This window comes from Xylocopa sonorina, chromosome 18, assembly GCF_050948175.1.
Source record: "Xylocopa sonorina isolate GNS202 chromosome 18, iyXylSono1_principal, whole genome shotgun sequence".
Taxonomy (NCBI): Eukaryota; Metazoa; Arthropoda; class Insecta; order Hymenoptera; family Apidae; genus Xylocopa; species Xylocopa sonorina.
The window spans coordinates 949420-1017444 of NC_135210.1; the positions used below are offsets into that span (position 1 = coordinate 949420).

A 68025-nucleotide genomic window follows, 5' to 3' on the forward strand; every position below is an offset into this window, starting at 1 on the left:
ACCTAAACTGTTGCCTCGCGGATTCGGGGCATGGGGTTGGAGTTGTCCCCTCAGAAGACGGAAATAATCTGTTTCCGTCGTCGTAAGAGGAGCACTCCGGCTCCATGTCTGGTGAGGATCGGGTCGTCCGACGTCCAGACGGCCCAGGATATTAAATATCTTGGTGTCTACCTGGACGGCTCCTGGAATTTCGTCCCGCAGTTCGCTCGTCTGGCCGTCAGGTTGGGCAAACTCATGACTCATTTGAGTCGCATCATGCCCAACCTTGGCGGTCCGGACGAGCGGGTGCGCCGCCTCTATTGTGGTGTTTCGAAGAGCGTGGCACTGTACGGTGGCCCTGTATGGGCCGACGCATTGTTGGCGAGACGGAGGAGTCGCACTCTCCTCCAACGGGAGTGGAGACGCGCGGCCATACGCGTCGCAAGGGGGTACCGTACGGTGTCCTATGAGGCGGCCACCAACCTGGCGGGTTTACCACCCTTGGAGTACCTGGCGCTCGAAGACGCCTTACACCGAGTGGAGGGAGTCTTACCATACTTTTGTATGGTACGGCGCGGGACGGATTCTGTGCATGGAGAACCCGGAGCGACACCTATGCGTGGTTTTCCCCGTGCACACACTTCGGTGTGCGGCCAAGTTCGCCTCCCGAAAGGGTCTCCTTTCCCTAATTGTTCCAAGTTCGCGGGCAGATCCTTTGACAGCGACACTAGAAAGTACACTCGCGTATTATGCATTTGTTGTTATTCTATTTATTTGTTATATACCTTACGAGGAGGTTAAACTTCGAAAGTCTACTGGCCTTCCTTCGGAGGGTCAGTACAGAATTTATCCAAATGCCTCGTCTATCTAATTAGTGACGCGCACGAATAGATCAATGAGAATCCCATTCTGTCTTTATCTACTTTCTAATAAAACCGTTGCCTAGGGAAAAGGGGCTTGGAAAAATTAACGGGGAAAGAAGACCCTGTTGAGCTTGACTCTAGTCTGGCATAGTAAGGAGACATGAGAGATGCAACATAAGTGGAAGATGGTGACATCGCCAGTGAAATACCATTACTTTCATCGTTTTTTTTACATACTCGGTTGGGCGGAGCGCGTGCACCGGCGTTTTGACCCGGTTGTCACGGAATTTCTGAATCAAATGTATACAAGTGGCGTGAGGTTGACGACCGATTGCCGATGATACTCTCGCGTGATCTGATTTGAGAACACTGCCAGGCGGGGAGTTTGACTGGGGCGGTACATCTGTTAAAGAATATCGCAGGTGTCCTAAGGACAGCTCAGCGAGGACAGAGATCACGCGTAGGGCAAAAGAGCAAAGCTGACTTAATCTCGATGTTCAATACGCATAGAGACTGCAAAATCACGGCATATCGATCCTTTTGGATTGAAGAGTTTTCAACAAGAGGTATCAGAAAAGTTACCACAGGGATAACTGGCTTGTAGCGGCCAAACGTTCATAGCAACGTTGCTTTTTGATCCTTCGATGTCGGCTCTTCCTATCATGGCGAAGCAGAATTTGCCAAGCGTTGGATTGTTCACCCGCCAATAAGAAACGTGAATAGGGTTTAGACCGCCGTGAGACAAGTTAGTTTTACCCCACTGATGATTAATCGTTGCGATAGTGATCCAGCTCAAGAACCGAAAGCTACGAAAAGAACCGCAGGTTCGAACATTTGGATCACACAATCGGTCGAGTGGCCGATGGTGCGAAGTCACCATCCATGGGATTATGCCTGAACGCCTCTAAGGCGTATCCTTTCTAGTCAAAAGAGGCAACGTTCTCTGTAGGAGTCTCGAGTAGGTCGAAAGGCATAAAAAAATGTGAATCTACTAGGTGGTCGATTGCGTCCACGCGGTCGATCATCATACGGGGCCCAATTTGCCGTATGGACGTTTTTGTATCCGTCGTCCGGATATCGCCGAACGATGGCCGCGGCGCTCTAACAGTCGATCATGGGTGATCACACTAACTTGAACGTTGAGACTGGGAATCATCTGTAGGCGACTTAGGTACCTGGCGGGCTATTATAATCAGTAGATACATTCCTTGTAATGTAGACGCAGATAAGCGTTATTACTTTTCATACAAATTTACAACTTACTTTCTTTGTAACGCAAAACTGTGGAGAGCCATCGCATTGCAAAGAATATTAGAATTCAATTACTTAGCCACGTATACAATTGGATGCTCCATTCTGTTCATGGATTTGTAGAAATTGCATACTTTGTATTGTAGAAACTGATAAACATTGTTGTGTTGATCAGAAGTTTGGAATTCATTTTGAGACGTTGAACTAAGAAGAGCCATCGCGTTTCATATAACACTAAAACGTTATTACTTTAACACGTAGACACTTAGAAGAGCCATTTTGGTGCATGGATCTGTAGAACGTACATACTTTCTAGTGTAGAAATTGATAAGCACTATTGCATTTAATAAAACTTAACAACTTACTTCCTTTGAAACGTAGAACTGAGAAGTGCAATCGCTTTGCATAACTCATTAGAACTCAATTACCCCAGACACACCGGCACTGTATTGCCACTTCCGAGGAGTATCAGCAGATCCGTAGCCATCTATGACCGGATTCGCTAGCTAAAATGCCAGCACGTTTTACCAGCACGCTCTAGACACCAGCTTAACATATCGTATTTATCACTATTGTGTCTTCGTTCTATTCACAAATCTTCTCAGCAGTGGAGTAGAGTCACATTTGCAGTAAGTGTTCAACATATGAGTATTGATAGACATTTTGATAGTTATTTTCTAATATTTATATTTATTGAGAGGGCCATAGGTATATTTTTCAACTCGTCATAAAATAAAAATATTATTTATAAAATAAAATATTACTTATAAAATAGAAATTCATGGTGTTGCGTCCATAACTTCGCTTTGTGTAATTGCTTATATAACATGCTGCCATCGTGTTTCATATAACCTTCTATTGCATGAATTTGTAACGATGAGTTGAAAAAATATACATAAAATAAATGTATATATTTCTACGATAAAGGAATTAACGACTTTACGGTAAAGAATGCCATATCGAGCTAGTTTATAGAAAATAATAAAAACAAGTTCTTATATCTTTGTTTCGTGTTAATGTATCTATTTTAGAATCAAAATAAATAATTTGCTTAGTTTTCTCACTCTTAATATTCGTTTATAGTTTTTTATGGAAACAGCTTCCCCATTAGTAAATGTCAGTCTACGCCATTGCCATGTGTGCCGCTATTGTGAGCTGATAGTGCCTTTGCCACAGCAATGTTGCCCCTGTGCCATATCGCGGTGCTTTAATAGTGCCATGACACGAGTGTCGCCCCAATGCTAAGATTATGCTGTTACGAGAGCTGAGTAAGAGTACTGTTTTAGCACAGTTGTGCCACGGAATTCGTTCCATCCGTTGCCGCTGGCGTGTCAATCGCTGATTCTCGAAGACATTGGCACGTAGACACTGGGAGCATTAAGCTATTGCATAAATCTGTAGAAATAGCATATTTTGAAGTGTAGAAGCTAATAAGCACTATTGCGTTGTTTAGAACATTTCAACTCACTTACTTTAAAACTTATAACTGTGAAGCCGGCAACGCCGCGCACGCGATGCGCGCAACGCGTTTGCCACACCACCCCTCTTTGGAGAATTTTAGCCAGTCCAAAAATAGATGTAGGCTTCTGTTGAGAAACCGGAAAGTCAGTCAGTCGATCGGTTGACATGCCGGGTCGCGAAAAAGATACTGGTGTAATACGTTGAATATGAATAGTATACCCTGAATACTGGCCTCAATGGCGTACAGTGACAGTTTTGTCAGCTCGGCGTACGACTGGGCAAGATCCAGAATAAGGTGGTTGCAGTGCATCTCGCACGCTGTCATCCCGTATTATAACCTGGGGTGCAGTATGGGTGTCTTTAATCTGGATCGTAGTCAGGGTGCCATGGCGAGATTCAGGTTGTGGACGTAAATCAGCCATGATTCTGCGGAGCCGAATGATGAATTCAGATGTGTCCACAGAAGTTTTTGAGACTGGAGTGAGGAAATCTCCCTAGAGTAGAGATAGTAGACATGTTTCTGCTTGGCGAAACCCTACAAGTCTTCCAAGCTCGCGAAAAAGGTAAGCCTCAAACTGGTGACTGTAATCCATGGTGATTTGCTGCGAAACGCCAAATCGAGGTATCCATCCGACGAGCAAGGCATTGGCGACGGTCTCAACGGTGATGTCTGTCATCGGAACGATCTCCAACCAACGTGTATATCTGTCCGTGGCAGTAGAACAGTACCTGAAAGAGAAATCGCCAGCGATGCGCGTGCACGTCGAGTAATTTTCGAACGCTGGCACGGCAGGCAAGCGCGGGTCCATGCACGACAGTCTCTGCGCTTCTGTGGCCACACAAAACGCTGAGAGATAAGCTTGACCGTGGCGTTGGCTCCTGGGTGACTCAATCCGTGCAAAAAATTGCAAATTTGACGACGAAAGAGTTGAATGACGAATGGACGTGGGCGCTCCTGAGAGACGTAACAATAAAAAGAGATATCAATGCCAGGAGGTTGTATGTCCTAGAGTCGCATTGCCGAACCGTTGCAGCGCAGTGTCTGTAGCTCATTATCATCACGTTGAGAAACAGCGACAACCAAAACATCCACAGGAGTGTAGAATGTACCACCGATATTGTGCGAATAGATCCAACCACTTCAGTTGGCGCTGCAGGGCGTTCTCAGCACGTTCTTGATTATTAATGGCTCGTGATCAGTGTAAATGATGAAATAATGACCTTCAAACATAAGAGCAAAGTAACGTACTGACTTGTAGATCGCGATAAGTTCACGCTCGTATTGCGCCCACAGACATTCCTTTTCGAAGAGCTTCTTTGAGAAGAAAACTAAAGATTGTCAGTCAATAAACTGCTGAACCACACCGTTAATCTGGTGATTCGATGCATCTGTGGGCATCCACTGGCTGAGAGCCTGTGAGTTTGGACGAGGACAGTGCAGTTTCTAGATGAATCTGTAGTGTAGTCGCGTCGGCGAAGAATTGACAGTAGAAGATATACATTCCCAAGAATCAACGAAATTGTCTGGCCGTCACGGGCAGGAGATAGTTGACGGCTTCCACTTTGTCAGCTAGCGGGCGAATACCGACGGCAGATGCCGTATGTCCCAGAGACATAACCTCTGCCTGTCCCAGCACACTCTCCGTAGGGTTCACGACAATGTCATGATTATCCAGGCGTTGGAAAAGCAGACGAAGGTGTTCCAAATGCTGTTCTGGATGTGACAAGTAAACTAAAATGTCGTCAATGTGACGTACCACAAAATCAAGTCCACGCAGAATATTGTCCATAAACCTCTGAAACGTTTGGCTAGAATTTCGTAAACCAAATGGCATACATAAGATTTCAAAAAGTCCAAATGGCGTGGTGATTACCGTCTTTTGGATGTCTTTTGCAGCTATGGGAATCTGGATAAATCTGTCTTGTATCAAGTCTATGACAAAGCAGATATTACTACCGGCAAGATTTGCTGTAAAGTCCAGAATGTTTCTTACCGAATAACAATCCGGCACAGTCCGAGCGTTCAAGGCTTTATAGTCACCACACGTACGTTAACTATCATTCTTCTTACGTACCATATGCAATGACGAACTCCACAAGCTCTCAGATGGATGCGTGATCCCAGTACGTACAAGGATTCCAAATACCGCTCGAGCTGCGTGCTGACAATACGGAGCCATTCGACGCGGACGAACTGCTACGGGTGGGGCAGGCGTGGTGCGTATGTGGTGAACTGCTGAATGCTTCACGGAACGTGACAAACCTCTTGGATGGCAGATGTTCGGAAACTCCGACCATAACGCATGGTAGAGCGAAGGAAGAGCAATAGTTGGAACAGAGACAGCCTTGACCTGCGAACACCCAGGTTGCTTCACGGCGGCAAATGTGGAGAAAAAAGACTATAATGAACGAGAAAGTCCGATCCAATAATGGGATGTAGCACGTCAACAACGATGAATTTGCCAAGTAAAGTTTCGACGTAGACATAAATTCAAGCACAAAAGGATAAAACCATAGGTGCCAATGGTGATTTGATTTACGGCGAACAAGTCGTACGAGGTTCTCCGGTGCCGCTCTCGCAAGTAAGATCGCGCGCGCCTGCTCAAAGCATATACGTGAATCTGGTCACATGTTGGGCAACGTTTTGTGGCTCTATTGCCCCATCTTTGCTGATACCAGATCGCGGAACGGACATTAGAATCTTACAGAGTGTTCTCACATTGGAAAGAACCGATAACAACGCCGCGCATGCGCTGTGAACATCGTGTTCGCCACAAACATTTCAACTAAGTAAATTGTAAAGTTCTATGCATCGCAATAATACTTATCTGCTTCTACAATTCAAAGAATAGCGCATCCATGTGTCTACGTGTAATTGAGTAAAAGTATTGACAAAGTAATTGAGTTATAAAGATCTATGCTAGGCGATGGCGCTTCTCAGTTCTACATTTTGAGGTAAGTAAGTTGTACAGATCCATAAAAAATAATAGTGCTTATCAGCTTCTATATTTCAAAGTATGTTATTTCAACAGAATCACGCAACAGAATGGCGCTTTCAGTGTTTACATGCCAAAATATAATAATTGAGTACCAATGTTCTATGCATCTCAATGGTGCTTCTCAGATTTAGGCTTCAGAGTAAGTACGTTGTACAATTCTATAGAACGCAATTGTGCTTATCAACTTCTATATTTCAAAGCATGTTATTCCTATAGACCCATGCAATAGGATGGTGCTTACAGTGTCTACGTAACAAAGTACGTAGTGGTACATGTTGTTTTATTTGTCGTGCGTGTTTTACGGAACGTTTCACATCTATATCTACATGTGGTGTCGTGAATCCGCTGTTAACGGACGACCGTTCACGCGAATTGTTTCGTGTTCTGTTTCCCAATTTTGTTCCATCTTTTATCATGCTTACCTTTCCCCGAGAACCATAGCGCAATGCATACAGCATATTTATTGATGTAACCAACCACTTCCGAATAGTAATGGCACATACTTCAGCAACATCAAATGTGTTGGCCTTCGCCAACATATAAAACGAGCTCACCCGGGGAATTCACGCAACATATAAGTTTAACCCAAAAGGAAATTAATGTATTATGATTGAACCACAAAGGGTGGTAACATTTAACAAGTGAATTGAAGTAATTAAAGTAATTGAAGTAATTAAAGCAATACTACTGCATCCTGGTCGTTCCGCTAAAACTATCAGTAGACAGCGCTTACAATCCTCGTACAAGACTATTTTCCTTGAAATCGCGTTGGCCACAAATGTAACTGATGTCCCTTCAGTACTTCAGTCATCACACAGCGATCTATGCCCGCTCACTCTGCTGAAAATGTTTCCGCACTCTTGAAGTACCAGGACATTTGCATTTACCTTAAAAAATTAGGTCCATTCTATTGCTCTAACGTACAAAAACGTTGCTTGACAAAAACTCGATACAGTTGGCTCATGCGATTTTGGATGACAAAGGCATTAATACCACCGCTAAGTTCTGCACTCTCTTTGTGGGGCGACCTGATTATACTTTCTCCACTTGAAATAACCTGAGAAAGTCTTAGAGCTGCAAACTCCAGCCGTACCGTGACATAATCGCACTGTTATGGTCCCCATAAAGGGTGACCTTACTAAACCATCCAATTGGCATCCAATTACGATCTCCTCAATGTTTACTATAGTATGAATAGTATAAAAAAAACAATTGGCTTGTGTATCTATGAAGCCTCTAGAGTAAACACACGAGATAATAGATATTGAAGGAATATGTGTACTATGTATGCGTGTTCAGGAGGTTACGAACAAAGTGTAGAAGTCAAGAATCTTTTGAAGAGCTTTTTTATTGCTTGTTTTCTCGAGGAATTCTCTGCGGAGACTGCTGTCTTGCAGTTTTCCTATTTTCCTCGTAGGCGCGTTACATACCTCGCGCCTGTTGATTGGATATTCAGTTTTGGCTGCTTTTGCCAATCACTGAATATCCAATCTTAAGCCACCGCCTTCTTACAGAAGAGTGGTGGTGTTTCTGGTGGGGGCTTACTTTGTATGTTATCATGTTTGGTTATGTAGCGAGATTTCCGCTGGGCCTAATACCTGCGCCGGGTGACCAAGGGTAGCCTGGCCACGGGCAGTGGACCCTTCGGAAATCCCCGGTTTATGGCTTCCGCATGTGCCATCGAGGCCGTTAGAGAAAGTTAATTACTGCATGTCTGGAAAATGTTAAAAGTTTAAAACGGTTCCTCAAAAATGGCTTTATTGCTGCGCATACCCTAAACCGTGCTAGCCGTTTGTAGCGAAGGGTCTTCTATTGTACCTTACTGCTAGCCTCTACAATATATTCCTGACCTGATCGTAATAGACAATAATAGCTATACAGGTAATATTATTGAAATCACCATATTAGGAAAACATGAAAATAATTTTCTTGGTGCAACTCGCATTAAGAAAAATAAATATAATTTACTGGAAATCTTAGACAAGATTCTATATAAATATAACTTAATTAAGCAAGTTTGTCCGTTCCTTATTTGAGTACGGAGATGTTGATCTCCTATCAACAACTGCATCAGGCAGTACTACAAACTTCCAGAATACCTCCAATGTACAATAGTATGTAAAGTGTTGCGCTATGGATCCACTATACATAAATATTATACAGCGCATACTTGGCGCAAGAGAAAGAAAAAGTAAAATGAAATCAAATTTCAATTTTATTTAATTTTGATTCTTTAGTCGTTTCTAATACTCAATATTATTATCACATATTTACCTGCTGTAACGGCCCCATTACATCGTGAACGATTATAAACAATAAAAAAAAACAAATAAAATGTATAAACAGTTAAAAACAATTAAATATATGTGTAATAATTTAAATAAATACGAGTATTTCGGCGAGCGCACATACGTAGTAGAACAGCGCCAGCGATCCGCATACGCAATCGACTACCCGAAAGACTGCTATTAAAGCTGCGGGAGTGCCTCCAAAAACAAAGACCGCTCCGGGTCCGAGCTTTAATTATGTACTCACATGACGGGTAATTAAACGATTTTGAAATTAAATAAAAATTTTTTGGTTCTCATTAATTCATTTTACATTTTACAGACTTTTGCCTTCCTAAACTTCACAATTTACATTGATCTCCTTTCTAATACAATATATTTTAGTATTTTCACTATTTTTCATGTTAGATTATTTCTCAAATTATATTCGTGGAGTAATTTTCTTTACGAAATTTTATTTTTACATGTGACGCCATCTCTGTACATTGTGTTCAAACTGGTCGAACATTTGTTTCAATATTCTTCAAAGAAATGGCGTAACTATTATAGTTTCAATTTATATTGATGAAATAAAGTATTTTCTTTATCAAAATGTGACACGTGTTATAATACACGTATATAATACACATAAACATACAACATAATAATACACGTATGTAAGAAGGAAACCTGTTGATGGTAATATATTTCCTAATGAGAAGATTTTGACTTTCCTAAATATGCACTACACGAACGGGTTTTTACTACATACAATTCTATAGGATTTGGGTAACACATCTACAACATCATCTGAAAGAAACGATTATAAATACAATTTATACTTTTCAACTATTAATAAAAGTTTCGTAAATTGTGTTGTAACCAAATTTTATATAACATATTACATCAAACATTGTTTTAAAAACTTGACATACTGCACATATAACATCTATTATTATGCTGTTCATTTGTTGTGGTTCAGAACACAATTGTGAAACTTCTACGACCATTGCATCTACAAAATGATTTTCTTCAATTAGTTAACTAATGGGCAGAATGCACATGTCTTCTACTGATAATACAACAGTATACTTTACAATACATTTTCGTAGACAATGGTAGCTTGTAACTAAAGTTAGCGCACAACAGCTAAATACTATACCGCTAGAACTGTGAAGGGCACAGTTCAAATATTTTTGTATCTTCATATATAAATTCCTATTGTTTAATGTAAAAAAACAATTTACATTTACTTTATCTTGCTTTACTAAAAATAAGGTTTTTCTTAGGTACTTTGTGGTTGTGAGGTAAATAGCGGTGCGGTTGGAGGTACACTTGTCTCCATTCTGATATTTAAAAATTAAGGTTTGATTAAAATTTACATATTATATTAAGTCCATTACTATCGTCCCTATATTTTACAGAAAACGTTTAGGGGATCACTTAACTGATTTTAAACAACTTTTTCTTTTGCAAATACATTCAAATTGTTAAAATTGGCGCAAGTAATCAACTTGGTGGCCCTTTTAATCAACTCCCGATAGATGAAACAATAGAGAATATGACTACGTTGAGAGAATATACAGCGAGGCAGATAGACAGAATTTTTAAGAGTGTTAATAGTGTTAATAATAAACTTTAATAGTTGTTTCTTTGTTTACAGGTAACTTTGTAATTATTGTAATTATTGTATATAGCATATGTAACTAATATTTAATTAAAAACTTTGTTTACAGAGAAACCAAACTGGTTATTATTAGTATTATAAGAATTAACACACCTTATATATATACAAGTAAACAAAGTTTTTAATTAAATATTATATAATTTTTTAATTATATAAATACAAATATTGTGTAAAAATATATATAATAAAATATAAATTTATATATTTATTTATCTATTTACCTATTTATCTATTTATCTATTTATCTATTTATCTATTTATCTATTTATCTATTTATTTATTTATTTATTTATTTGTTTATTTATTCAATTTTTGATGCAGAAGGCGTGATTAAATTTGAAAGTTGTTGCAAATAAAGTGTAATAATTACATTAACGTATGATAATTTAATCTCAGAAAACTGATGTTGTATTGAATATATATCATATGTTATTATTAATAGTATTTTCCCAGACAACACAAGATAAGATGGTGGCGACACCATACCGGCACTGTAGCGACACTTCCGAGGAGTGTCAGCAGATCCGTAGTCATCTACGTCCGCATTCGTTAGCTAAAATGCCGGCACGCAGTGGCAGCACGTTCTAGTCACCAGCGTAGCACGCGTGCGAATGACACTGCGCCAGCACCAGCGTGACACGCGTGTCATCGTTCCATTCAAAAATTTTTTCTGCATTGGCGTAGGCGTCACATTTGTTAATGGAGAACCACCTGTTATTCCGTACAAATTAAATACGTCAGAGTTTAGATATCCGCATACGAGTACTGACAGACGTTTTGATAGTTCTTTGCCAACATTTATAGTTACTGAGAGAGCCATATATATTTTTTCAATTCGTCAAATTCGAAAATTCATGCCAATAGAGAGTATTAAATACGATGGCAGCATATTGTTTAAGGAAATGTAATAAATGATACATTTACTTATAAAATGTTGAACTAATTAAGTTACGTTCACTTTACTAGCGTATCACAATTTTCAGGTGAAAATATTGAACGTAATTATTTGTTTTCCTTTGGTACCCAGACAACCAGCGATTGTAGCGCCAATAGCACCGGATGGAACTCTAAGCACTGTGCTAGCACGGTGCTGCCTCTCAGTTCTCGTAACAGCACAGGGCTAGCACTGGAGCGACACTGCGTGTCATGGCACTATCAAGGCACGGCGATATAGCACAGGGGCGACACAGCGTGCCAATGACACTATCAGCTCACCATAGTGACACGCGTGCCAGTGGCGTAGGCTAATATATACCAATGAAGAAGCTGTTTGCATAAAAATTATAAACGAATATTAAAAATGACTAAACTAAGCAATTTATTTATTTCTATTCGAAAATAGATACACTGACACGAAAGAAAGATAGAAAAACTTCTTTGTATTATTTTCTGTAAACTATAATTTAATACAGCGATTGTTTCAGAAAAGTCGTTAATTACTTTATCGTAAAAATACATTATTTTTTAAATATTTTTTTCAACTAATCGTTGAAAATTTATGCAATAGAGGGTATATTAAATACGGTGACAGCATGTTATTTAAGCAAATTTAATGATTTATACTTATGAAATAATGAACTGAGATATGGAAACAATCTATGTATAGTAAATAATTTAATGTATAGAATAAACTAAATATATTTATTTTACTAGTGTATTACAACTTTCAGATGAGAATACTGAACATAATATACAATACTTTTACTACTCTAATGTACAATACGTTTATAACTTTCTTTTGATACATATATTCTCGCGATAAATGGCTTGACGGTCTGTAGAAATTATAAAATATATATATAAAATATATTGAAATGAAGAAAATTCACTTCAATTCCTTCTTTCATTTCCATCCTGGTTTGCAATTATTCTTTCCAAGTCCCTGGTCTTTGACTTTGCCTTATGTGTTGTATGGTTCTCTCTTTGGTTCTTCCATTGCAGAAAGTGCTGGAAAAAAGGAGAAAATATTTTAATTCCAATGTCAGTAAAGAACAACTGGTGATATACATATTTTGCGACAAAATATGTGAAAAATGTGAAAGTATAATACTTCCTGTAAAGTGTAAGTAAGTCCTTCTTGTACATCTGGTTGCTCCTATGGTAAAGTCTTGTCTACGCATATATAGACCACGTTCTGAATGCCAGGAAGGCCTGTAAAAAATGAAAACAGCAACAAAAGCTGCTAAAAGGAAATTAATATTGAGGATATACGACAAACAATTATTATACTAGACATCACTCAATGGAAACCAGCTACAAATTATAGCGACTATTATGAAGAAAAAATATTGCTCAACTAATTTCACTGTGTAAAATAACAGCAACTATAAATCCTGATTCAGGGCAATGCTCTTCATCATCATCCGTCGATGATTCCTGAGGATTTTCGATGACTTGTAGAGGCATTCTATAACATTTTGCACGTACTTCTTGCGGCTGAATGAAGAATGTTTCAGTGCTAAGTGTACTGCATTTATAGATATCAAGCGCTGAAGACAATATACCAACGTTATAAAAGTCAGTGGTTTCCATAAATCTTTTTGCAACTAATGTGGCAGTATTATTATGATGGTAAATATCTTTTATGATACAGATACGACCATCATATAAAATGCAACAATTGTCGCGTGTACCTATACCTAACGATATATTAGCAAATTGTATTTTTTGGTACCGAAGACCGTGAGTACCATTACCAAATGGATGAGATACGTGAATGAATGAAGAATTAACATCCTGCTTGTGCCTTGTACCATGCTGCTCTTCTTCCATCTTTCTATTGAAAATTTGCTGCAGTGGCAAATGTGGCTTCCTGCAATACTTTTTAAAGAGGGACATATTGCTTTCATAGGGGAAAGCAGAAAAAGAATCTAAATTACCTAAGTGCCTTACATCATTGGATAAATGAAGTAGACCATGAATATTGTAACTATTGAAGAGACAGCCATAGTAAAGTTCACTTCTAATAACAAATCTTTGCAGAGCTAGTTCTGCATATTCTAATAAATTTTCTGATAATATGGGTGAAATTAAAATCCTCATAGAGGCATGAAGAAAAAGGAAATGTTTGTACAGATTATTGCTTAACAGGCCATGTGTAACAAATGGTCCTGTATATAGAAGAAATTGGCGGAATTCGGTAGCCTTAAATTTAGAAAATATTTCGATTTCCCTGGGACGTCTTGTAAAATCAGAGGGGCAGTATTTTTTTAATTTTATTAACCTACTGGATATTATCTGGATATCTTGACCGCATAATTTAGAAGAATGGGAATATTTTCCGTCTATCCAGGCAGATAATAATTTTTTCATTACTCCTAAGCATACGAGATGCATGTATTCAAATGGTACTTGTGATACCATTCCAAACGCTATCAAAGATAGTGGACTTCTACCTTCTTTATGATGGTCCTCATCAAGACATCTAACGTACATCTCATCATTTCTGAGAGAATGGTGTACACCAGTGAAAACATATCTACCTTTCTGACGTATACCACTTATTTTGCATTTGGAGCAAGGTCGGTAAGACGTATGTCCCCGATGATTTAAGATAAAAGCTCGAGCTGGTGCATCAGCTATAAAACACCTTACTGATAATGGAAATATTTTGCCCTGATAACTAACCCCTCCATTAAGTATGATTTCTTTAATATCGCACATAATTTTATCAAAAAAAGTAATAGGACTATAAGGTTTTTGGCTACCTCTTGTAAGAAATATCGGGTAACAGGGTGCACGGACGGTCAACGAGGGCCGTGTGCATTTCCCTGTGGCATCGCCCCACTCCGGGGCCTTGTCTAAACATATGAATGGGCCATGACGTTGAGGGTGTCCTCGAGGCTAGTACGAATGGCCTAAGAAGGCATTCTTGTATGAACCTTCGGGTGAATCAGAAATAAATACGCCCAGTAAACGTTGAGCAATCAAGTTTTGTACTTTATTCTCATCTACATGCTACACTCTATAAATGCCAACAATTATTGGCTTGCTATTGGGAATATTGGAAACCCTACACTGGATGGGCCAAAGATGGATACTGTTAGATTTATCTAACGTACATCCATCTGTATGAATATCTAATTTTAATTCTATAACATCATCTATGGATTTACACTGAAGCAGTTTTTGAATTTCTGCTTGTAAGCTGAAATGTATATATTCCCCTGGTGGAACCACTGACACAACACCACTATCACGTGGTGTATTGAGAAGTGTCCTAACATCTTTCGGTAAGTTGGAGAAACACGAATGAGAACGCAACAAGGATAATATATTATTTCCTTGCTTATGCGTTAAATTACTATCTATAAAACAGGACGCTAAACGGTCACGAAAGGACTGCTCCAAGGAATCAGTAGAATCAACAGAAGGAGATGAAAAAGTAGAAGGAGAAGAAGAAGAAGAAGAAGAAGAAGAAGAAGAAGAAGCATTCCCCACATTCAAATATGAAAAACTACTACCTGCTGATGTGCTTGGCAAGTTTTGCATATCCGTATCAATGTTCGGGTTTTGTGCTACCATATTGTTTTTAATTTCATTCCGAATCCTACGTTTCTGTCTTGCTGATAATTTCTTCACAGGTTTCCGTGAGATTGATGTCTTTAAAATACGTCGTCGATCCATCCTCCTATAATTATAGTTAAATTATAAACTAGTAAAATAATATATATAAAATAAAATTATAAAATAATATACATATGTAACTAAAAGTAATAATAATTATAAATAGAATTATATTTCTTTTATAACTCCGGAACTTCTTCACCAACCAACTCTTACGACTGCTACACTCGTAATGGCATTGCATGAAATGCAACATGCAGGTAGAAGTCTGCGATGTTGCCATTTCTCTTACTACATGTTCAGACTGCGTCATGAAAAGGACTGTATATGTTATTTATAAAAGAGAAACATAATGTAAAATAATCTATACAATAATAAAGTATATCTAAAGTATATCAAGATACAATCTTTATGTGTATATTAATAAAATTATATAGAAATTAAAATTATATAGAAATTTTGATAGAACTTTTGCGACGTTGCCACTTTTCTATACAATTGCAATATGCGCATGCGTCAGTAAACCTAGCGGCAACTACCATTACAAACTGCAGCAATTCAAAGTTCGATATGCTTCTTACATATATCTCAAAAACTGCGAAATCTAAGAAAACAAAGATATATGGTTAAACAGGTCAAATGACCGCTCATGATAGGTACGACAGACTACACATTTCTTCCAGGAAAGAAAGAATAAAGAAGAAGCGAATCCTGGAAAATGTATTGTACGTATATAGCATATATAGAGGAAAAATTGTTCAGTTTAAAGGTGATCCAAGTACAATTTATGTAGGAAATTGTAATCGAAATGTAGAAAATAATCATTTGACCGGTCGTAGTAGGTTTAATGTCAAAAGTACAATATTTTCGTTTGATTTTGTGATAATCCCGCGTACGGAATTGGAATTGCATTTAAATTATAAATACTCTGTAAATTTAATTTCTATGAATTTAAATCGTAAGGAAAAGGGATAATTTAATGTGTGAGACAGAAGAATAGAGAGAGAGAGAGAGAGAGAGAGAGAGAGAGAGAGATTCTTATACATTTTTATCTCCGTTATTGTTAGAGATAGCTGGAGTTGAAGCGTCCCAGAGTGCCGCCTGGTTTTCGTCGCCTTCGAGCCAAGCTGAAGAAAAGGGAAAACGATAAATTAGACCCTTCTCTGCTGCGCTCCATTATGGAATGACAGCTATTCTTTCGAGGAATCACTGAGACAACCTACAAGCCTATTGTAAATTTAATACTTGTATCTTTTAGTAATAAACTAACGCATTTGCTTACATTTTCAAAAACGACTTACTCGCCTTTCAATGACTGCTCTTGAGGATCTCCTTGGATTTCTCTTTTAAGGCCTCCTTATTTATATATGTCTCCTTCGCATAAACATACCTCGCTTGAAGCGTAGGACCCTTCAAAAAACACAATCTGTGGCGCAGATTGATATAGTGACAATTGAGATATTCCTTAGCAATCTTTTCCGGGGCATCAGGGATAGGTTGCCCTAAAATGTAGAGGGAGGTGAATAAACAAAAACCTTACGCGAAATGCCTTACGCGATCGAGAGGAACGCGATCACTAATAAGTTCAAATTTGGAAATCAGTAAAGCAGCATGGATCGAAGAAAACGTATAGTTGCAAAACCGACGCGCTATCTTACAACGGATTCAGAGGACGAGGTACCAAGGAAAAAAAGAACAAGAAACATAGAAGTTGATATTGAAAGTGATATTAATATATTACAACAAATACAATTTTCAAGAAATACAAATACACAATTACCGCACACACATCGTACCACACAAATGTACACACCGACATACGCAACGGTTTCAAATACACAAATTCATACACCAACAAACGCACCAGTTTATAAAAAATGCCAATCCACACAAACATATACAGACACATCCATACAAATAGACACATCCATACAAATAGACACATCCACACAAACAGACACATCCGCACAAACAGACACATTCGCACAAACAGACACATCCGCACCCGCTATGATGACAATATTACAAGAAATTCTTAACAATCAACGGAACATGAGCATGCAAATGCAGTAAGTATACAATATATATATTATAAATTTATAAATTTCCAAATTTGTTGTACCATTTTATAGCATTTTTCTATAAATGTTTGTAGGAGTTTAACGGAATCTAATAATTACTTGCTACATACAAGGGATGTAGAAGTGTTAGGAATAGAAAAACCTTCATGGATTCCGCTCCAAAACGTCGAAGAGTTATTGCACTTCGACAATGCTGATGAACAGATGTTTGCAGATTTTGTAAGTAAAAACATAGGAAGAATAGTTATTTATTGTTATGAAATACTATTACATACATTTAATATGCATATTTATGTTTGCATAGGTCACGTATCTCCAACAGTTAGGCGGCTTCAGCGCAAAAGAGTTTATAGCCGTAGCGTTTAAAGAAACGCTAAACGACATAGTTTCGCCGTATCTCTCCTGGTACGGCAAGGAAAGAGGTAAAACAGCATTAGCTGATAGGCGTTTCACTTTCGCAATATACAGTACGTATTACTTTTCCTTCGTATTCATATACCTATTGTTTCCATGTTTTATTGCAAGTAATGCATGTTCACTACTTTTTACTTTCAGAAGCTGCATGTTTAAGCAGGGGTTTTGAAAAGCCTACCAGGAGAGAATTTCAGGAGTATGCGCGGCAATCTCTGCGAGCATCTAAAAAAAGACATAGGAAGGCGGCAGAAAGGGATAGGGCAACCACTGTCCACTTTTGGAATAGAGAGGAAGGAGACGACGAAGAATTTTAAAAGATACATTTTATTTCTAAACGAAAATATACTATCAATAGCGTACAATTTTTTTAAATAACATCATATTTCACTGTTTTGTAGGAATGGAAGAATAATCCAAAGCGTTCATCCTAACGGATCTTTCCGGGATGCTACCCCTATATAACTGCCGGGTAGCGAATACCTCCTTACCGAAGAATAAGCAGCAAAACAATCGGCTCGTGGTTGCTTCAATTTTTAATATATAAGATTGTACAAATGTAAAATAGTCAGTATTAAATTAAGTATTAAACTAAACATTAACCCATTTTTATTTCATAAGTAATTATTATTTTATAATTTTATCTTATAACTAATATTTTATCTTATAAGTATATATAATAGTTTATCTTATAAATAATATTTTATCTTATTAATAATATTTTATTTTATAAGTAATTTTATTCTACAAGTAATATTTTTATTTTATGAGTAGTTGAAATAAATGTATATACATGGCTTTCTCAATAATCATAAATATTGGAAAACAACTATAAAAATGTCTATTAATATGCATATGTTGAACACCTACTGACATCTAACGGTTTCAATTTGTATGAAAACACAGGTTCCCCGTTAGCAAATGTGACCCTACGCCACTGTTGAGTAGATTCATGAATGAAACGATGACACGCGTGTCACGCTGGTGCTGGCGCAGTGTCATTCGCACGCGTGCTACGCTGGTGACTAGAACGTGCTGCCACTGCGTGCCGGCATTTGAACTAACAAGTGCGGACGTAGATGACTACGGATCTGCTGACACTCCTCGGAAGTGTCGCTACAGTGCCGGTATGGTGTCGCCACCATCTTATCTTGTGTTGTCTGGGTACATATATTCTTGTGCTAAATGGTTTTATCGTTTGTAAGGATTATTAAATATAAAATATGCCTTTGTTACATGAGTTTTTAACGATGAGTTGAAAAAAATATTTATAAAATAAGTGTATATATTTTTACGATAAAGTAATTAACGACTTTTCTGAAAAAATCGCTGTATTAAGTTATAGTTTATAGAAAATAATAAAAAGAAGTTTTTCTATCTTTCTTTCGTGTCAGTGTATCTATTTTCGAATCGAAATAAATAAATTGCTTAGTTTAGTCATTTTTAATATTCGTTTATAATTTTTATGCAAACAGTTTCTTCATTGGTATATATTAGCCCACGCCACTGGCACGCGTGTCACTATGGTGAGCTGATAGTGTCATTGGCACGCTGTGTCGCCCTTGTGCTATATCGCCGTGCTTTGATAGTGCCGTGACACGCAGTGTCGCTCCAGTGCTAGCCCTGTGCTGTTACGAGAACTGAGAGGCAGCACCGTGCTAGCACAGTGCTTAGAGTTCCACCCGGTGCCATTGGCGCTACAATCGCTGGTTGTTTGGGTTGTAACTGAGGTATACATCAATGTCTCAAACAACACAGGGAGTCACATAACATTTCGAAAAAATACCTGTGTAACACGGTAACGCGCCCATGTTTCGCATATCTTAATGGCGCGTGTAACTGCGTTACAGGGCACGCGGTGCCGTTCTACTATGTACCGATTACATTCATTTTGAATTTTCTCAGCAGTGGCGTAAGGTGACATTTATCCATTCAAATTATAAGCAAATATTAAAAATGACTAAACTAAGCAGTTTATTTATTTAGATTCTAAAATAGATACACTGACACGAAACAAAGATATAAGAACTTGTTTTTATTATTTTTTAGAAACTAACTCAATACGACGATGTTTCTGTAAAGTCGTAAATTACTTTATCGTAAAAATATATACATTTATTTTATATATATTGTCAACTCATCGTTAAAAATTCATGCAATAGAGCATGAATTTGCATAAATTTTGCATGAATTTTGTATCTCTATTGTATGATTTTTTATGAGAGACGAGTTGAAAAAATATACATGGCTCTCTTAGTAACTATAAATGTTGGCAAACTACTACCAAAACATCTATTGACATCTGATCTCTGACGGCTTTAATTTGTATGGAAACACACAGGTTCCCCATTAGCAAATGTGATCCTACGCCAATGCAGAGAAAATTTCTGAATGGGACGCAGACACTGTGATGCAGAGACGTGCTGGTAACACGTGCCGGCATTTTAGCTAACGAATCCGATCACAGATGGCTACGGATCTGCTGACACTCCTCAGAAGTGGCAATACAGTACCGGTATAGTGTCGACACCATCTTGCTGTGTGTTGTCTGTGCAGTTCGTTCACAGTATAGAGTGTAAGAATAAATAGAGTTTCAAATTCCATCGGTGATCGACATCAGTTGGAATTGTACCATTCCTATACTTGTTTCTAGACACACAGAAAACAATTTAGAACAGGAATTTCAGGAAAGATAAAAGGAAAAATAAAAGAGTAAGTCAAACGTAATAAGCAAATCCTACGAAAAAAAAGCGATCCCTTTATTTCAAATTATTGGGGCGAGTAATTAACATATAAATGATAAGATAGATGATACAAAAAGAAAGGCAGTGAAAGAGAGTGAGAGAGATAAAGAGCTTGTACGCGTTTATTTATGCATGTATTTACGTATATGCGTGCCTTGTGTCATATTTGTTTTTACTTACGAGTAGATGTAAAGTAAAACACGACAAAACCGAGCTAACCATTGCAGAGGTAGTACATCTGATTCATTTATAAGTTATTAATAACTAATGTCAATTGGCAATTAATAAAAAATCTTTGGTATCGAAAGTAAGGAGACTCGACATCGAATGCTATCGCGATCGACAATATGAATTTCTACGCAGTGACATCTCTGAAAAGGCGATCGGCATCCACTGATTCGTATCAGAACGGTACCAAGTCAGGCCTAAAGAATATTTGCCGTTTAAATTGGCGTGTTGGCATCGACTGAACCACCAGCCGCCGTGATAATTTCGAGCGCAATGACTTGTACTAACGTCCATATCCCGATCTTTTGTACTGAACGCCATTCCATTCTGATAAGAGAAGGCATCCGTTGCATTCCCAGTGTAACCGTAGACACGTAGTCTGTAACCTGTTTCTTCCGATTCGACCGTGAACGACTCGTATTCGGCACGCCAGCGTTCCCCATAAATGTCCAGCATATCGATTCGGAGACTAGTGCAATTACCACGAGTAAGCACGTGAAGGATTTCGTTGCCGATCCAATATTCAGTAACCGGTGAGCCGAAACCGAGCGTGTACTCGATCCAATTGCGATCGAAGTCGAGGGTTCCATCGATACGGCGCGCGACCACGAGCCAACCTTCCCGACAGAACACCAACATCGGCCTGCTCTCTTTGCCTACGTGAAAAAGTCTAAGCCCATCGGTAGATTCGTTACCAGCCTTTCGTTCGCAATCTCCGGACAAATTATTCCCGATTAAATGATATCGATCCTCGAGCTGCTCGAGGTTCGCGAATGCGTCGTTGAACGTGTTCGTCGTGCTGGTCAAGTAGCTATTATCATTTCCCCTTAATCGATCGATCGCTTCCTGTTGTTTGTCGCTCCTCTCTTGAAGTTTAGACGCACTGACGCTCAATGCTTGCACAGTACGACGTAAATTGTTCAGCTCTTCTCTCGTCAACGAGAGCTCGGCTGCTTTTCGAGCAGCATTCACACCGAGTCGTACCAGTTCTCGTTTCGTCGGTGAGTTATTAGCCTCGATGGTACCTTCAAGAGCTCGTACGGAATCGATTAACCGCCAGCTAACGGATTCACCGATGTTCTTTGTTAAAATTGTGTGCTCGGTAACATTTGCAATTTGTTGCGATAATTCAGCTTGAGCTTTCTCCAAGCTTTTTATTCGTTTGTTCAAATTTAACCATTTCTGGTTCTCATACGTGGCAACGCGCTTTTCTAACGTTACTCGTCTCTGCGTCGTCAGAGAAATTTTATGCTCAAGGTTCTTTAAACGTTCTTCGAGGCGCGTTCGATACCCTTCGTTTCGTCTCGCATAGCCATGTCTTCTCGCAAGCTTACGACGGCCGACGCTGTATTCCGTCACAGCTGTGCTTTTATAATCGTTGTTCTTTCCATTTATTTCACTGAAAGATGATACTGCCACAGGCGCAGCAGCTGCCACGATTTTTAACTCTTCATCTACCTTTTTTACCACTCCTTGCTTTTCCATCACCGAATTTCCAGCATCCGACGAAGGTGAGTCGCATTTGAGAGATTTTACCTCAATTTGAATCGAACTTAACTGAAATTTAAACACGTATCGCAACGATTAATCTAAAAATTCTGCGAATAATAGATAAAGAAGGAATCAGAAAAGGAAAAGAAAAAGAATACTATAAGCAGCAGAAAGAACGAGGCGATCCAACCACCGATATACCGAATAAAATTAATACTGTATAGCAGCTGGACGAAAACACGCAGAGATTGTCGAGCAGCTGTAGAACGATATACTGGCATCGGTTGGCCAGCTAAAGGTACAACCCACGACACATTCGAATTTACTATTGGCATTCTACGTGGACGTAAAATTGATCAATTATTAAGATTTCTGCAGCTGTCTTGATCTCTGCAAAAAAAGGAAACACGGTGAGAGGTTTTAAAGGAGGAGGGGGGAGAGAAAATGGGAGGGGAGAGTTGAGATGTAGCGGGAAATCAAGTGGAAGCAGGTGTCCGATTGGTCAGTCAGAAGCAGGTGGATTGGCGAAGATGAGCAGCTGATGGTGAAAAGAAAAAAAAATGGACAAACTAGGGAGAAAGTTCGAGGATAACAGAAGGACATTACCTGGCTGGCAATATCGGCGCAGCTGCGAGACAGCAGACTGAAGCGTTCTTTCACCGCAGCAATATCAACGCGAATCGTTCCAAGGACAGCTTCGATCTTGGCGATTCTACCGCCAAGATTTCGAATTCCTCTTCCGACTGCGGCTACGTCCCCCTTTAAGAGAGCAAATTCACCTTTCATACGGGACCTTTCAGCGAACTCTTCGCTCGCGTTTCTCGCACGAAGGACTTGAGCAACTTCCCCTTGTAGCTCGGTAACCGCGCTTCCTAGCCATCTTACTCGCAATCTTTCGTTTTTCGCTTCGTTCCCGTTACCGCCGTGCAGAAAGATCACTTCCTTTCTGAGAACCAACATCAACGGCAGCGAAGATTTTCTTCGTTAATTTGAAATCGATCGCGACCGTGAAATAATGTGAAAAAAATGATTTTACCTTAATTGCTTGATTTCGTTTTTAAGAACGAACAATTCTGTATTCTTTTCAATCGCTCGCTTCAAGCTTGCCTCGAGCGCGTTATAATCCTGTTGACGATGATCAAGGAGAGCCTTCACTTGTTCCCGTAGAGATCTTATCGCATCGAAGACGTTTTCATCGCCACGAATCTCATTTCGGGTAACAACCACAACAAACGTTACACATAACAGCCAGCTTTTGTCAACCATTTTTGGATACGATTCACTAAACTAGCCAAGATGCAACCGATTTGCTTCTATCAACATCAAGCGTAGCACATGGAAATTTAAATAATTTAGTTTTAACATTCAATATCGAAGTGACTTATTAAATTCGTGATTGTTAGCTTCCGTATTGATTCAACCACCGAAAACTCACTGACTAACCCAGCAGCAAGAGCCCTACCAGTTTTATATCGTCCTTGTCAAGAAAGGTTGGGAGTAGACGGCATAAGGAGCAGGTGTTCGCTCGCTACAGCTAACGCATCGTGCTGGTGCATTGTCTCGTGCCTGCAAGCTGTGGCCCCAATACCACTACCATCTACGCGTATATACCGTTTACGGTCCTTTACCACTACTAGTCTCATCTCACCCACGTGCATCCACCAATCGCACTACCATATTACAACGTTTTCCAATTTCCTAATTCCTTCTTGGGACAAATATAATCAATTTTCTATTTCCATTTCGACTACAATAGAAAAAATATCATCTATATATGTCTTCATAATTAAAAATTTGTTAAATTATATTGCCACGTGACAATCTTTCGTTATTAAATGCATTTACCCAAGTTAATCGAACTTACCAGAATTAATGTACGTAAAATCTTGGAAAATAGCAAATAAAAGATAGGAGGAGTGAATGAAGTCTGAAAATCATCTGAATACTTATGCGCGCGCGCACGCGCGTATAAGGTTAATAATTTATTTAATATACACCTCGTAACCTAATAAAAGCTTTCGAGAAAGAAACAAAACCTAAAGCTTTTCGTTTCTATCAATGGAAATTTGCGTTGCCGCTTGAAACGCATTAATTAAATTGTTCTTAACCTGAAGATGCTTCAACGATTATTACCTGTTTAGCAACCGTTATTCTACCACAAGAAAGGATATTTATCAATGATCAAGAAACGTAATTTTGCTGATCGAGATACATTTCTATTTGATACGATACCTTGTTGTGATCTATCCTTAATATAAACGACAACGATATGATCATTGGCACATAACGTGAATTTCAATAGAACTTCTATCTCATTATTCTAACTAGACTAACATTCTATGTACACAAATAAATTCTTAAAAATTTCATGGTTTTTAAAATACGTAACACGTGATAGACTAAATAAAATGGCACTCTCGTTTTCATAATGAATCGGTATGAATGAGCGCTTTCAATTAAGTTGAAGAGCACAAAAGCTGATCGAGGTGATTCATCTCTTTCTCTCTCTCTCTCTCTCTCTCTCTCTCTCTCTCTCTCTCTTTTCTCTCTCTCTCTCTCTCTCTCTCTCTCCCTCTCTCTCCCTCGCTTTCTCTGTCCTCTTACTTCATTCAAACGTATCCATACCACGTTAATATCACGTATATTCTGGAAGTATCGCGGGTTTGTTGTATGAACAAGAATTACAAAATTCTTAAGTTTGCGCCGATCCATAGGTTCCTGTTGGCGGGCGATACGATTTTGGAAACGTCAATATTTGCAAGCTATTAAACGCATATTTCCGAATTCCAATATTTTTCCAAGTATTTTCTCGTCGACATCCCTCGCTACAAAAAGAAATAATATTCATCGTCGACACAAAAATACCAAATAGATATTGCCTAGAATGCAATTATAATTTTTAATAGAAATTAACCTTCGCATACAGTCGAGCGCTCTCGTGTATTCGTGTTCTGCCAGATGATACTCGGAACTCAGGATGTTCACTTGTTCCAATGTAATCGACATGCCGGTTCGATCTTTTGCGCTTTTACAGCTGGTAAATCTCAAACCACGCATCTTCCGGCAGATTTGAGAGGATAGTTGCAATATTTCAACGTTTTTGTTTACTTTGGATTGAACGCTTGCCTTTAGATTGGTCATAAGCTCCACTAATGTTTGACCGAGTGGCGATCTTGCACCGACTTCCGAGTCAACACGTAAGAAAGGAAAACAGTATAAATATGCGAGAAGCGTGTACGAATGAGCGTGATGAATACGAGCGAATATATACCCAGTCAGGCAAATCTATTTAAGTAGATCTTCCAAATGCCTACTACTAATTTTTGTCTACAAAATAGCCTTAAATTTAACAAAGAACATATTATACTCGGCAAACTATTTGCAAAAGTATAGCTATGTTGCCAAAATCGGCATGATTTCAGACCCCAATTTTCCAACAAATCATATCGATAGGTTCTACGTCTCTACGTTAACTTGTAAATTGCAGTCTTTACACTCACTGGGTACATATGCATATTAGTATTAGTGTGTGTATTAAATAAGTAAATACGTATATGTACAATTTAAAGAATTGAAGAAATAGAAACTTACGTCGAGTCGAGGATGTTTCTGTCGGCAGATTGAGCTTCTTGAAGCGTAAATAATATTCATTCAGTCTCTCAAAATTATCTATATTGCTCTTTTCCTGAGGTTTCGTGGTCCCGAGGCTCTCCGCCAGGGAGGCCATTTCGTTGATACCGACATTAAAGAAAACAGGAGTAACATTGAAAGAAATCGTTTGTCTGGAAGATGGGACCAATGGCAATAGAGAGTATAAGGCATCAGGCACTGGGAGTATTACTGTCAATGCAGCGCGAGACCCAAGCACTCTTGGTAATGGTTGCTGAAACGGAACGTTGCAATTCCCTTCAAATCTGAAACATCGTCATTACACTATATTTTCGATTGTCTGCTGTATGGTCGCAACTTGGGATTAAACCAAGTTTTATCTCCTAACATTTACCTTGGTTGAATGCCGCATCTAGTCAGTGTGAAGGTTACCGTATGCATATCTTCTACCGCTACAGTCATATCTCCCCACATATCTATCTCGTCTCCATAATAACTAAGAAGTCCTTCGAATGAGACCAGGGGGCCAAGAGTGGTTAAAATTAAGAGAAACATAGGGTCGGGTCTTTGACACCAAAGTTTTGCCATCAATCCTGATACTAAACTGGTCAACTAAAACCACGATTCGATATTTGTGATTAAGATTCATTTTACACGCTGTTAGCTAGGTGATGAATACAATTACTGAATGAAACGAAACAAACCTACCGCTTGGCTAAAGCACACGTCCCGTCTGTATCGAACATTGCAAGCTCGTTGTGCCATTTTTGAATCTTCTTGCACTCTAAATACTGAATGCGTCAATCGGGCAGTTTTCAGCAATCCATCCATAGCTTGCCGTAACTTCTTCATACTCGGTCTAAGTTCGCTTGTCCAATCGACGATCGAAGCAAAATCCAGGCCTTCGGTAAATTTATTTCTTTGTCCTGAATTGCTTTTGATCACCCTCGTCATCGAATCGACCGCTTGGCACACTTTATAACGAATATGTGACACGATTATTTTTCACTTCTTTATGTTTTTCTTCATTTAAAGAGAGAATTGTATGCGTGAAAAATGATTTCGCCACGATTTAATGGGCACGCAATGCGCGACTCTTTCCCGCGAAATCTTTTCCCACGAACAAGCCTAACTTTGAATAAGCTAAAATCTTATTTTTACCTTCTTTGGCTTTGGAGAATGCTGGCATTGTTTTCTCCGTATCTGGACTTGATTGTTGGCGAAGATTGGAATGACATTCTACTGTTTCGAGTAGTTTGCTCGACTCGTCTGGCTTGGTGTCATGTTTCGGTTGAATAGTCACAACTTGCGCAACTTTAGAACGGTTGTTTGATGAAACGCATCCTTTTAAACTATACGACCGTCCTACAATATTTTTATTCCGTAATCGTACAGCTGGACTGCTACATCTACCGCAGAGAAACTTTACTTTCGACACTAAACAAATTACACTCGCTTCAATGTTCAATTGTGTCAAATCCCAGGGTTCAGGTTCGTCGGTAGGTTTGTAATAATTGGCAGACGGCGAACTACACATTTTTTGAGTATCCAAAAATCGTTTACACAGATCGATATCACTCTTCGATTCGTCTTCTCTTTCCTCTCCTTCAATTGTATCATTAATAGGCTTGTTTCCATTGTCATCGCAATGATTCATTTTCTTGCACTCTTCGATTCTGGTATCTTTGGTATCGTTTTCAATATCTGGGAAAATAACAAAATTATCCTGATTCTTTGTATTGATATTATCGGAGTTACTCGAAGTTAGGTGATTCGGATGAACGCGTTCACTTTTTAATGGAAATGTGGCCGCATAACCGTTTCTTTCGCTTTCTTTTGTCCATAGATCCTTTACACATTCCGGAGTGTCGGGCGTAACAAACTCATCAAAGTCAGGACTTTTCAAGTCAAAATTTAGTTGTTGCGTAATCCTTTTGAAAGGGGATAACGACTGATTTGTTGTAATGTCCAAACGAAGAGTAGTTTCATTTTCGGTTTCATGAACCTTGGCTACTTTATATTCTTCTAAAAACGTCAATGCTTCCTCGACCAATCCGGGATCCCAGAGACTGAGCAAAATTCTAGTCTTTGTAATCATATCCTCGCAAATTGGAAGCATTCCGCTGGTTTGCTTATCCTTTGCGAGTTTCATCAAGGCACGCATAGCTTCCACAACATCTCGACGTAATTGCTTAATCGCTTGAATAGCATCGTGCGCCATCGTTATTTTCGATGTTCCTTGATATAACTGATTGCTACGCGTTGGCGACTCTTTTAAAGCTTGGAGTAGCCTAAAACATTACCGAATGTGATATGTATATCACATTCTCCCAATTTACACTTTTTTAATGATTATTATGCTAATAATCTCCGAACTTAATATACACAATTACCTTATGAGTCCACCGTTTTTACTCTTATGTGAATGTGCGGTGAACGCCCCAACAGTAATAAAATCGTAGAATCCGCATTTGTTCAACGTATCATTGTGTACCCACATTCTTTGAAGGTGCAAGTTGATGGGCGCAAATTCAAGTGTTCTATCATTTCTGCGCGACGACCGCTTAAAGTAACTTCCTATAGATAAGAGTTATGTGTAAAGTAGAATTTCGTTTCCATAACAAACATTTTATTTCCACGCGCACCTTTGAAGGCAGACAAATTCTCTTTTGCTTGGGAGTAAAGATGTAGAAGATGAAGGTGGCGATCAAGCAATTCAACTTGTTTGGTATGCCAGGGTTCTCGCAGTTCACCCATACCAGCCACTTCTTGCAACAATTCTTTCTCTTCTTGTATCCAAATTGCACTATACAAGTCGAGCATCAATACGATCTGATAATTAGGAATGGCAAACTTTATGGTTAAAAGAGATTACTCACAGTAAGTGCTGAGGAAATTGAAAACAAAGTTTACTCTCTGCCATGATCTCGTGTACACAAATGTCTCCGCCTAACCCAGAGTGAAATCTAAAGCAACAGTAATTAGAATAGATTCATTTCATGTCAGAAACTGGTACCGTTCGACGTTATTTGTTGTGAAAATGTACCTAACCTGTATGTTTGTATATAAGGATTTGCGAAAAGAAGCTTAAGTTGTCCTTGATGCGGCAACTTGATTTTCGTTCCCAATCTAGGTGGCAACGATTGTGACCGTCTATGCGAAAGTACCTACAAAAAGCGAACTTAGTATTTAAATGAAAAAACGAAAATGAAGAAAACTTATTTACCTGATGATGGTGCGCTCCAGAAGGAGGATCTTTCGACGGAGTACTCTCTGTACTGTTACCTCTATCTTCTGCCTCCAAATTCCATACATTAATCGTTAAAAAGCCAACAGTGGTTGTTTTTGCCGACTTCAAAGGTATCCTCAATCTGAAATTCAATTCGTTCACTAGACAAGGAAGCGATAATAACTAGGAAGCGTGATAGGAATATTATCGATTGAATTACCTAGGCGTATCTTGAATTGCGTTCAGCGTTACAATTGCACTTCCGATTGGTGTTGCTGTTTGACTGACCCGTTCCCTAACGTCAAACGCGGTTATTCTTACTTTTGTCTCTGTCGTTAAGCCATCGCTAGCTCGGAAGCTGACAGTTGTTAAGAAACCAGGATTACTACTTCGCTATAAAAATGAAAGAAGCAACTGGTTGCGATTATGGCGTGCTTAAATTATCCCGAGTTTATTGTTAAAAACAGATAGACAGTCCTACTGACTCTCTTACCTCCACTACCTCGGTCCGCGCATATTTTATCCATGTTTTTGAACCTTTCACCTGCACATCTATCTCTAGAACTGGGTTAGGTGGACGGCCATGACCATCGCAAAGAAGATTGTCGCATGCTAACGAAATCTCGCACATTGGAATTTCAGCTGGATCTAAAACAGTAAATTAATTGCTTTAGAAACGACATAACAAGAACATACACGTGTAAGTACATACATGTGTTTTTAAAGAGCATCTCGAACCTGTGGAAATTCCACGTTGTAACCGCAACATTTGAATATCTGTATCGTGCTTGTGCCCGCTGAATGCTTCTATGCGTTGTTGTAACGCCAACAATTGACTTCGCATACATTCATAACTAGCAAGCTGAAGAGCCTGTAACCAACTGTCCCTTTCCTCGGCCGTATTTGCACCCAGCACTTGAAATAAACCTCCGTCGAATACTAAAATAAATAAATAGACATATACATGTGCATGTGCGTACGTGTGTATAGACAAAATATCCCAATAATCGTGATACAACCGGATACGGGATGATACCTTATGTAAGAATAAGTTGGAACTGCAAAATAAAGCTTTTGCATATGTGGTTCGATTTTCGAGAAAAATGATTTTGAAAATCCGTCAGGTATACACGTATGAACTGCATAATAAAGTATCGCATAGTATCTATTTTTACTTACGTTTGTATTTAGAAACATGACAATACATTATATTATCTACTTTTTTTTGTTGTTGCTACTATTTTGCTTACTAATTGTAACTTTAAAAAATACTAAAGAGAGTCTAATCCTTATTTATTAAATGAATTTAATCAAATATAGAATAAAATGAACCAATAGCACAAATTGATAGGAAGAAGTCTGTCGAATTGAAATTCACAGTTAGTACATGTGCATCTGATAGATCTTCAAAATAATTTTTCACAAAAACGAAGATTTAATATGCAAAATTAATATCTAAAGAACCGTATTAAACGCACCTCGTAACATTAACAAAATTAATTCTGTACTTTCGACCAATTTTAAATGAAAAAATTGCCTCCTACCCGATTCTATCACGAATGCTGAAACACCCTGCATAATCGAAACCATACTTTTCATATTTCATCGTTTACTTATTTACCTATACTGAATCCATATGGAATCTGATTGCTCGGCTGCTCGACACGTACAAAACATTGTTCGAGAATTATCACTCCTAGAGGTTCTGACCATTGCTCCCGTGATTTGAAATAAAACAAGAGATTCCCCCGCAATCTGCACCATCTCTCCAAACTTACTATCCGGACAACAAAGAACAACAATTGTACATTATTTTCTCAACTTCATCATTTGGGAATCATTGAACGTGGTAGATATTTATTTCTTTACGGGATGAAAGAGTTAGCATCAATTTCTATCCGAGATAAGCAGTGCAGAATGTGAATAGAATAATAACAAATAAAAATATGAAAGAAGCATAAAAGAAAAAGAGTGATAATAAAAAATTTGATTATCCGGAGATGATATATGAATTCTTCAACTTTTTACATTCAAATGGACAACTATACAGCTAGAGATGTATATATCTGCCTAGATACCTAATATATGTATATAATTACAAATAGCCTGAGCGCTTTAAACGACGCATCTCTCCCCAAAGAACGGAGATAAAAACCCGTCTAATAGAAAGTGGCTCTAGTAGCATCATTTCTCATTCGGCTATGTTAATGTGTTATATAGAACACCAGAATGCAAAAGAATACTTGTACAAGTATTCGAATAATCTACATCGTCACAAGATCAAGAAGAATAATGGAGGCAAGACCCAAATGCACTAGTCCTTATTAAGCATACAATCTATAATATAATCAAACGTATGGAAAGCATTAAGCTATCTAAGAAATTAATAATGAAAGCTGAAGACCAACAAAATTGTTTAAATATTTGCTGAAAAAAGGCATATGTGCATGGTAACATATTTAAGTGTTTAATTCAGTTGGAATTGACAGTTAGTGAATGAAGGAGAAGAAAGAGTTTCCAAACATTGCTAGCGTACGCGTTGAAGGAACAGCCTTCAATAAAGGGATCACGGATTCGGTCTAATTTGCGCGCAACGACAAGCGTGTTAATCGCGATAAATCAAATTAAGACAGCAATGGAAACAATTTTGGGTGGAAAACAAAAAACTCTAATATACCTTTACTCGTACTGGCTGTAACACAACTGAGGTCTCGTAGTGTCTTATGTGTTTTTCCCTTTTGATATTTGTTGTCAGATTTTTTACCTGTACCTGCAAATTATACGTAGCCACAGGTAGCTTTTAACATACTACACATAAAATATCAAAAAGATGATCGGACATTTCACTACATTGCATTTTTTCTTTTTCTTTTTCTTTTTTTTATATTATGATCGCGTCTCGGCTCGAATCGCAAATATGAGCGTGCATACCTGGTATAGACCTACCAAAAGTAATATGCACCAAACGATCTTTTCCTACTTCTCTTTTTTACTTGTTTAACCTTTCCACGTTCATCCCTTTCTTCTCTTTCCCTTTGCATGTTGTTTGATTTGTTTTACAAATATAATATAAAGAGTCAATATTAAAAAAAAAAAAGAAGAATTTTAGTAAAAAATGGTACTCGAAAGATTTGCGAATGCAAGCGATTCGATCGAGCCGCAGCGATAAATTCTCTAACCTTTGAAGAGAATCGTGCACACGTCCGACAAAAATTTCAGCCGATCGTCGCAGATTCGAAGGCATGCTCGATTCGCGCTCATTCACATATTTTATATGGAATATTTTAAGAAAGAAACAGAAAGTAACATAATTTGTAGTACCTAAATCTACATACTCGAGGATACAAGCTACAATAAATCTAGGCTGTCAAGTAAAATGCCACATACGTATACATATGTATATAGAGTATGTTTCCGTAACTATACGACATCTCGAATTCTCTATCTGGTACTAGAATATTAATTAAACAAATTTTATACAAATTAATATAAAACGAACGTTAAGGTATGCATCATTTATTTCATCGTTCGCTACTGGTAACCAAAATAATGATTAATAATAGTAGCAGTAATAGTAATAATAATAATAATAATAATAACAATAATAATAATAAAAATAATAAAAATAATAATAATAACAATAATAATAATAATAATAATAATAATAATAATAATAATAGTAATAATAATAATAATAACGATAATAATAATGTACAAATGAATTAATGGATTTGCAAAATTATTAAGTTTTATTCCTGTTATAAATCGTATTTGATAATTATTTTGTTCAAAATTGAAGCCTGAAACTTACTTTGTCTGAATACATAATGCGTGTAATTGAATACTAAACATACAATAATATAGGAAAGTGAATATAATAAATCTAAACATATATATATATGTAAATAGATCCCCAAATAACGAGGGATATCCAATTCGGGATGTTTCATAGCTTCAACACATTCTATATATAAATAATAGTTTTGCACGGGAGTTCGACAAATTCTTCGTAGAAAGTTGTAATTCGTTTGAAAAAGAACATTGGCACATCGTTTCGTCGATACGTATTGTACACCGAAATGCGTTATGTACGAGCGTCATGCCCCGACGTAATCGTGATACACGGCGGTGACACACTATCGTTGATGTTGACGTTGACATCGATAATAACCGTGCGTGTCAGTGAACGTAAACAAGCATTTCGCAAATGAGCGTGAAAACGTATATGGTACACATTAGACGCGAGTATCGCGCGAATCTTAAGCCAACTGGAAATATATACATATGTATATATATATATATATATTTATATATATATATATATACATTTTTGGAATACGGATGATGGGCTGGCTCTACATTAAATAGAAAACGAAGAATTTGCGTTTCACGTGAGTTTATTTTCAAGGATCAAACATAATATACAATTTAAACATGAAAAAAAAGAACATGCGTCGATTGGAGTAGCAAGATACATGTACAATTAATCGAGTAAAAATTGATGATTAATCACGCGAGTATCGTTTCTAGTTGCCAATTGAATCAAATCACTCACTCTCAGTTCGGCGAAAGAAGCCTTCTTGTCGCTCGCGTACGTACAATATACCCTCTTTCTCGAATTTCTGCGAAGGTTGTGTAGCCAGGGTCAGCAGTTCTTGCTTATTGAATCGCATCGCGAAAGACAACCGTCGACGGTAACACCCACGTTGTCCGTGATCACGTACTACTCTTCTTTGTTCTTATCTGTCAAGGAAGATTTACCATTAATGACACGATCAACCTCGCATCTTTCAACGTTACGTCATATTGAAATTGAAAAGTAACCGACAAACGGAACGAAGGGCAACGAAATGAAACAAACCCGCGATTAATCTAACCTTGATTAGTACATAATTCCACCGAACGCGCCTGTCACGTTCAGTCTATGCGATCCCTAACCTATTCCTTCGTATACGACTAACACTTTCTTCATTCTCATTCTTCACTTCTCCCACCCCTTCACAAAATTCAATCTTTCAGTTTCCTTCCTTTTTCATTCCACCACTGTATTCCATCGCATGCACTTTATAGAAAAGAAACATCATTCATCATCGAACCGTTCGATTCGCCGATCGAAATTAACGACAAGTGCAAAAATTTGAACATTTTAGATGTAACAACAGAGATGCAGAGGAGAGGGGCTCTAAACTTTAGTATCGGCGGAAACGCGGACAAATCTATTGTACTGCACCTTCGTGGAGGAAGTATTCCCCGATGTCCATTCAAAACCTAGTCCCAAAGCACTTCTTTTCCTCACAGTAATTCGCCTTGTCGAACGCATTTCGAGTTCTTGGTACTATATAATCACTATCGGAACAACTAATGTTACGCTAATTAAATTTCAAATGTCATCTTTTCGTTACATGCGAACGGGAAAATAAAAAGTACATGCTTGCAGGTAAATGTACATGCACGATGCTACCGAAAAACCACAGACGTTAAATCAAAGTAATGGTCCAATAAATGTGAAGGGAACGTGTACCGTATTTCCCATTGTATAACAAACAATACCGATTACTAGAGTGGTAATGGAAACTATGAAGCAAATGGTCCCGGACATTATTGTCACTTGTCGACGTCGGTACCTTTCGTACGTTACCGAAGACTTCCGATTAACCTCGAACGTATCCGAGTATAACCGAGACATTTAATGAATAATGAAAACACGAAACAAGCGTAACACTTGCAAAAATAATTATGCTAATATAGGATCTGAATTATTTATCCGTCGAAGACTTTAAATTCCCCTTTTTTCTCTTAATATCGCTGACAGATTATTTCATTGCTTCCTCATCTTTCTAGGTTAAGTTATTCATCTTTCCTGCATTTGTCACGTAAAAATCTAATTGTTTCTGTTTTTTCCCTATAGCAGCTAAAAAAGAAAGGAAGAAAGAAAGAGAGAGAAAACAAGAAAACGGAGGAGCAAGACTTTTGTTTCCAAAAAATTCCAATTAATAACAAAGGCATACGATACTTAAAACTGAAAAGTAATGGAATCATTTCTACTCAAATCAAAGGCAGCACTGGTAAATATTTACTTATCTTAATTTTTATTTTGGTAAAGTGAATAAAGTAATATTTTTAAGCGACCGCTTTTCATGAAATAAAACTGCAACTAGTCTATTGCAATATGTATTTGCTTTTTATTAGTGCAATGTTTTAAATATTATAATTATTTCTACTTCATATATAATATAATATCAAACATACAATAAATTAAAAAATGTACATATATATATATATATATATATATATATATATATATATATATATATATATATATATATATCTGAATTGTGGCGCTTCGTATTACAATAATAAAAAGATAAATGATACTAATAGATAGAGCGACTTTAGAGTGAGCGCCAGAATATTTACACACAAGAAAGGAGATTCTTTACAAATGTAGAGGTATACATAACATAATGATATATATATATATATATATATATATATATATATATATATATATATATATATATATATATACATATATATATATATATATATATATATATATATATATATATATATATACATATATATATATATATATATACATATAACAATAATATTGCATGATTTGAACCACAATGTTTCTAGAAAATATATAAATGGTGCATATATTTATCAATTATAACTTGTATATTGTTATTCTAGTCGAATTTATCCATATATAAAAGAATCTGCATAGTTCTGGGCAATGAAACTTGTGACTTAGATTCTGCCGTATCGGCTTTGATACAAGCTTTCTGTGAATATTTAGGTAGAATTAAAGATGGGGTAGCAGATTTTGTGGTAATTCCATTAATGAACATATCTAGTAAAGAATATCGTGTGAAAACAGAGGTCGTGTACTTTTTAAAACGTCATAACATAATTTCTGATTTATTGACATTTCGGTAAGCTTAAATAAAAATTCACTAAAATTTTATTTATGTATATATAAATCAAAGTGTGTTGAAACACTAGAATCTAGAGTTCAACAAATTATAACATGAGCTTATTTAGGGACGAGATAAATTTGGAAGCTTTAAAGAAGAATGAAGAGATCGAATTACAACTCGTGCTCGTCGATCATCACACCCTTCCCGATGAAGATGCATATTTGACAGATTCTGTAGTGAAAATAATCGATCATAGACCACAAGACGAACAATGGCCTTGGTCTGGTAAAGAGATGGATCTAGAAATCGTGGGCAGCTGTTCGACATTGGTAGCGCGAAATTTGTTGAACAAGCATCCAGAAGTAATAGATTCACAATTGTCGAGTCTTTTACGAGGAAAGCAAATACCCTGTCTCTCCAATAAATTATTTAAAGATGAATTAGACATTGAATATTCATATTATTTAAAGATATTCGTTTCACGTAACATATTTATTACATAACAGGACCAATCTTGATCGATACTAGTAATTTTTCGAAAGAGGCCGATCGCGCTACTCCCGTTGACGTCGAAATTGTGGCAGCTCTTGAAAAAGCAGGCCAATTAAATCTCGATAGAAATAAAGTGTTTAATGAGATCAACAAAGCAAAGTCTGATATCAGTGAACTAACTGCCGATGATCTTTTGATTAAGGATATAAAAGTAACTGCTGGTGTGCCGATTATTGGATTACCCATTTTAGTGAAGGTAGATGCTTCTACCTCTTTTTCCTAAAAGACTCTCACCCCAAATTTTTTGTGCTTCAAATGATTAATCAATCAATGTGCCATATTTTATCTGACTAATCCTGTATGTATATGTCATATTACGATGTTTCAGAATTTTGTTGATCTCGAAGATAGTCTAAAAAGTCTTGAAAATTTTGCCAAATCTAAAAACACTATGATTATCATTTTAATAGGATTGGAACATAATTCGGGAAATGTACATCGAGATATTGCTGTCTTTTCGTTGGCTGCCGATAAATTAAGGGGAAAGGTAGCATTAATAGATATGTCCAACTTTTATTTCTTTTTAACTTTAATGACATCGATCTCCATAATTTTATTATTAACAGATAATAGAAGCTCTAACGGTGTCTGCGCAGCCATCCCTAGAGTTGTCCTTGGTTAGAGAAATTCATGATGAACATGGTAATTTTGTAATATATATTTATGCGCAAAGAAATTTACGTCTTACGCGAAAACAAATTCTACCTATAATACGGAACACGGTCTTATCAGAATGTTAATGCTAAGAATAAAGCAAATTCTCTTACAAGGTTTGATCTATAAAGATTTATTGCAAGTCATTTCATTATTTCACATAACTTTGACTGTTCTTCGACAATAACAAAAAATAAGTGTATATATAAGTGTGTATAATATCAGTAAGTCAAAATAGATGGAAGAAGATGGCTGCTTGGAGTTGTATAGCAACAAGCAATGGTCATAAATGCTATACTGTATTGAATAAAATATGAAGGGATAATTGTATTCAAATATTTTAAAACTTTAATAAATTAAGAATTTTAAATATATTCCAGTTTTATGAAAATAATAACTCTACACACAAGTCTGTACTTGCCAAAGAATGGTTGCTATGTAACATTGTTGTACAATTATATGACACTAATGTTATCTTGGTCAGAAGAAAAAAATAAATAATTTCATTAAAAAAAAACATATTTGCAATTTTTCTGGCACGTCACAAAGTAAATATTACCATACCATTTAACTCTTTTTTGAATGATTTTTTCTATCTTTATCAAATTCGAGATACAACCCATTCTATAGTTATTATACGTGCCGCACCGACATATTTATAGTATATGCCCAAAGCGTTTCAAATATTATTATACTATTACATACATATTTCGCTTGTGCACCATTATTACGTGCAACATCAAAGAAATGAAAAAATTAAAATTAAAATATATATATATATATATACATACATAGTTGATTTCTACTATAATTAGTTATAAAATGTAGTGTTTCCAAATTTCTTCAATTTAATATATATATATATATAAATACATAATATATATGTTATTGTTATCATATGTGTAAATTTAATATTATGATATTGTTTGCAGCATTGTCGGTGAGAATCGACGAAACCGGAGAAGAATGCTACTCCCCTACAACCCTTTACGCCCCACTTTTCTCCACCGCGCCTCCTATCTCTGAGCAAACTCTCTGTGGTCTAGTACCGTACCTGGATGCTGTGTTAGAGCTAGCTTTGTTACAGAGCGGGAGTTCCTGTTTAACTGTACGTCTCGCGAAAACGTGAATAAGCGTGTTTGACAAAAGGGAACGGAATAGCAATCCCAATCAATCGCGAAAATACTTGTCAAGTGTCCTCTTTCTTCGTTCTAATTGGCACATGCTCGAACGTGCAATACTCAAAAAAGTATTAAAATTTAAATTACCGCAACTCGATACACTCTGATTTAATTTATTGTAGCAATATGTTGGAAGTGTCCTGCTTCCCAAAACGTTCTGTTTTTATCGTTTACAGAACAAGTGGTAGACATCGAGTTTAAAAGGTAAGAATTTTTAATCGTGTGCATTAAAAACAATCGAATAGAAAAGACTAGACTAGATATAATATGAGTAGGTATTTTGTTAAGCAATAGAGTAAATTCATTTTTTTGAATCTACATTCTTTGTTAGATACAAGGGCACGATTGAACTTAAATATCACCTTCCATTACAATTTTGCCGCTTATTACCTTTAGTACCATTGCATAAACATATTAAAAGAAGAGAGATGGAACGGTCAATTATTTAGGCGTCAGTCATAGCGACACGTGTATGTCATGCAAAAGAAAAAAGTACTTGCTAAAGAAGAATGTGTTATTACAAATAACCATGAAGTAGACAAGGAAATATATTTGTTAATTTTACGTAGTTTGTCCTTTTTAAGAGTGAACGGAAGTACAAATCAGGCGGAGATAGTTCAAGAACGGTCACGCTTTTTCTTTCTATAGCACGCTTGTATTGATCGTGCTTTACTTGTTGCACGCATACCCATCCAGGGTTTCACGCGCATTTCCTAACCCTCTTTGTCTTCATTTTATCTATCAGTGAAAATAATTAACGTATAAAAAATTACTAAATGTTAATTCCAAACCGTCCAAACGTGGGACATTATTGGTTCCTAATTATGGAAATACTTTAAACGATTCTTCTTTTATATCAGAATTTTCACCTATGCACGAGATGAAATAATAGAAGGTAATAATAATATTTGAAATTTATCAGTATCCATGCTTTCAATTTTTCTTACGCTTGAATACGAGTCTCGCATAAGGGCCCTATATTATTCTTTTCTTATTTTCTGTTATGTCTTGTTTCTCCATTCTTTTTTTTCTTTAGTGTTATTAGTCAAACACCACACTTAAAGAAGCTCATAAATTTTACTCATTACTAGTTAAAAAAAATTTACGTAGATAATATACAAAAAAAGGCGAAAGTCTTGTTTATTTCCATTATTTAACAACGTATCACACGCAACTTGTCATCCAAGTGAAATAAGAGACATGACGGAAACATGTTGATAAAATTGGTTGGTCAAACAATATAGTTATAATTTCAGGATTCGAAAAATGTTAGAAAGGAATTCGGTCTATCATGAACTTTAAAAGAAACGTGGACAGTACAAGAATCGGATATCGAAATGCGATGTACGTTAACGGTTGTCTCCATAGGAGTGTTTCTCGCCTCAACTGCAAGCGGCGAAGGTTCGGCCGAAAACGGTTTCGGTAAGAGGAAGCATTTTTAATAATAATGTTGAATTATAAAGTTTGGTTTCCAATATGGAATTCAAAGGAAATGCGAACTAATTCCAGGTCAATGTATTCTTCCGCTTGGCATGGAGGAGGGAAAAATACCGGATGACGCGATCACTGCTTCTTCTAGTTACGAGACGAAATCGGTAGGACCTCAAAACGCGAGGTGAGTTGAACATGAATTATCTTTTGATTATTCGAATACCCACGGCATTATTATTCGAATTCCACGGCAGAAAATTACAATAAGTATATCTATGCTCACGTGTAACAATAGGAACAAGTTCAATATGTGTTGATTTTAATCTTGTTATGGTTCTGGAGGTTTGTTTAATTTTTGTCCTGAAACTGGGAAATGTTTTTAAAAAGCAAGAACACAGTTAGGTCAAAAATGACCTCAAGACTGTAGCTGGTTTAAATTTAATATAAAAAGTTCGCTTCATGGAATTGGATTGCTAGTTATAAAAGATGATGTAAATACTTAGTACTTTGGTACTAGCTTTATTGTTGGTGGCGTTAACTCTATTCCACATCTCGTCTAAAATAATGTAAAAACGTTAAGATTAAAAAAAAATTTGTTAACAGTTAAGTCGGAAAACAGTCTTAAGAGAAAAAAGAGGAACAGGAAAATGCAAAAAAGCAAAGAAGACGAGAACGTGTACCTAATTGACGACAACCTACTTATCAACGATCGTGTTCTTTTCGAGCGTGTTCACAGAATACGACAAGAGAAGAACGGTGGCGCTTGGTGTCCGAAAGCGCAAATTAGTAGCGCGATACGAGAATATCTGGAAATTGATCTGACAAAGAACCATTTGATAGCGTGGACCGAAACTCAAGGACGGTTTGGCAACGGTCAAGGACAAGAATATGCAGAGGCCTTCTTTCTCGAGTATTGGCGTGATACAAAGTGGCATCAATATAAAAATTTGAGGGGTGACAAAGTTCGTGTCTAAGATGAATCGACTGCAAGTTGTTTCTATTGCTTCGAATTGTGATCGCCAATGAACGTAACATAGCAATCCCGATTGACACAAGCTAAAAACTTGGGAACAATTTTCGCATTCAGTATTCGATCTTTTACATACAAGATGTGTTAAAAAAATAACGGGAATTTTCGTTTTTTGGAAATAATTGTATTTATCCCTCTATATTAATGTCATCCTTTTCAAAATAGTTCCCATTAGGTATTATACATTTATGTCAACACTTTTTCCATCCCCCGATACACTTTTGGAACTCAATACTTGAGATAGCGTTTAGCTCTTTAAGTGATACGCTTTTAATCTCATCTATGCTTGCAAAATGACTGCCCTTTAAGGTCCTCATTATTTTTAGGAACAGAAAAGAGCCACACGGAGCCATATCGGGCGAATATGGAGGCTGGAGTATCATTACAGTGTTGTTTTCGGCAAAAAATTCACGAACAAGCAGTGAAGTGTAAGCATGTGTAAAGTCATGATTTGTTTGGCCCTAAATCTGGACGTTTTTGTTTATTTTTGGATTGCTTCATGCAAACGGCGTTGTATTTGTAGATAGTAGTTCTTATCGATCGTTTAACTTTGTGGCAAGAACGTATGGGTGCTATGCTGTTAAAATCGAAGAACATAGTCAGCACAACTTTCACATCCGACCACGCTAGTCCAACTTTTTCGGTCTTGGCGATCCAGTATGCCTCCACTAGGATGATCGAGCCTTAGTTTCAACGTCATTTCCGTAAATCCATGTTTCATCACCTGTTACGTTTCGGTAGTTGGATCGTTGACTTCGTTTAGCGGCTCCTGAGCAACTTCTATTCGCCGCTGTTTTTGTTCGAAATTCAACAATTTTAAGACAAATTGCCCTGTCACATGTTTCATACCCAAAAAAAGCCGACATCGTTCGTAATTATTTCTTTTACCTTTTCTACGTTTTCATCAGTTGTTCACGCGTTGGGGCGTCCAAGGCTCTTGTCATCTTCATCGGTTTCATAGCCTTCTTGGAAACGTGTTTACCACAACTCGTAAACTCTTGTTTTACTCATGGTAGAATAACCAAACGCAATATTTAACATTTCTAAAACATCGATGCACTTCATTCCATTCTTGTAGTCAAATTTAATGCAAATTCTCCGATCCATTTTTTTAAAGAAATAAATAATCACCGATCGTACCAAGATACACGTAATCTGTTTGGTAACTGATAATAGATTAAACATCCGATGTAGCTAATAATATACAGATACTTTTCAGACATGTTTACTGAGACAGCACTGAAAAAATCGCACAATACCGACTAATACAACCCGCGAAATTACAGAATTCCCGTTATTTTTTTTTCTTTTTTTAACACACCTAGTATGCGTATAATTTCTATTCGGTCTATAGTGACGGTCGCAAAAAAGTTTAGATAAACTTTCAACTTCAACTTAAGTTTGTATCTCGAGATTTGCATATTTATATTACCGTAAAAGACAGATATCTGACAAATATCGATATTCTCCGATGAATGTCGTAACGTGCACCAATGGTGAATGTTAGATAAACAATTTTTTTATTACGTTTGAACAAAAATGCAACTTTTTAATATGTGATATATGTCAAAGTAGGAGAAACCTCGAGTAACAGCACATATAAATAAACTGTTTAAGCTAAAGTGAACAGTACATTCTAAATGAGACAAGAAAATAATACCAGTAATAAGATTGCACATGAATTATAACAATTAAATTATATGATAAGAGTTTATATTACAATTGCATTTAGTTTTTGTTCAGTTCTTTTAGTATACAGGATGACCCAAGGAAAACGTTACAAAAGTTTCTTATCATAAATGTATTAAACAACTAAAATTTAAAAAAACAACAAAAAATAACAATAATAGGTACGTTTAGCAACAACATACTCATTTGGTTTCTAAGATACGCAGTCTCATAAACTTTTGTGGGGCTTAGCACAAGCTCTGGCCTCTAAAATTAACCATACGCTGTAGTCCATTGGATTCAGACCCTGGAAGTACGACGATCCCGAGTATAACCAAATATTCGATTTTTCACCGACATATTTGGTATGCGTCGACATTTACAGGAGGATATTGACAGTCTCTAATCTCGGTCTTTTATGGTAACATATACGTGTACATAGTAACCATATACATACCTACTTCATTATAGTTAGTAGAACTTAATTCCATTTATTTTGTATTTATATATTAAACAAATATATAAGCTTCACTTTTATTTTTTGTAAGTTTACATTATAATATATGTTAGCAATAGTTTTTATTAATTTACTACAATAAAGGAGAGGAAGAGTTCTCTTGGTCTTGGCTTTCCTTATATTCAAATAACAACTTTTCTGCGAACACATATTTCAGTAGTATATTGAAATAGTTATACTATTACAAGTTTCTTGGACTTGTGTTTATATTGTTTTTATATCTAGCATCTACATCTAGTAACAGGTACATAATTTCATATTTCTTATATAATATATATTTTTTTTGTTCTTTTCTTTTACACAATTATCAGTTTACAACGTCTATATAACCTTTTGCAAGTGTAAGCAATGCATTTACGACGCCAAAGATCAAAAGCATACTATTATTATTATTAAAAAGTCTTCTCGGTTAATGAAAGAAAATGATAGTATGTTCTCGAAAACAAGGCGAGACACATTCGAAGAAACAATATTCGTGATTATGTAGCAAAGGCATTCGTTTCAGGTACTGCGTGGGAATAGTAACACCTACTTGGTAGAAAAGCAAAAGCTAGATTTGCCGTTTGTTGCGAACAGAGTGCGATTCGTACCTTATAGCCAACATCCCCGAACAGTTTGTATGCGGGTCGAAATTTATGGATGCATATGGGAACGTAAGTATATGTACGTATATATTAGATTAAGTGCATCCATCAGATTTTATATTTCTATTAGAACATTTGTTTATCTATTCACGGAAGGAAATTGTTTTAGTGCATATAACAGAAGAAATTAATCAGTTAAGTAAGGACTTGCAAGGGCAAGATAATTTAATAATTGATGCTTGTAACTTCATCGAAGCTTTTAATAAGATATTATCGTTAATTAAGTGATAACTTAGAAATAATAATGCTCAACATTTTCCGGTGTTTATAGAATAATTTTTTCAAAAAGCCAACCAAAGAATTTCGCGAAATATGCCAATGAAATAAAAAAAACTTATAAATGCGCCTCTCAGAATTAGCAAAATATGATAAAATGTTTGAAATATTTTCATGCCCATTCCACGTTGACGTGAACAGTATTTCTGAAAATCTACAAGTGGAGTTAATTTGAGTTACAGTGCAAGAGTGAAATGAACGTCCACGTCAAAGTAGAGAGATGTTCCAACTTAAGATATTTTGCACGACGAGTTGCAAATGCTTTCCGATTCATGTATGTTTATGAAACTTTCTTTTCAAAGAGTTCATCATCCGATGCCAATTTAGAAAACCAGCCAAGATGTGCGGTTATTGAATGCCAACTCACTATTTCATGAGCTATAGCTATATCTTCTTTATCCTTTGTAAATATCGATTCATCTCAAACAGTCATATACCCTAAATATTACTCATCCCTTATGCCACTTCGAACCTATGTCTCATCCTTGACCGTTCGTTACTCCCTCCAACCTATGAATCCTTTTCGCGCAACTTACGAAATTCCTTAAATACCAAGCCCGGAAAACCAGAGCAACTTGCATATTCAGAATTCAGAACTCAACAGTTCACGCTAGACTAAAAAGACTTATTCACGTATCTCGTGAATAAAATTCTGTTCAACCGGGAATTCAACATACGTAAGCATAGATTTAAAAACATTGCGTGAAGGAAAGGATAAACAAATATCTTATTAATTGAGACTCGAAAGTTAATTATATTGAATCATAGTAAACGATAAAGTTTTATTACATTTTTTAAAAGTATGTTTACCTAAAGTCCGGTCCATTATAACGTTACGCGTATGCTTTATCTGCAGAATATGTCACGAGCTACAGCGCGCCTAGAGGATCAAGCCGCGGACCTGGAGGGTGGAACGTCCAAGATTTATCGTACGATGGCATCGAGATCGAATCTCGTCTCGTCAACGGACTCGGTCAACTAACGGACGGAGTGTTAGGCGAGCTTTCTGAAATTCTTTCATCTTCGGCGAACGACCATGGGACAAATTGGATCGGCTGGTCAGAGGATTCAATTGTTCAGATCATCTTTCACTTTCAGGAGTTACGGGAATTTAAGAACTGTTCCGTACACGTTGCTCGTATACCGCAACTGGAAATCGAGGTTCGCTTTCATTACATGTATACACATTTTAAAATCTATTCGTATTCATTTGAATGTAGATCGCAATGCGAGGCAAAATGAACTGTTGAATGAAATGAACGAGATAAAAAGAAATTAATTATATATAGGTTGTTCGGTAACTGGTGGTGCAACCGAAAAAGGGGTGATTCTAGATAAAAAAAAGTCGAAAATATAGAATGACAATTTTTCATTTGAGGCTTTGTTTTCGAGAAAATCGACATTAAATTTTCGTCGGGTACGGGTTTACTTGATCATGTCTCGATATAGCGCATGTCACTGTAGATCACCGTCTCGATTGAAGTTATATTGATAAACGCTTCCAATACCATGGAAATGGTTTCCTAGCTATGAGAGATTGTTTAAGCCAACATTACCAAGGTTGGATTGGTCGTGCTGGAACAATAGCTAGGCCGCCACCGTCTCCCGAGTTTAACTCCGCTTGATTTTTACGAGTTATTAAAAGAAAAGATTACTGTAGCCTTTCATGCATTAAAACAAGCGAATACTTTAGAAGGCGTTCATAGAAATTTAATTAGAAGAACAGAATTACATCGTCTTCGGCAGGATGGCCAATATTTTTAGCAATTCTTGTGATAAATTCTTGTGTGTAAACTTTGTTACAAACATTCTATTTCATTATATATTCATAATTTACGTGTCCCATCGAGACAACGATTTACAGTGAGATCCGTTCTAACGAGACGTGATCAAGTGCACTCGTACCCGACGAAAATTCAAAGTCGATTATTTCGAAATCAAAGCCTCAAATGAAAAATTGTTATTCTATATTTCCGACTTATTTTTTCATTTATAATCACCCCCTTTTCGGTTGTACCACCAGTTACCGAGCATCCTGTATAAGGAAAGCACGATTGAAATTTAAAAAAAAATAAAAAGAAATAAATTATATTTCTTTTTATTTTCAACGGCGGTTAATCATTTTATATAATACAACATATACATAAGAATCACTAATAATTTTTCCAGATATTTTCTACGTTACGAGTTTCGTTCTCCATTGATGGTGAAAATTATGAATCGGAAGCAGAAATATTGGAATCATCGATTGATACCAGCTTGACTGCTAACGCAAGCACTGTTTTGATGTCGATCTCTTTACAATCTAGAATCGGACGATTCGTAAAACTGGAATTCAATCTTGCTGCGAAATGGCTGCTTCTTAGCGAAATTACCTTTTACTCCAGTAAGAATGTGTTATATTTTACCAAAAGTGAAATATAATAAAAAAAAGTATAGAGAAATACGTACGAATAGATAATGTTCCATTTTCCGTTGTTGTTGTTGTTATAGCTAATAGAAATCGATCGAGCGATTTATATACGACGGTTGATCAGTCGTTTCCAATGGATCGAAATCAAAGCAGATCGGCTGAAAAGACGAGCAACTCTCTGGACTCTATTCTAGATTTTAACGAAACGGAACTATACAAAATCCAAGAAGATGCCTCGACGCCAGATGCCTTCCCTGTTGGTACTTCACAAACCTATATTGGCCTTGTCAGTGGTGCATTAACAATTTTCGTCCTCCTCTTAACATGTACGGCTTTTTTGATGAAGAAAAGAGGTCGTAACAAGATTGCTTTATTGCAAAAGCACACGGCTCTTCTATGCGACTCCTCCGCTTCAGCTATCGCGATCACTCCGCTCGCGAAAGATGTTAAACTATCCAATTCAATCGTTACCGGTTTATCGTTAATTCGCAAGCCTATTACAATTGTCACATCTGATAACTTGACCGTTCGATCCAATACGGATTCCCAAACCGATCCTCGTCGCTCCACTCTGTACGAGAGAACGTACAATCTGTTCTCCGAAGAAAATCTGGAGCTTAACGAATCGAACACATCTGCTTGTGCAATCGAATCGCGTACTGAATCAGGTAAATCATAACGTTTCCAAACAGATTCTTTTATTAACGCTATATTCCATTATATCATGTTGTACCATGACTTTGTTTCAGATTTCACAAAATGCAACACAAATTTTACATTTAATTACGTTGCAGATTTTACACTTCCAACTACGACGACATATTCGTCCAGAAAAGCGTTTCATTTCCAATCAGGAAAGGTAAACCAAACAGTTCACGAGGGATATTATGCGACAACGGACATTTTAACGGTAAGATGATGGATAAGAAACATATTCGACATTAACACTTAATTGAAATACAAATTAAAGAATAAGAGAGTGAGAGAGAAACAAAGAGAGAGAAATAATAACGTTTAATCGGCAATTTGGTTTTAGATTAAGAAAAGAGAGCTGCTGTCAACTTTAAGTCCATTTACGCCTCTTCACATTCGCGAGAAAAGTGTACGTTTACCTCGCACCATTGAATCGTATGACGTTCAACGAATTTCTAGACACAGATTAAGGATTTTGGATAAGTTCGGAGAAGGAAATTTCGGCTTGGTAATAATATACAGTGCATATATACTTTCGAAAGTACCTACTTCAATGCTTTCATGAACAATTCGTCAGAATTCAATGCTTGCTTTATTTTATTCGTGTTAATTGTAATATCTTAAAACGCTTTCGAGAAATGATGCGCAAAATAAAAGCATTATGTATAGTACTATTAAAATAAATGTATCAGCAAATCAAATCAGAAAAAAAGAATTTATAAAACAAAATCGAACAGGTTCATTTATGCGAAGCGAAAGGAATCACAAGTCCAGAGATGGGAATACTTCAAAATCAACAAACTGTAATCGTTAGATCTCTTTGGCGAGGCGTTGTAGATTCGTTAAGGTATATGTTAAATCTGAAACAAATACAAATAATTCTTTGCACTCCTATAAAGAATTAAAATTTCAACTCGCTGATGTTTATACAGATTAGATTTTACAAAAGATATGCACGTTTTGGCGATGCTTCGAAACCCGAACATAGTAAAAATGATGGCTTTGGTGGATGAGGAACCATTTGGCGCTGTTTTCGAGTACAGCCAATTTGGAGATCTACCCAGTTTTTTTGAAAGTCACAGAAATTCCGATATCGAAGAAGACATTAGGTAAAGAGGAAATTGTGGCAATGGATTAAAGCTGTTCTAGTCTGTGCTTTACTCTGCTTTGCTCAGTTCTATCTAGTCTTGCTCTTAATTATCTGCATCCTATGACTTGTCTATCGTTTCAATTCATATCTGTATTCATAGCAATTATGGCAGCTGTTTAAATTTCGTCACTCAAATTGTATCTGGCATGAAGTATCTGGAATCCATGAACATTGCACACTGCGATTTAGCGGCCAGGTAAGAAATGTTCTGAAATAACTCAACACCACGTACAAGCAAATAAATTAATCCAATGCTGATCATGTATTGTTGCGTGACGTTTTAGAAACTGTATCGTCGGTAACAATCTAACGATAAAAGTGTCGGATCATGCCATATACTGTGACAAATATGACCATCACTATTTCATTGATGGACATAACGCTAAAATTCCACTTCGTTGGATGGCTTGGGAAGCAGTTTTATTAGTAACGAAACATATATACATATATTCTTGCTTGCATATAGTTTGTAATCTCTCTTCCTCTTTCTTTGCAACCTACCCCCAACCCCCCCCCCCCCCTCCTCCCTCTCGCTGTCTTTCATTGCATTTCGTTTATATGTATTTTTCTACAGAGAATTGGTTTTCCTCTTTTCAGGGTAAACGCAGTTGCAAAGCTGATGTTTGGTCATTTGCTATAACAGTTTGGGAAATTTTTCTAAACTGTAAAGAGCTACCGTACGCGGATTTAACAGTGGCACAGGTATTAGAAAATTATGATCGTTGGTATCGAAGCGGAAAAAGTCAGCCACAAATTCTTTCACAACCCGATCGCTGCCCGAACGATCTCTATCGTGTAATGAACAAGTGCTGGAGTAAACAAAACGAAGACAGGCCTAGCTTTGAGGAAATTTACTTGTACCTCGAGAGACTAGCCCTTGATTAAACGTTTAACATACTCGTGATCGGATAACACGGACCAAATCGATTACAATCAGCCAGAAAGCATTCTACGTATAAACTTTACGTTTTCACGCTGACTCGTCCGTTTTTTTTTTTCAGTCTCTCGTCAAATTGAATCCATTTTAGAATAATACTATTGTTTGCTTTCAATAGATTTCCATCCGAAAAAGTTAGTTGAATTGTTTCAGGATGCTCTGGCCATTAACTTGTAATGCTCAATTAGGTTTACACACAAGGAGACAGTATACAAAATGTACGGTCGTTTCTGAGATAAATTTTAAGGGGGAATTCTAAAGGCCAAAATATGACACAAGATTACGATCAAGTTCGATCTTTCGTTTTTGGGAATAACGACTTTGAATATTATTCGGGTAGGCTAAAATACACCAATGGCTGGAATCCATTGTCAAGCGTATCCGTGATTTAAAATCGCACTTCTAACTGCTCACTCGTTATACTCGCACACGATATAGGTTGTTGCCATACTGTACTTGAGCGTACCTGACAAGTTTTCAAAGCTACTTTTCTTAGAAATACTTAGCTTTGAGTATATTATATTTCTGTTATTCTTTAACAAAGTCAAAGTGAACATTTTCGTAAGAGAAACAGTTACTTGAAATTCACTTCAAGAATTACCTCTTAAACAAGCTGTATATTTAGAGAGTAATTAAGAGTCGCAAGGTTCTTTTGATAAAAAATCATATTCTTATCTTTCCATCAACTATGGATGATCAGACGTAATATATAAAACAATCATCGATTTAACATCACAATTTACGAATATTTTAATATTCGAACAAATTAAACCTCGCGGTTACGTCGATTCCAATAGCTATTTAATATTTTAAACTTTTTTAAACACTCGATAAAATTATAATACTGCTCATCTCATGTATCAAATACGATACTGAGTATAATATTAAGAATAAAATAGATAAGATTCGACGATTGAAAAAGCGCTCGAGAAATAAAATGAGTGTAATTAAACAAACGATCCTACGTAAATAGAGGGATACAAGAAATAACGTAAATACACCATTCACTATTTCATCACAGGTTTTCTCTATTTCACCACAGGCCGATTTTTAATCCTTACCAAATATAGACACCAAAAGAAATTTTCATACGAAATTGAAGGCCAAGACAAGATCGCTTACAGAAATGTACATTTTTAGTTGTCTCACGAAAGGAATAAATTTCGTAATACGATACAACATCGAATCTTGTTTGTAACCTAAAGTACTTTATACACGTATATACATACAAATTCGCGTACTTAAATATCGCATCAGGGTATTGAACCAATATTGCGAAACAAATAACGCATAATCGTCAAACACCTAATATGTCTGGTATCAAAACGATAGCTACCAATAGGTTTCGTGCGCGTTATTATAAACCAAAAAAGGACAATCAATTTTACAAGATATGTTTCGTAAGTCACGCGATACGCAATCTCAGAAAATAATCATCAATCGATTTAGCAACATTTTGCGAACGTTCTATGATAAGCTTGTACATTTCTCGTTGGCTTGCATAATTGTATGCAAGCTAATAGGCACTTACCGTATCGCGTCGATATTGCACTTACATTTTTACACAAACGTAAATATTCAAAAATTTACTGTTATCATTACTTGATCGAAATTTGTAATACAAATCATATGTATTTCACTAAAAATTATATTCTTCATATTTTCAATGTTAAGGTAAATAAAGATTGTTATACAGTATGTAACAAGTGCGAGCATTGTTATTTAATAGGTGTAACGCAACTATTGTAAAAGATATAAACGTTACTAATAGTTGCTACTAACAGTTTTCAGAGGCACCAACGGGACGACGTTTATTTCTCGGTGAAAATCAGCAAGTTGCTGATCCCAACGTTCCTCGAAGTAGAATCCCAAGAGAAATTTTGCCCGAATTCCTGTATTAATAGCCCATGAAAGATGATGCTCGAGATATAATTTTCTTTGTCTGAAACGTCAAATAATAGTCCAATCAAATAATAGTTGATCTACCAAAAGTGCGTGTGAACGACGTATTCTGAACGTGAGCGCAATCACGATGTATAATTCTCTGTCGTTTCAACGATTTTTAAAAACATCCAACTAGTATTATATTTTATTTCTCCTGACAAAAAGGGGAACAATGCGATCTTATTATACCTAATTAATTGTCTTTAAAGTTGTTGAAAAAGAGAGACGATTACATTCCAGTGTCGTCCCTTTATTGGTTTGCGCGATAGCGAAATTCAGGGAGCGAATTACAGTGAATGCGAATTTACGCGAATCGACTGCCACTATTCGTGAGAAAGTAGTTCTAGATTACAGTGACCGTTTTACCATACGTGTAATTTACCTTCGGCGCAACCGGTATGCTCCAAAAATTGCTCCGCTCAAACACATCGGCAAACGTAATTGCAATGCTTCTATCCATTTGACGGATACTTCTCCAAGCATTGTGGTCGGCATTAAAAGTAGAGCATGAAATATATCGTGCGTTTCTCGATATCGTTGCATTACGTACGCCATTTCGGTATCTTCGATAAATCTGACCGGAGGTCTAGAATCGGGAGATACATTCTGCAACAGAGGAATATCTTTGTTCCGAATTCATTTCGTTTCATTCATAAAATATGAATATATTCTTTATAGTTGTTGGAATGAATACGGAGACAGTAATGATAGATAACAGGGAAAGAAATGATAATATTTTTTAATAAGACTGTGCAAATAAGCGTATCAACGAAACGACGCGCGTAAAACGAAATCGTAAAAGCTTACGTTCACGTCCAAGAATTCACGATAAACTCTGCCAAGAGTTCCTTCGGGTAAGCGTTTTAAAGCGGACAAATCGACCGTTGAAGAGGATATGCGAGGCTTTTCAGCTAAGATGCGACGTCCCTCGGAGGTTTCGAGCATCTGCCGATGGCAGTAAGACAGGGCGTCGGTACCGGTTGTTTCTGCCAAACATGCGATCATATCACCACGAAAAGGATTCATGAAAGATATTGCGGCTGCACCGGCTGCCAAAGTCGCGCGTTGGACCGATGACAGAGATACACGATGTTTCATGTAATCCATCGCGAATGCTGACGATGACGAGGCTGCATCGTTGGAAAAGCTTCGAGCCGGCCAGCCTGAAACTAAGACGAGGACAATAACGAATGATCGCTTCTTTTTTCCACAAATAAAATTTATTTCGCTAAAACACTTATGTATGTACACATGCGTTACTGGCAACGTTACACCTTCGAACTATGTATTTACAACCAATTCATTAATTATTCACACTGCCGATACTGCTGCTACCAGACATTAACGCGTTTACGTTTTATTGCATTTGCCATAAGTAAAGTGTTGTCCGCTTTGGTACGTTATACTTTAATTATAACTCTATATCATCTTTTGTCGCACACTCCCTTTCTCAATACACGATCCGCTTTAATTTTTCTTCCCGCTTTCCGAGAGCGTGATTGTTTTCTCTCTCTCTCTCTCTCTCTCTCTCTCTCTCTCTCTCTCTCTCTCTGTCTGTCTGTGCAAGAGAAGACATGCGAAGAAACGACTAACAAAGTAAATAAGTAGATAGATTTATGGCTAAGTAGAGAGGAAGAGAGAGTGAGAGTGAGCAAAAGTGAAAACGAAAGTGAGAGTGAGAGTGAGAGTGAGAGTGAGAGGGTACTAGGGGAAAAGAAAAAAAGGAAGAAAAGAAAGAGACACACAGTGCGACACAGTTGCACTGTATATTGATCATACAGCTTGTATTCTAATTGTTTGGTCGATGGAAAGTGGAGAATAGTTTATCTCTGACGATTCCTTTCTTCGAAACGTCACCCAAGTGTAAATCAAACTACCAACAACGCTTAAATTCAATCCTATGAAGTTTAACCACGTGAAGATGTAGTCACCGCCAATGATCATTCCGAGATATGTAACGCATATATTTTTCAAACATCCGATTATGGTAGTGGTCAACGCAGAGTTATAAAGCGTACAAAGGATCATGCTATATGACAATACAAAGCCCATTACGCACGAAAGCCCAAACTGTACAAGAAATAAAACATTATTCCAATGAGGAAATTCTAGAATAGGACGCGCGTCTCCCGTCCAGTAAGCGATTCCAATCGCTGGGAGGATCATAAACAACGAGTTATAGTACATCAGTCCATATTTTCCTAGTTCCTTCGAGTCCAACTTCTTCTTCATGTAGACACCATTGGCGGCCGTAAAGAAATCGTTTAGCAGGATAAAAAGGTAGCCCTCGAAATTAAAAGCAAGATCGTTTAATGCCGCCACCATAGCCCCAAGAATCATCGTGTAAACGCTCAACTGAACGGAGACGCGCGCCTTCGTTCCGAGGATATAGTATTCGGCGATCATCGTCATAAGGATACTAAATCGTCTAAGGGCGGTGAACATCGGAAGGCTCAACTGCTTGGTACCGCCTAGTCCGAAGATCATGTTACCTATGTAAATTATCGGTAACGGCCATATCTTTACGCACGTCGTCGTCTCTAGGTTAGGGAACTCGACGTACCGCAACTTCTTTGCAGCGAAAAGCAACATAATCGTAGCCAACATTTGCCCTACGCCAAGTATTTGAAACGACGGGAATTCGAACGATGTTAACACCATTTTATTTATAACTGTGATCAGAAATGAAGATAAACCGTAAAACAAGGCGGAACCGACTCGCGCGAACATCACATTCTGATTACGAGTCCCCGGCATACCGATCTCTCCAATTTCTTCCCACGTACGATTTTCTCCTCTCACTTTTCACTCTCCGCTACCTTTTTTCCGTCCGTTCAATTTCTATACAGTTCACCCTCTTATTTATTAGAGCCGAATTTATTTCGAGTTCGATTCAATGAAACATACACTGGTATAACCTTAACCCCATTCCTCTTCGGTTTCTTCTCTTTTCCACTATTGTCCTTCAGCGTCGAAGAATAGAAGATTCACTCTTGATTAATATTATGGAGAGATTGGAAATATTCTCTAACACACCAAGCTCCTTCTGCTCGTTATTGTATTCCTTAAACGTGCCAAAGTACTCCAAAAATCTTCTTCATCTTCCGTCCTCTGGCTTTATGTTTACGCGTACATTCTTTTCTCCCTCTACTCTTCATATATGCAACTCACTTATCTAAAAGTTCAGAATTTATATTCCGTTAATCAACAAGCTAAAGCTTGTTTGTTTGCTAAATTTACATCATTTTATATCACGTTTAATAATTAGAAAGGGACAGATTGGAATTTAATTAACTTGAGAACAACATCCATTTTTACGGATATGTTAATTTAACTAAATACATTAATCATCACTAAATACAGTCACAACAAAATTGTATTTCACCGTTCTATCAAAAATAATCTTTTAACAAACAAAAAAATGTACAGTGAGCAATGACACTCAATTGCAATTTCTCCGTTTATGAAAATGTTCATTTTAGCCAATCACAAAACACACTTGCAGCGATCGAACTTTACCAGCTTAATGTTCTGTGATTGGTCAGTCTTTCCCGTTGATAACTCATAAATGAGATAAAGTTCAAAGTTAATATTTTCATAATAATATTATATTCTCTCCATGGATTATTGGACATCGCCTCGGCGCCTCTTATTTCTCAAACATTATTTATATCTCTACGTTATATGCATGTAGTTAGAAACACTGTGTGTAAGAAACAGATTTTCACATTTTGAATGCGAAGTACCATCTTGTAATCAGTTTCCTCTAGAATCTTATGAGAAGGCTATATACCCCCTATACAAATGCTTTCGTAATTTTTAAATTTCCGATTCCAAATGTAAGAATTTTTAAAAAATACGTAGGATTTGGTGGTCTATATAGTGAAATTATTTAAAGCTTAAAGCGCAATGCCTACCTGTTTAAACTTTTGTTATATAACGTGGAGTAAATATTATAAACGTGAAAGTATATCGTGATGTAAGTTCAGTCATTCAACGAAATTCTAATGTATTTAAATTGCTTCTCGTTGCTGGTTGAATGAAATTATAATTAAGAATCGATTAGTTGTATTACTTTCAGGATGAGGAAAAGGAAACACTAATTATTGTATCACGTATTTTTATGATGTTATTTATTTTGTGTTCAATTAGAATTTCACGTAACATATGCCTATTATCATCGAAGCTGTCCGTCGCAACAGTATGTGTACTACGAGTATTGATATTTTATTCCAAACAATTATAAACTTTGAACTTTCCATTGAATTCTAAAACGATATATCTTAATGTGCCAGTGAGGTTATGTTGACTATAAAGAAGTTATCTTGTATACAGAGGTGTAGATGCCTTTCAAACAAAAGCTTACCAAGCCGGGCAATTTCACCAAATTTAATAACATCACCTGATCAACAAAAGGCTACCCAGTGCCCGAGCGCAATAAATGCGAACAACGAACAAGAATGGCGGTATATAAAATTAGATACCGATAAGCTTCGGAAACATTGCTTTATGTTATCCAAAATAAGATTAACATGTAAGTTCAACCGATATGCTTACATATAATATTACTTATAATATACATAAATATTATATATTTATATATTTAATATGATTTAATGCGATGTGATATAACGTAATACGACTGTAAGTGTAAGCATTTCATGGTTATTTTCAGCTTTGGTTGTTGTAACAACTATGGCTGGATACTTATTGGCCCCTGGACCTTTCGATGTTTCTACCTTTATCGCAAGTTCTATTGGTACTGGATTAGTTTCTGCAACGGCAAATGCTGTCAATCAATTTTTCGAAGTTCCATTCGATGCACAAATGTCAAGAACAAAAAACAGAGTACTAGTTAAAGGTCATTTAACGTACGTATAATATATAGTACCGTTTATGAAAAAGTTATCAACGTTATATCTTATACGTATAATAAAATTTTCCTGTTAGACCTGGACATGCAGTAATTTTTGCAACAGTGTCAGGCTTCAGTGGATTATTACTATTATATAGTCAAGTTAATGGATTAACAGCCATTTTAGGATTTACTAATTTAATTCTATACACTCTTATTTACACTCCTATGAAACGTATTAGTATTTTAAATACTTGGGTGGGATCTGTAGGCAAGTTTATCATTACATTTTTGTTAGCACTCTATACAAGTAGCTTTCATAATAGCAACTTCACTTACGTATTGGTTTTTATTTAGTTGGTGCCATACCACCATTAATGGGTTGGGCTTCGTGCGTTGGTGATATAATGTCTCCAGGTGCATGGATAATGTCTGGTTTGTTATACACATGGCAGTTCCCACATTTTAATGCTCTATCGTGGAATTTGAGGCCGGATTACTCGCGTGCTGGTTACAGAATGATGGCAGTCACAAATCCAAAACTTTGTCGAAAAACTGCATTACGTTATACTGCTGCATTAATGTGTCTCTGTTACTTGGCACCTGCTTTCAATGTAACAAATTGGTGGTTTGCTCTCACGTCAACGCCGCTTAATGCGTACTTTCTCTACCTTGGTATGTTTGTTTTGTGAACAAATTTACTTTATTTTATAAAATAGTTTATAGATTGCACGAAAAATGTTTTCTCCTTCTCCTTTTCAGCTTGGAAGTTTCATAAAAATTCAGATAGTAAAAGTTCACGTAAACTCTTTCATTTTTCACTGATTCATCTACCCGCTCTCATGGTTCTTATGCTTCTGAATAAAAAGCACTGGTATAATGATAATAAGCAGAAAAGTACAATACCTTACGAAGAAAAAGAAAAGGGGAGTGATATTTATGCAATTGTAACAAGAGTAATTGCATCGACATCTTCATCCGTTTAGTATTAAAACCAACTTGGAATTGGATTCACGATACTACGAGATTATTGAATATGATGTCCAGAATCACTTAAATCGTATATTGAATACAAAGATGAGTTCGTAGAACTTGATAAATTATTCTGTAGCATAATTTGTGAATAGTAGCAAATATTAGCTACAATCGTTATATACGTAAATGATTATAAGACAATTATTTACAAATGATTTGTGCATTTCTTTATCACCATTTAATCGTATTATAAACCATTCGATGGAAAGAAAAATATTGAAAGGTGAGATGTTTAACGTGACGTTTATCACCGATAATTATATGAATTAATGTATCATTTAAGAAATATTATTGCATAAAAAGCTTATTTTGTTAAAAGCTCATATCTAGCTGTATATATATATATATATATATATATATATATATATACACACACACACACATACACACACACGCGTGCGCGCGCGCCCACGCAAGTGTTTCTTTCAACGTTCATTTTTTTTCAATTTTATATTTTAGAATATCGTACAACGTCATATCGGATCTTGGACAGATTTTCGCTTTGCAGCAAATTCCATCGCCATTTGTCTCCTAGTTTTAGTTAAATTTCTATGTCCAATACAATCCAGATTTTCTGTGAAACATTTGTTTCTACAACATTGTCGGCATAATTTATGAACACACTTGAGACTCTACAAGAAAATGTAATTAACAAAATTAATACGCTCGAGTCGAACACGGATGGAAGCAACGTTTATGAATAAAGTTTTACAAACCACTGGATTCGGACAATCGCAACACAGATCGGATCCTCTTTTCACAAGAACAGTTGATCTGTTGGGACGACGTGCCACTTGTTTGAGCTTTTTGAAGCGTTTTCGTGATATTTCATTTCCTTCTTCATCTCTAAACTTTCTTTTCAGCGTATCATTCTGCTACCGTGAAAAAGTATACAATTTTGAAATAATTTATTCATAGAACAAAATAAACATATTTACGCTAATGTGAGAAAGGAAAGCAGATTTGTTCAATAAACTAACCGTTTCTATCTTCTCCATTTCTACTCTTTGTACATGTATTTCTGGGGGATGACGTATATATGGTTGACATAACCACGGTGGTAATTTTAAGTTATAATCTAAAATATAGAGCAACCGATTGATTTTTCTAAAGACACGGCAGAAAAAAATGTCTGTCTTTACGTAATAAAACGTATGTGTAATAAAATAGGGGATAGAGAAACGAGATCGCTGGATTTATCAGTTAGGACAACAGAATATACGAACCCGATAGTTCTTCCTTCCACGTTAAACGTCCTTCGTGGTAAGGCAGATATCGATCTCTCAAAGCATATACGACTCTTTTAAAAGATTCCATGGTAGAGTTTGTTGCCAAAATTTCTCTCTCTTCTTTATTTTCTGCTAAACAAAGTCTACTCTCTAATTAAAAGAACGCTAAGTGCATAAGTCAATTTGTAATTTAGATTAATACAGTACAATAATGTAAGTCGCACAATGATGTAAGGATACAAAATGAATCTAAGGAAGTTTTGCCGATACGTACGTGTGTTGAAACAATTTGAAGAGATGACCTCGAATATAAGAGGCTGGAGCAGGGTAACGTTCTACCAAATCTAAATATTCTAGCGCTGGCTCCCAACTAGGTGGATAACGAGCCTCGAATATATATGGATTATAAAGGTTGCCTTCTGCTGACATTACACCATGAACACCAGTTTCCTCTATACATTTTTCAACATCTTGCAGACACTGTATATTGCCATTTGCAAATACTGGAATGGTGACGGCCTGTCTGAACATTTGGAATCGTAACAAGTTGGAAATTAATAGACAGGCAGGTGGCATGGATATCCACTAAAAGGGTAAAAGCTTTGTTAAACTGTATACCTGATGGCCTTGATGTGATCCCAAGATGCAACACCCGTCAACGGGCCCTTCTGTTCACGGGTTCGACCGTGTACAGTAAGTAATTTCGCTCCCGCACTCTCGAGCATTCGAGCGTACTCCACAGTTTTATTAATCTCCGCGAATACACGAAGCTTGCAGGTTACTGGTACACGAAGGCCTTTGCTTAAGGTACTAACTGCAATATATACTCGATAATAATTTGAAACATGGGTATCTGAGACGCGCGAAAAGATATTACTAACCGATTTGTCCAAGTAAGTCCCAGTCATCTTGCAGGTAAGCACCGTAACGACCACGTTTCGCGATCGCTTGAGGACAACCAATATTTATATCCACCGCATCACAATACGGCTCTGCCAAAAGTGCCGCCTCCAATAACGTACTAGGATCATTACCGCAAAACTATAATCAACAATTAAGTAAATTCGTTGAAATGAATAGAAAAGGAATTTCAACCTAACTACTAACTTTACTAAAAATATCGATTTTAAATGTTCAAAACTCAGTGTTAAATTGAAGTTAATACTTCAGACTAAGCTATAATTAAATTGCATCGATTCAGCTTCACAGATATAGATGTAACGATAGACCAAAGTAGAATATGTATACCTAACAAAGTGCATACAGGATTCTAAGGTCTTGTGCATTTGTACATGCTAGCTATAGCCTAATGGAAAGGAGGCTGATCAATCAGAAATAATGTTTTATTAAATAACCGCCGACCTATGCCTGTGTCAATGTCACATGAGACATTAGAATCCAGAAGATCTGTACCTGGACGATTAATGGCCGATCTTCAGCGGTACTGGTAAGAGCTTCGCGTCGATATTTCGGATCTCTGCAGAAAACTGAAGAGTGAAGCATCGGCGTGTAACAAAGTTGTGCACCATGACGACGACTCAACAGCCTCCAGGCTAATTCGCTCGCGTCGACCATCGGCGCAACTATGTACCGTGGAGAACCAAATACGCTTTCCCATACGTTTCCCTTCTCTACAGTGGGCCCTATGAGCTGCTCGGACGATTTTGCTGGGACCGATGACATCTAAAAAAAAATACGCAATCATGTCTAGTTACTCGCATGTAAGCATGTAACATTTCAGTTTTCTTTTTCTATTATTTCCAATTAATATTTGAGCGAACAAAAACGAAAAGTAAATACAATCATTTTATGAGTACGGGGCAGGACACGGCCTACAACATTTTAAGTGTAACACGAGAATTATATTAATCAACAGGACAGTTGGTTGACTTAAAATGTGAAACATAAATTTTCGATCAAGATGGAATAAGTTAATTGTAGTAAGTAAAATACAGAGAAGAGAACAAGGGTGCTAGAGCCAAGGTATAATAGATTTCAAAAACTCTGATTTTAATTTAAGGGAAAGAGCCTCATAAACTGCTCAACGTGTAATTTTGCTTTAATTATTTGTCTGTTTTGGAGAGAAAAATGTGAATACGAAATTTGCTGTGCATTAATGACGTGAACATTTTCTTTCAATGAAGCAAACGTGACAATTTCAAACGTCACACCGCAATACAGCAATTATTAGAGTTCTGTTTTGAATGGGTATAGCTATTTAGGACTGAAGATATCAGAACTATGTGTGTGGATGATACTTGTCACTTTCGAATAGAGACCAAATTTAATGAAAACATCCGAAAACAAGGTCGTAGCATCTTAGATTTCTAATACAGTCAAGTAAGCTTGATCAGGCGGGTATAAGTTCTGTTTATCCAAACGTAGTTGGAGCAGACTTTAAAAGTTAATTGGGGAGTAAAACGCGTTTATGCTAACTTGCCCGTCGCGAAACTTCAGTATCCTCGATAAGTAAATCTGTCTTGATCGTCGGTTGATTTAAATCTGTCGCAGACAAATTGATTTCTTTTGATTCTGATAGTTGCACACCGTTTACACGGAACGATTCCTGTCCACTTTTCCTTCTCTTCCTCCACTTCGTTCTACAGTTTCCCTTGCTTAAATATATCCGAAGAAATTTTCTTATTCTTTCAGCAGTTTCACGAGAGTTTGTTGGATCAGTCATTTGGTCGCTACCGATACGTTTCTTCGATCTATTCAACCTTCTATTCGTTGTGCAACAATGCATAGCTAATGAATTTATCGCAGCGAAGCAACAAAAGAGCTGCGACCGCGTCGATAAGCCAACGGTAACGTTCCAACGCTGAGGCGATACAAAGGTAGCTTGTTCGCTAGTTATTGTTAACGTATCAGTCGGAATTTCTCTTGTCAAATGCGAATCGTGTCTCTTATATATTGAAAGACAAAGTTGCAAGTTCTTTCGCACTCTTGAGTTGGAGGCTATTCCAGTTGGATTATTATCAGTAGTTGTAACAATCCCAGTAGTGAGAGTGGTGATAGTGGCGGTGGTAGTAGTAACAGCAGCTGCATCAATCGCGGTAGCGACAGAGTTCTTTTCCCTCTTGTTTCGTACGTATTCGTAAGTGGTTACTCCGAGGCAGGCGATGTAACCATGAAAACAACATAAATGGAGTAAAAGTATCGCAGTGATCGCGGAAAGAATTCCGGTTACCGAGATTGCGATTAGAGTAATAGTATCCGAGACAGGAGCGATAAAGCGAACGATATGGTCAGTCGCGTTATCTATTGTTAGATTCGAAATTCGATCAGGTAATAGGTATAGCGATAATTCCGTTGTAGAAAGACCAGCAACGAACAGGCTTGCCGAGATCGCGGAGATCAGACAAATAAGAAAGGCAAAATAATTTCTAGCCCCGATGCAGTTGTTGAGCCATTTGCAGTGATGATCGAAACGGACGACGCACTTGTTGCAAATCGAACAATGCTTCGTTCTTTTACTTTGGGTAGTTATGTTGCAAAGATGACATCTACCATTCTCGATCACGTGTGAATGTTTGCTCCGGTCGAACTCTGGTACAATTTTATTCAGTGGCTGAGATCTGACCTGGGGATCCGCTGGATCCAGTAAAACTACAACTAAATACGAGCAAATATGTATAAAGAAGATCGCTGCGATTACGATAGAGTATACCGTTCGCAAACTCGATTCGACGAGCGGCATTAGTACTGCGAACGTGTTTATCGCGATGATCAAGATCATGATCCAACCAATTATTTGCTGAGGATGCAACGGAAACTGTAATCCGTTCACGCGTCTAAACTTTCTTCGTTCCGGTATTACGAGCGTCGTGTTTCGCCGCAAACACCATCTTGAGAGTATGCCTTCCGTCGTTCTGCTTTCGTCGTTTCGCATTACGTAATACAACAAAATCACTACCGTTTGTGCTCGTTATCAAATTACAATTAGCTACAACTGAATTATCAACGTATCTATCATTTTCTTTCAATCATTTACGATAATTGGATACATTTTTTTTTTTTTCGCGTTTGATCTTCTTGCCTTCTTCACTTCTTTCATTTTCCTCTACTCACACTCTTTCTCTATCGGTTTCTTTTTAAAGCTATAAAAATGCGTCGAACGAATCCCCGAGTCGCCTATCCGTTATCCCGTCGACTTCACGTTTGATTCGAACATCCATTTTGATCATGTTTTCTCTTTTTTTCTTCTCGCTACTATCCCATGTTTATCCGCGACTATGATGAGGCCACTTATCCAAACACTGGTTGCCATGTTGTCCAACAGTTTTCGAGGATTGTCGATAAAACTCGTGCATACTTGTGTCCACTTTGATGAAAGTAGGCTTGCAATCGATACGTGCATAGCAACGTATCTAGTACATATAAAGTAACCAAAAAGTGTGTTCCAGGTTTTTCACGAACACGATTACAGAAGCAGCTATCTCTTTTTAAATTTTAATGTTCGCACACGACTTTATTGTGTCGTTATGACCAACCATTATTTGGCGTACCATCTTCTAATCGATCGCATTAATATTAATATTCTCTTCGATTGTTTTTCGGCAATGGTTTACGCTGATTCTCTCGTCACGGCATTATACATAATACAATATGCACATTTATAATATATATTAAAGTAAATCCAATAATTGATGGGATGGTAAGATAGAAGCAATGAAAGCACAAATGTATTTCTGTAAAGAATATACATTTGTTCTTTCATGTATAAAATTCAGAAGATCTATTTTATTGATATTAAAAAATGTTTCTTTGCTATTAACTGGCATAAATGTGTATTGTTTTTATAAAGCATTATTTTAGTTATAGACTGTTTGTAACATACTGCGTATGACCGTGTGTTCAATTTTGAATTACGTATATTTGAAATTATTAGAGACAGAATTGTCATTTAATTATGAAATGAAGAACTAGAATATACATTCTCATCAGAAAAGTGAGAAATTGTAAGCGAAACATGATCCATATTCTAAAACCAGCATTTGATCGTGGCTACTATTACCATTAAAAAGATTCAGGGTATCAGGATTCAGGGTATTTTTAACCAAAGGCACCGGTATTTGATCAAAATATTTTGGTTAAATATCTTTTCCTGCATAATCCGGTAATGCACTATACACTCTTGCACACAGCAACAAAATTATGATTTATATTATTTCAGAAAATGTTATGATTCATTTGTTCCTTAAAAAATACTTCAAATAACTATATATAAATTGTTCTAACCAAAATTATTTGCTACGACTATTTTATAGTTTTGTTACAGTTATAGAAAACCATGATTATGGCAGAACTTCTTTGAATTTTTATCCTAAATAATCCATAAAATTGTATAGTACGTTTCGGTAAGTGAACAATAACATTCTGAATGAAAGAAGCAGATCTATTAAACATTTTTTTTTCACATCTATCGCATGGCTATCATCTTTTTTTGCTCTATAGATAGACAACAATCTTCAAATTCTATGGTAACAAAGAAACTTATTTTATTCTGCTGGTATCCGGTAACGGTTCTTAAAAGGTACCTTGTAATGGTAGTAATAACTGTTTAAGTACAAACTCTTGCACATATTTAAAAACAATCTTAGCAACTAGCATTACTAATTTATATAAAATGATATGATACGAATATTAATGTTTTATTAACTAAAACTTTTTTACTGCTGTAGCTGCGTACTGCTATTTTTTCGACATAATTCATCTCTATCTTTCATTTCTTCTTTTTCAAATCAATTTAGAATTTTATCAATTGATTTAATTCGTTACAATTCATTAAACATATTGACACGTCGACTGCTAATTATAATATAATAGAAAATATGCTTTAAAAAAAAAAAAAAGAAAAAAAAAAAATTGCAATTGGTTTATGCTTGCTGATTTTGAATAAATTTAGTATGATTATATGTAAGCCAGCATTGATTTTTTGTTCTCTTCGTAGAAGCTCTTTATTTATATTTACACTGATATACTACGAATTTAATTGTAGTTGCACGAACATCGCGAGTAAACAAACTACGAGGTAACTCGTAGTTAGTGTTTCTAGCCAAGAACGTAAACTATGAGTTATCTCTCTAGTTCAGTTAACGCGTTAAAATTTACAATTGTATCTATCGTGCAAATTGCCCATAATCCGTTAAATATTTCCATTCGTATTACGACTTATTCTAACCTAACTAGTTTATATTAATTTTGTCATTTTAATGTGTATTGCACGTGTATTTTATCCGCTGAAATAGCAGCGAAAAACACGATGTTTCGTCGAAGTAAAGTATAAGAACTAACCTTACGTTTGATTTCCAGTCGATAGTTTATCCCATAAGTTTTGGTTAATTTTAACACGCCACATAACGCACTAGTAGCATAAAGTATTTTTCGCCTCGTATAATGGCTTAAGCTGCCTGTTAATATTTCACGATACGTAAAAGCAATTTTATTGGTTGATTGTACTTATAATTTATAAACCAGATTCGTAGTTTCGTATTACTAAAAATATGATTGAAATTATTATACGTACCTACACGTTTTTATATACATTGTCGAACATAAAACATGTTCGATTTTATTTATATACTAACCACATTAACACGAGCTAGATTTCGATCCCGCCGACCAATTAGAATTTGTTGTATCTAGTGGACTGCCATTGCCACCTGTTTGGTTTAATACGAGTTAATCAATGCCTTCGAATGCATATGGTAACGCTAACCAAACGCAAGGGACCAATGAAAAATGATGCTACTAAATAGAGGCAATTCCTACTGAACGATTATCAGAGTCTGAGCTAGTTTGTAGCGCTTCGATTGCCGAGACTAGTACACATATACTATACTACCTGGATGCAGATAGTTTGGTTAATTGGTTACCGACCGACTAAAAAATTTTTAATCGATGCTGTCGGTCAATTGTTTCGTTAACAATTTTTAATTCATAAAAACATTTCCGTTTATATTCCGTTCGTGCACTATGTGATTCGTAAAAATGACTGGTTTAATTGGCTTGTGTACCATTTGTTTTATTCTTTATTGTAGCTTTACTTGGTAAGATATTGCGTTTAAGACTTTTAGAAATTGTAATCTCTGTAACGGACAATCGTCAGTTAGCACGTATTAATTTATTTTCGCTTACCAGGGTGATACCAAGATTCATAGCATGGTTAGTGAAAAGACGATACAAAATTTATCTACGTGTCGGACATATTTCGCTGCCGTACTTTATACTACGAGATGTAAATGTTTCTAAAAATGGTTTCACATTGGTAAGTCGCACCGTTTACGTATGTTATGGACACAAGAAAATCGTATCGCGTTCGATGAAATTTTAGCGACAATTCAAATTAATTGCAGCAAGTGGAGGAAATCAGTATACGTAGCAGTCTATTTAGTAGTGACGTCGCAAAACTTTTGGCCGTGATCATGAAAGATGTTAGAATTAACAAAGACGTACAGGTAAAAACTGTACGGATAGTAAGAAAGTCGAAAGGGACGATGGATTTTCGAAATAAGAAAATTCCACCGATAATTATAACATTTATACAAGTATGCAAGTTCTACTTAATCGAACATGGTATATTTCTACCATGTAACTGTATACTAAATATGATATTTTTCAAATATGAGTAACTGTATACTAAATATGATATTTTTCAAATATTTTAGTTTATGGCTGTGCATGTAGAAAATTTAAGTCTTCTAATTTTGGGTAATGGTTGGCTAGCTAATGGAAGCGCAGAGAGTCTCAGTTTGGATGGTAGTGTCGTTCATGGTGCGCGCACTCTTCTTGCCTCTGCTGCGGTTATAGGTGGAGCAATGAAATTGCTACATCACGCATCCGATGCTTGCCTTTCGCAAATATCCTTCGCTGGGACAGCTGAAGCAACTCTAAAGGCTAAAGGAGAACTTTCGGTAGAGGTATAAAACTGTGATATAATCTGTATGGAAAAGTAGCGATAGGATCTGTATACGCACAAGCTGTTATCCATACAAGCTTATTCGTTCGAACGTGCATTGTGCAAAGGCTAGATAGTAATGCGATAACTGTATACACGTGTGCTGTGATCCAGTGATGTAGCTTAATGCTTTGAACGGTAGCTATTTGTGTTTAGCACACTTAATGGATGATCCTGAACAAGTGTCCCTTGAAATGGGATTAGTTTGGAATCAAGCAGGATCTAATTTATAGAAATTGTACATCGGAATAACGCAGACAGAGGGTTCTGGAGGAGCGGGTCTTGTTACGTTCTTCAAGGGCAGGAGTTCTTTATCTAATGCTGCATCCTCCTACTCAGATTCATCGAATGTCGATTCATCGAGCGAACTGTTAGCTCGATTAGCACCAGTCATACCGAAGGTGATTCCATTGTTGCTGTTTGATCGCAAACAAAAGATAAATACGGATCTTGTTGAAAAATCGAAGTTTATTTAACTTTTTTGTTTTTAGGATTTTATTTTGAAAGTAGGCAGTTCGTCTGTAATTACGGGTAGAGAAGATGGCGTGGTACTTGGTTTAGAAGGGACAATGAAGGGTCTGCAAATCACCGCGAAATTTCAACCATCCACCATGTTATTAAACCTTACTTTAAATTTGGATGGGCTATCAATCCGTAGTAAACTTCCTGTTTTAACATTACGGTCCTTAATAGTAAATTCAAAGGTATTTTTATTGTGTTTGTTTAAATAATTTTTCCTAAACAAATAGCGTAATTAGTTGTATTGTTTATACAGATGGAGCAGAACAGTTTACAAATTGCTACACAAATCAGTAATCTTTCTATTACTTACGATCATAAAGACTGGGAGACAATATTGTGTAATACCAATAGCGAGGTTTCAAAGCTACCTGTTGGTGATATAACAATAAAAAAAACATTACCATGGTTAGATGTAAAAGTGAACACTGAACTTTATGATTCGTCGTTATGTATCAAATTATTGGATGTTCATGAAGCTTCGTGCAGTGTAGCTCATATAAAATTTTCATTAAATACATTTGAAGGTATGGTTCTGTTGTTTGAATTTTTACTTGTATTGTGTTCCTAATGTATGATTAGATACAATATACATATTATGTTATTATCGAAGTAAGTATTTGACAGTTAATTAACTTCGTAGATGCGACAGACAGTTTAAACACAGAGTTAGTAGTGGAATCTTTATATTGCACTTTAAATGGTTCTAATAACATTACTTCGGAAGTATATCACCAGTGGGGAACTCCATTATCTATTGGAGTATTATTAGCTACGACGCGTACCAATGCCATTGGAATTGCTATTGATGCTCTTGTAACAGAATGGAGTTTGGAACTTGCTAAATTTCTCAAAGAAGCATACAAGTAAGAGGATACAGAAAACAATAAATGAATAAGTAATCTAAGCGTGTGCATGACTTAGTAATATTATTCGGTAGATGTTGCCAAAGGTACAACAGAAGAATTGAGACAGTAAATGATACTAGGGAATCAGATAATGTTGTTCAATTAAATCTTAAACTTACAAATTGTAATCTATTCTTTATCGCAGAAAATAATCGTACGTATATATGTAAAATATGTAATATATGTCCATATTAGACGATGTTCTACCCTAGAATTCCAATCGTGTACCGTTTGAAACTAATGTTTCGGATTCTTTTTTAGTATCTGTCATGATGCGTTTGGACACTGCAAATTTAGAGTATAATACAAAACGGTTAGTGGCCGTCACGGAGGGTGTGAGCGCGATAACATTAAACAAAAATGAAACAATTATCTGCCAACACGCACAAGCATTGGTACATCCATTTTTAGCTATAAGGAAATGTAAAGGTGCAGTCACTTCTGAAACAATCAATATAAGCCTGGATGGTACGAGCTTTGCATGGAGTCCAAATTTACACCTTCGTCTCCTACAGCTTTGGCTAGAATCGGAAGATTTTCGATCAATCGTAGGCCGGGACGCGTCAACGATTCAATCAACCATGCAAGGTACATATATATACCATATATATATATATATAAATTTCTACTGTGTATG

At 36.6% G+C, this 68025-nt stretch overlaps 11 protein-coding genes and 1 pseudogene across 22 annotated transcripts in view; 4 read left to right on the forward strand and 8 right to left on the reverse strand.

Annotated features, from left to right (window-relative positions):
* Positions 1 to 12232: 12232 nt before the first annotated feature.
* On the reverse strand, positions 12233 to 15586 carry LOC143431636 (uncharacterized). Its single transcript, XM_076908538.1, has 9 exons — positions 15557 to 15586; positions 15444 to 15458; positions 15268 to 15377; positions 14469 to 15137; positions 12814 to 14216; positions 12758 to 12760; positions 12515 to 12689; positions 12402 to 12454; positions 12233 to 12282 (listed from the first exon to the last, which is right to left on the reverse strand). The coding sequence occupies exons 1-9, from the start codon at positions 15584 to 15586 to the stop codon at positions 12233 to 12235; spliced, it is 2508 nt and encodes an 835-aa protein (XP_076764653.1).
* Positions 15587 to 20457: 4871 nt separating this feature from the next.
* Positions 20458 to 23315, reverse strand: LOC143431596 (protein scabrous). Its single transcript, XM_076908462.1, has 3 exons — positions 23065 to 23315; positions 22635 to 22974; positions 20458 to 22094 (listed from the first exon to the last, which is right to left on the reverse strand). Exons 1-3 carry the CDS (start codon positions 23292 to 23294, stop codon positions 20640 to 20642), a joined length of 2025 nt encoding a protein of 674 aa, XP_076764577.1. The 5' UTR covers positions 23295 to 23315; the 3' UTR covers positions 20458 to 20639.
* A 729-nt stretch (positions 23316 to 24044) lies between these two features.
* Positions 24045 to 34507, reverse strand: LOC143431594 (inositol polyphosphate-4-phosphatase type I A). 4 transcript variants are annotated; one of them, XM_076908455.1, is made up of 19 exons: positions 34097 to 34506; positions 33744 to 33928; positions 33422 to 33609; positions 31544 to 31636; positions 30488 to 30643; positions 29605 to 29805; positions 29360 to 29514; positions 29087 to 29259; positions 28864 to 29008; positions 28689 to 28804; positions 28517 to 28603; positions 28283 to 28443; positions 28031 to 28214; positions 26799 to 27928; positions 26346 to 26611; positions 26032 to 26249; positions 25620 to 25942; positions 24943 to 25210; positions 24045 to 24853 (listed from the first exon to the last, which is right to left on the reverse strand). In XM_076908455.1, the coding sequence occupies exons 3-19, from the start codon at positions 33537 to 33539 to the stop codon at positions 24721 to 24723; spliced, it is 3927 nt and encodes a 1308-aa protein (XP_076764570.1). In that variant the 5' UTR covers positions 33540 to 33609; positions 33744 to 33928; positions 34097 to 34506; the 3' UTR covers positions 24045 to 24720. The 4 variants fall into 4 exon arrangements, with proteins under 4 accessions (XP_076764570.1, XP_076764571.1, XP_076764572.1 ...); XM_076908456.1 differs by lacking the exon at positions 31544 to 31636 and having other exon boundaries at positions 34097 to 34507; XM_076908457.1 differs by lacking the exons at positions 30488 to 30643; positions 31544 to 31636; positions 33422 to 33609; positions 33744 to 33928; positions 34097 to 34506 and having other exon boundaries at positions 29352 to 29514; positions 29605 to 29746.
* Positions 34508 to 34804: 297 nt separating this feature from the next.
* LOC143431595 (exopolyphosphatase PRUNE1-like) lies at positions 34805 to 37116 on the forward strand. Of its 2 annotated transcripts, none has more exons than XM_076908460.1 (6): positions 34805 to 34931; positions 35566 to 35807; positions 35917 to 36186; positions 36297 to 36540; positions 36673 to 36831; positions 36911 to 37116. In XM_076908460.1, the coding sequence occupies exons 1-6, from the start codon at positions 34896 to 34898 to the stop codon at positions 37082 to 37084; spliced, it is 1125 nt and encodes a 374-aa protein (XP_076764575.1). In that variant the 5' UTR covers positions 34805 to 34895; the 3' UTR covers positions 37085 to 37116. The 2 variants fall into 2 exon arrangements, with proteins under 2 accessions (XP_076764575.1, XP_076764576.1); XM_076908461.1 differs by having other exon boundaries at positions 35917 to 36077; positions 36299 to 36540.
* A 1183-nt stretch (positions 37117 to 38299) lies between these two features.
* LOC143431423 (discoidin domain-containing receptor tyrosine kinase B) lies at positions 38300 to 49203 on the forward strand. The gene is made up of 15 exons (XM_076908129.1): positions 38300 to 38383; positions 39436 to 39601; positions 39689 to 39794; positions 40347 to 40572; positions 43331 to 43478; positions 44602 to 44906; positions 45915 to 46131; positions 46239 to 46826; positions 46953 to 47068; positions 47195 to 47359; positions 47589 to 47698; positions 47784 to 47960; positions 48102 to 48197; positions 48286 to 48427; positions 48599 to 49203. The coding sequence occupies exons 2-15, from the start codon at positions 39517 to 39519 to the stop codon at positions 48884 to 48886; spliced, it is 2769 nt and encodes a 922-aa protein (XP_076764244.1). The 5' UTR covers positions 38300 to 38383; positions 39436 to 39516; the 3' UTR covers positions 48887 to 49203.
* Positions 40832 to 41863, reverse strand: LOC143431624 (protein GVQW3-like; annotated as a pseudogene).
* A 1367-nt stretch (positions 49204 to 50570) lies between the features above and the next one.
* LOC143431435 (ubiquinone biosynthesis protein COQ4 homolog, mitochondrial) lies at positions 50571 to 60054 on the reverse strand. Of its 2 annotated transcripts, XM_076908161.1 has the most exons (5): positions 60048 to 60054; positions 53375 to 53647; positions 51690 to 52051; positions 51265 to 51488; positions 50571 to 50880 (listed from the first exon to the last, which is right to left on the reverse strand). In XM_076908161.1, the coding sequence occupies exons 2-5, from the start codon at positions 53637 to 53639 to the stop codon at positions 50703 to 50705; spliced, it is 1029 nt and encodes a 342-aa protein (XP_076764276.1). In that variant the 5' UTR covers positions 53640 to 53647; positions 60048 to 60054; the 3' UTR covers positions 50571 to 50702. The 2 variants fall into 2 exon arrangements, with proteins under 2 accessions (XP_076764276.1, XP_076764275.1); XM_076908160.1 differs by lacking the exon at positions 60048 to 60054 and having other exon boundaries at positions 53375 to 53683.
* Positions 54744 to 56927, forward strand: Cox10 (Cytochrome c oxidase assembly factor 10). Of its 3 annotated transcripts, none has more exons than XM_076908156.1 (7): positions 54744 to 54861; positions 55035 to 55083; positions 55178 to 55416; positions 55558 to 55753; positions 55833 to 56008; positions 56095 to 56412; positions 56500 to 56927. In XM_076908156.1, exons 3-7 carry the CDS (start codon positions 55185 to 55187, stop codon positions 56721 to 56723), a joined length of 1146 nt encoding a protein of 381 aa, XP_076764271.1. In that variant the 5' UTR covers positions 54744 to 54861; positions 55035 to 55083; positions 55178 to 55184; the 3' UTR covers positions 56724 to 56927. The 3 variants fall into 3 exon arrangements, with proteins under 3 accessions (XP_076764271.1, XP_076764269.1, XP_076764270.1); XM_076908154.1 differs by having other exon boundaries at positions 54748 to 54861; positions 54964 to 55083; positions 55218 to 55416; XM_076908155.1 differs by lacking the exon at positions 54744 to 54861 and having other exon boundaries at positions 54960 to 55083.
* On the reverse strand, positions 57192 to 64492 carry Dus1 (Dihydrouridine synthase 1). Of its 4 annotated transcripts, none has more exons than XM_076908147.1 (9): positions 64304 to 64490; positions 59415 to 59684; positions 58883 to 59042; positions 58620 to 58815; positions 58276 to 58524; positions 57999 to 58144; positions 57753 to 57850; positions 57489 to 57647; positions 57192 to 57404 (listed from the first exon to the last, which is right to left on the reverse strand). In XM_076908147.1, exons 2-9 carry the CDS (start codon positions 59682 to 59684, stop codon positions 57246 to 57248), a joined length of 1437 nt encoding a protein of 478 aa, XP_076764262.1. In that variant the 5' UTR covers positions 64304 to 64490; the 3' UTR covers positions 57192 to 57245. The 4 variants fall into 4 exon arrangements, with proteins under 4 accessions (XP_076764262.1, XP_076764261.1, XP_076764263.1 ...); XM_076908146.1 differs by having other exon boundaries at positions 64299 to 64490; XM_076908148.1 differs by having other exon boundaries at positions 57489 to 57644; positions 64299 to 64489.
* Positions 60338 to 62041, reverse strand: LOC143431637 (palmitoyltransferase ZDHHC11). Its single transcript, XM_076908539.1, has 2 exons — positions 60438 to 62041; positions 60338 to 60396 (listed from the first exon to the last, which is right to left on the reverse strand). The coding sequence occupies exons 1-2, from the start codon at positions 61891 to 61893 to the stop codon at positions 60338 to 60340; spliced, it is 1515 nt and encodes a 504-aa protein (XP_076764654.1). The 5' UTR covers positions 61894 to 62041.
* Positions 63221 to 68025, reverse strand: part of LOC143431430 (uncharacterized) — a 90494-nt gene continuing 85689 nt past the window's right edge. Inside the window, exon 4 of the mRNA XM_076908152.1 lies at positions 63221 to 63237. Coding sequence (XP_076764267.1) covers positions 63236 to 63237 — 2 coding nt within the window. The 3' untranslated portion in view covers positions 63221 to 63235. The remainder of the gene's footprint in view (positions 63238 to 68025) is intronic.
* Hob (bridge-like lipid transfer protein family member hobbit) overlaps positions 64905 to 68025 on the forward strand; it is an 8912-nt gene continuing 5791 nt past the window's right edge. For both annotated transcript variants that reach the window (XM_076908544.1, XM_076908545.1), the window contains exons 1-10: positions 64905 to 65053; positions 65145 to 65271; positions 65360 to 65551; positions 65672 to 65923; positions 66195 to 66362; positions 66453 to 66665; positions 66737 to 67007; positions 67124 to 67346; positions 67421 to 67542; positions 67650 to 67976. In XM_076908544.1, the coding sequence (XP_076764659.1) occupies positions 64995 to 65053; positions 65145 to 65271; positions 65360 to 65551; positions 65672 to 65923; positions 66195 to 66362; positions 66453 to 66665; positions 66737 to 67007; positions 67124 to 67346; positions 67421 to 67542; positions 67650 to 67976 (1954 nt within the window). In that variant the 5' untranslated portion in view covers positions 64905 to 64994. The remainder of the gene's footprint in view (positions 65054 to 65144; positions 65272 to 65359; positions 65552 to 65671; positions 65924 to 66194; positions 66363 to 66452; positions 66666 to 66736; positions 67008 to 67123; positions 67347 to 67420; positions 67543 to 67649; positions 67977 to 68025) is intronic.

Excerpts from the sequence above, each read along its gene's own strand:
- LOC143431636 (XM_076908538.1), bottom strand. The coding sequence starts at position 15,586 with ATGCGCATATTGCAATTGTATAGAAAAGTG. Across the intron at positions 15,138-15,267 it reads AAGAGTTGGTTGGTGAAGAA|GAGGATGGATCGACGACGTA; the intron begins GTTCCGGAGTTA and ends CTATAATTATAG. Across the intron at positions 14,217-14,468 it reads ATTGTTGGCATTTATAGAGT|AGGTAGCCAAAAACCTTATA; the intron begins GTAGCATGTAGA and ends ATTTCTTACAAG.
- LOC143431596 (XM_076908462.1), bottom strand. The coding sequence starts at position 23,294 with ATGGTTGACAAAAGCTGGCTGTTATGTGTAACGTTTGTTGTGGTTGTT. Across the intron at positions 22,975-23,064 it reads AACGAAATCAAGCAATTAAG|AAAGGAAGTGATCTTTCTGC; the intron begins GTAAAATCATTT and ends GTTGGTTCTCAG. Across the intron at positions 22,095-22,634 it reads GCGCCGATATTGCCAGCCAG|TTAAGTTCGATTCAAATTGA; the intron begins GTAATGTCCTTC and ends TTTAAATTTCAG.
- LOC143431594 (XM_076908455.1), bottom strand. The coding sequence starts at position 33,539 with ATGCGATTCAATAAGCAAGAACTGCTGACCCTGGCTACACAACCTTCG. Across the intron at positions 30,644-31,543 it reads TACAGCCAGTACGAGTAAAG|TAAGTTTGGAGAGATGGTGC; the intron begins GTATATTAGAGT and ends TTGTCCGGATAG. Across the intron at positions 26,250-26,345 it reads ACGTGTGCTTTAGCCAAGCG|TTGACCAGTTTAGTATCAGG; the intron begins GTAGGTTTGTTT and ends TCGTGGTTTTAG.
- LOC143431595 (XM_076908460.1), top strand. The coding sequence starts at position 34,896 with ATGGAATCATTTCTACTCAAATCAAAGGCAGCACTG. Across the intron at positions 35,808-35,916 it reads TCTGATTTATTGACATTTCG|GGACGAGATAAATTTGGAAG; the intron begins GTAAGCTTAAAT and ends GAGCTTATTTAG. Across the intron at positions 36,187-36,296 it reads CAATTGTCGAGTCTTTTACG|AGGACCAATCTTGATCGATA; the intron begins AGGAAAGCAAAT and ends TTATTACATAAC.
- LOC143431423 (XM_076908129.1), top strand. The coding sequence starts at position 39,517 with ATGCGATGTACGTTAACGGTTGTCTCCATAGGAGTGTTTCTCGCCTCA. Across the intron at positions 44,907-45,914 it reads TACCGCAACTGGAAATCGAG|ATATTTTCTACGTTACGAGT; the intron begins GTTCGCTTTCAT and ends TAATTTTTCCAG. Across the intron at positions 47,360-47,588 it reads GAGAAGGAAATTTCGGCTTG|GTTCATTTATGCGAAGCGAA; the intron begins GTAATAATATAC and ends AAAATCGAACAG.
- LOC143431435 (XM_076908161.1), bottom strand. The coding sequence starts at position 53,639 with ATGCCGGGGACTCGTAATCAGAATGTGATGTTCGCGCGAGTCGGTTCC. Across the intron at positions 52,052-53,374 it reads GTTACCGATAATTTACATAG|TTTCAGGCTGGCCGGCTCGA; the intron begins GTAACATGATCT and ends TCCTCGTCTTAG. Across the intron at positions 51,489-51,689 it reads GTGAATTCTTGGACGTGAAC|AATGTATCTCCCGATTCTAG; the intron begins GTAAGCTTTTAC and ends CCTCTGTTGCAG.
- Cox10 (XM_076908154.1), top strand. The coding sequence starts at position 55,006 with ATGATGTTATTTATTTTGTGTTCAATTAGAATTTCACGTAACATATGC. Across the intron at positions 55,084-55,217 it reads CGAAGCTGTCCGTCGCAACA|AGGTGTAGATGCCTTTCAAA; the intron begins GTATGTGTACTA and ends TCTTGTATACAG. Across the intron at positions 55,417-55,557 it reads ATCCAAAATAAGATTAACAT|CTTTGGTTGTTGTAACAACT; the intron begins GTAAGTTCAACC and ends GGTTATTTTCAG.
- Dus1 (XM_076908147.1), bottom strand. The coding sequence starts at position 59,684 with ATGTCATCGGTCCCAGCAAAATCGTCCGAGCAGCTCATAGGGCCCACT. Across the intron at positions 58,816-58,882 it reads GGACTTACTTGGACAAATCG|TTAGTACCTTAAGCAAAGGC; the intron begins GTTAGTAATATC and ends TATATATTGCAG. Across the intron at positions 57,405-57,488 it reads GCGATTGTCCGAATCCAGTG|AGTCTCAAGTGTGTTCATAA; the intron begins GTTTGTAAAACT and ends ATTTTCTTGTAG.
- LOC143431637 (XM_076908539.1), bottom strand. The coding sequence starts at position 61,893 with ATGCGAAACGACGAAAGCAGAACGACGGAAGGCATACTCTCAAGATGG. Across the intron at positions 60,397-60,437 it reads TGAAGTTTCGCGACGGGCAA|TCTGCTCCAACTACGTTTGG; the intron begins GTTAGCATAAAC and ends TAACTTTTAAAG.